The sequence below is a fragment of the Phascolarctos cinereus genome, unplaced genomic scaffold, assembly GCF_003287225.1.
Source record: "Phascolarctos cinereus isolate Bilbo 61053 unplaced genomic scaffold, phaCin_HiC Scaffold_4;HRSCAF=312, whole genome shotgun sequence".
Classification (NCBI taxonomy): domain Eukaryota; kingdom Metazoa; phylum Chordata; class Mammalia; order Diprotodontia; family Phascolarctidae; genus Phascolarctos; species Phascolarctos cinereus.
This window is the reverse complement of record NW_027555847.1, coordinates 533,195,570-533,267,658: the sequence shown is the minus strand read 5'-3', so window position 1 is coordinate 533,267,658 and position 72,089 is coordinate 533,195,570.

Genomic DNA, 72,089 nt, shown 5'->3' with positions numbered 1-72,089 from the left:
ACAATATTAACAAGACTAAATATCCAGAAAATCCGTGAAGTAAAAAATATTCCTAATAAGATTCCAAGAAGAAAGACCCATTCTCATGAAACTCAGTCCCAGATACAGCAAAATTTTCATACTTTCTCCCCAGTTACGCCCCATAACTTCTAGTATGACAGCTTCTGAAATGAAAAATGAAACCAGTACTATTTCAGGTCACATGAAAAGACCAAAGATGTTTCTATCTGAGAAGTTCTGTGATAGGATCCAGTGGAGAGTAAATAGAGAAAACACCAAGTACATATCAGTCTAGGAAAAAAATGTAAGAACTGGGTCCTTGTCTGCTGGGGGCATTGTCCTTACTGGTTCAAAGAAATTTTATTCTTGTTTCACAAGAAATATTTAAACTCATGTTAGAATTAATCATTCTAAAATGAAAAGCATATCAGAAATACGTTTTCTGGGCCCCAAAGGAATTTTGTGGATAACCAAAATCCATTTTTTTTTCTGATGGGAAAACATACCATAAGGTGTATTTCCATTCCTTGATGTTAAGACATTTTTATATCAACATTATTACATTTAAAAAATATATATCTTTAATAATATGGCCTACTCTCTGTTTGCTTATCTGGGGAAGAATCAAGAGATGAAGAGGGATTATGCAATGAAAAATAGACTAAGGAAGCCTAGTTTTTGAGATGAAGAAAAAATAGTGTCAATCTTTTTATTTGCCTTACGACTCCATTTTCAATTTAAAGAAAATAGTGTTTTCTGACAACCACAGTTTTTAATCAGCCCACAGTAATGTGCACATGTGCTTTCCATGCCAGCTTAAGTAGCTGTTAGATTATAAAAATACTTTATCATCTCTGTTATAATCTTTGTGGCAGCTTGAAAGCACAGTGGGCAGAATACTAAACCTAGGGTTGGGAAGACTTGTTTTTAAATCCCATCTCAGACATTTACTAGAAGTGTAGCCTTGTGTAAGTCATTTCACCTTGTCTTAATTTCCTCTTCTATAAAATGGATGATTTTTGTAATCTAAAGAAAAATAAAGTAATTAATATTATGCAGTTAACTGGAATAGATTGAAATAAATTTATTGGTATACAATATATCTTATACTTTTAAAAGTCTTAAATAAACCTTTGCATATGCAATACAGCTCTTCATTTCGTACTCAGCTGCATTGATTTTGGATTTCTTTTTCTGCACCATGGCACCACCAAACTCATCATTGGAGACTATCATAATCTTACAAGATCCATTCAGCAATGAAATTCACAGCATAGTAGTACCTTCTGCCCCTCTGATGGGAAGGTGGACCCATGAACCCAACCTCTATTTAAGAAGGCAGAAGGGGATAGACATTTCTTTGGACATCTCATTTCCCATGAGGTTGTACTGTTTTTGTTGTTTGGCTTCTCCACTGTGCCCCTAGTCTGTCTCCTTCTACTCCCTTACCCTTTTTAGCTTTCTTTTTGATATTGTTTTTTGTCTTTTGATTATAAGATCCTATAGCTCAGACACTGACTGTTTTTTTCATATTTGTAGCTACAATGCTTGGCACAGTGCCTAGTTCATAGTAGGTGCATTAGTGAGGCAATTAGGGTTAAGTGACTTGCCAGGGTCACACAACAAGTAAGCATCATGTGTCTGAAGCTGGATTTAAACTCAGGTCCTCCTGACTCCAAGGTCATATTTCTATCCATTGCACCACCTAGCTTCCCAAAAGAACTTTTTTTTAAATGGGGGTTAAGTGACTTGCCCAGGGTCACACAGCTATTAAGTGTCTGAGGCCAGATTCGAACTCATGAAGATGAGTCTCCCTGATTCCAAGCCTAGCACTGTACCACTTAGCTGCTCCTAAGTTCATAAATTTTTGATGCATTCTTTAATTTATCATCATGAAACCACATTTATTTTACATTAGTTAAAAAGTTATTCCTTTAACAGAGTCCATTTTATATTATATCCAACCCATATTCAATGGGTTTTAAATGAAGAGAATCTCCAACCTACAGATGAATTTTAATGTTCTCAATCTCTTAAATTTTCTGTGGGGGGAGATTTCTAACATTTCAAACTTCAAGTGTCAGTATTCAACAAAATCTAGGACTTTTCATAGTTCTGAATATCTCTACTTTTCAGTTTATCAAACTAATTACTGGAGTTCATCATCACTCCAAATCATTGGGCTATAGCCTTAAATGAAAACATGAGTTTAATTAGTAAAATCTACCACCATGACGAGTCTTTTGTATTCTAATACTTTACTGTCGTGTAAATAAGAGACATTTTTTTCTTTATAGCAATGTTTATTACGTGTTTCTATATCCATGTATAAAGAAGTGTATACATAAATACATACAAAATGCGCATGTATGTGTATATTTATATCTGTATACATAACATGTCTATATGTATGTCTATACACTTGAACATAAATACACACATATATCATGTCTATATTATGCACACATATGTGCACACGCATATAGAGATGGACTCACATATAAGCATGCATAAATATAGACATATGTACATATGTATATATGTGTATGGGCATATACATGAAGAAATCCTCATAGGCAAAACAGTATGCATGTGTGTGTGGACACACTCATATTACATATGCAGTTACATGGTTATTCATACATGCATATATGTTTGTGCATGTACACTGGTCTTTCCACTGTTCTTCAAACTTTGAGAGGTCAATGTTACACTGCAAGGAAATAATAACCACTCAAGTTTCAGGCTGAAATGAAATAAATAGGTTTTTGTTTTGTTAGACTCTACTGGCCTAGCATTCAACAAATTTAGGGGGTTAGTTTAATCATGGATTTTAATTTTTAACTCTACTTAAGTTTTTTCTCCTTCATTACAAATAACCTGTTTTAATGTACTTGGAACACTTGATTCCCCTTCACTAAAAGCCACTATAACTTTAATATTCATTTAATTGGATTTTTAAGAACTCCAATATTATATATTTCCTTACAGAGTAGAAAAGATAAGATAGAATGGGACTTGGACAAAATTGTAGAGAGATTTACCCTATGTAAGACATGGGACACTAACTCATTATAGAAAGGAGCAAAGGAAGAGATTGTGAAGTTAGATATATGAATTATTCAAGATGGGGAATAGGGCAGTGAAGTATGATAAGAGGTCCTTTTCCAAGTGTTGAGAGAACAGAATGCATTGACCAAGAGCAAAGGGAAACATGGAATGATTAAAAAAAGTTTTGATCAAATAAAGAAATATCTTAGTACATAAACATGGAAGACAATACTTATGGTTGATGATAAGATTAGGGGCATGACCATCTCTGTATGTAGCAAAAGTGGAGGGGAACATTAGGTGAATATATTGAGAAGATATTAAGTAGAGTGTTTTAGAAAATATTGATAATGGAATTTCTCATATTATTTGTGCTAAAATTGTTCTTACTATTAAGTTTAAACATATATACATATATAATTAAGCCATATAATGTATATTTATATACAATTTTATACTCAAGAAATAGAGAAAAGAAAAATATATAAAATTAAATATTGAAACAAATACAATGTAACAAAGGAAAATAATCATGTCATTTGCATAGTAGAACATAAGAGAGGATTCAAAATATGTAGTGCTAAATTTTCATTTCAAGGAAAGCCTGTATGATAAATACTATACACTATGTTGAGAGTTGTTCATGTTTTCTTTTTGTCCTTGTATAATTTCTTTTGTTCTCTGCTATGCACTTTTTACTTTGTTCTTTTTTCCCCTTCCTTCCCTCGTCCCAGAAGGCTACAATTAAGCATGGCTACACATACACACATATACACAGATATATACATCTATACACACACACACACACACATACACACACACACACACACACACAATATATATATATATATACACACATATATACATATATACATATATATATATATATACACACACACATATATACATATATAAACATATACTTTCCCTAACAAATTCCACTCCTAATCCTTGTTTTTATGTTTGTGCTCATCTCCTATTTCCTATCCCTCCTGACTCCTCTATTTTACTTCTACTTGCTACTGTATTCCCATTACTTAGCCTGGCCCTGCTCCAGGGATCCCTCCCATCTCATTCCCCTAAATCTAAACACCTTTCTATAACCCCCTATAACCTATACACTCACCTCCCCTCTAGAGATCCTTATCTTATCCTGTCCCCCTCCTTATCCCCTTACCTTTTTATTTTTTCTGAATTTAGAAGACTTTTATACTTACATAAATATATATGTACATATATATGTATATATATATATATATTTATATGTATATGTGTATAAACACATGCACATATGTATGCAATGTTCCCTCTTAAACCCATTCCCGATGAAAGTATCTTACCAGAATTAGCAACCCTTCTCCTCTAATCCCTCAACGTTGATTCTTCCTCTTGCACTTCAATTGCATAAAATATTTACCCTTTTTAGCTGTTCCTAAATGGTTTCATTTTTAAAGTCATATAATATCCAGGTCTATCCTAATCTTTCTTATGAACTACCAATTACTAATGACAATCATATATAGATATAGATATAGATATAGATATAGATATAGATATAGATATAGATATAGATATAGATATAGATATAGAGATAGAGATAGAGATAGATATAAACATAGACATAGACATAGACATAGACAGAGACAGAGACAGAGACAGAGACAGAGATAGAGATAGAGATAGAGATAGAGATAGAGATAGAGATAGAGATAGATAGATATAGAGATAGAGATAGAGATAGAGATAGACATAGACATAGACATAGACATAGACATAGACATAGACATAGACATAGACATAGACATAGACATAGACATAGACATAGACATAGACATAGACATAGACATAGACATAGACATAGATATAGATATAGATATAGATATAGATATAGATATAGATATAGATATAGATATAGATATAGATATAGATATAGATATAGATATAGATATAGATATAGATATAGATATAGATATAGATATATGGCAAATGGTCCCTCCTTATTGAATACCTTGTAATCAGTCTTTGATATGTGCCTTATGTTTCTCTTGGCTCTTCTATGTCAAACCTTCTATTAAGTTCAGTTTATTTTAATTAAGTGCTGAAAATCAGACAGCTGATAAAATGTCCATTTTTTAAATTCAGGATTATGCTTAACTTTGCGATGTATGCCATTTTCTGGGAGAGCCCCAGTTCTTTTGCTCTTAGATATATAGTGTTCCAAGACTTACAGTTCATTAGTGTCTTCCCTGCTAAGTGGTATGTGATTCTAATTGTGGCATCATCACATTTAAATTGTTTTTGTTTCCCTTGTCACTCATGATATTTTATTCTTGAGCTGTGAGTTTTGAAATTTAACTATATATCCCTATGAGCTTTCCTTATAGGAACTCTGGTGGATTTTTTTTCTTATTTTTTTCTTTTTACTTTTTAATATAAATTTACTTATTATTTCAGTTTTTAACATTTACTTCTACAATATTTCAAGTTCCAAATTTTCACCCCATCTCGCCCCCCCCCACCCCAAGACAGCATGCATTCTGAATACCATTTCCCAGAGTCTGTCCTCTCTTATATTTCTCCCCCTCTTCTCTTATCCCCTTCACCTTCTATTTTCCTGTAGGGCAGGATAGATTTCTACACCCCATTTCTTGCATATTTTTTATTTCCCAGTTGCATGTGAAAACATTTTATTAAACGTGTTTTTAAAATTTTGGGTTCCCGGGAAGGGGCCAAGATGGCAGCATGAAAGCTGTGACTTCCTTGAGCTCTCTACCAAACCCCTCCACATACCCATAATAAAATGGCTCTAAACAAATTCTAAAGCAGCAGAACCCACAAAAATACACAGTAAAACAAATTTCCAGCCCAGAAAGCCTTGATGGTTGATTGGAAAGTCATATCATGCAGGGCAGGGAGATGAGCAGAGTTTGGCGTGGGTGTGCAGGCCACAGCAAACCTGGAGCAGGCCTCAGAGGAATGAATCAAAGGCAGCTGTGGCGTTTTCCAGACTCCTCAATCCATGAAACACTGAAGACAACTTAGAAGGTCAGTGGAAAAGGCTGTTTTTGTGGTGAGAAAGGAGCTGGGTCAGAGCCAGTTCCAGAAGCCAGGGCAGTGGCTGCATCCTGAGTTTCCAGCCCACAGACTTAGGGGGAATCCAGTGGCTGACCAGAGGGGACTGCAGGGATCTCTTTGCTGATGTTGAGGCAGGAATCTCTTGCTTTATCCTTGCTTGGCTCCAGATCACAGTTCTAGGTGGCAGTCCTGGGATGAGGAGGAGCACTGGCCCAGTGGATCTTGTAGTGGCTAGGGAGATGAAACCCTCCTCACAGTTCCAAGAGAGAAAAGACTGCTTGTGTCTGGTCACTCAAAGACCAGAGCACAGGCCAGAAAAGTAGTAAACACCTCGAACCTTATCGTACCACCTTGGGAGAACTGAGAATTTATAAATCCTAAAAAGTATCTCTGAAAACAGATATACAAACCCCCAAAGCTTGGGAAAGTACATTCTCCACATTGGAAGCAGGCTCTTACCTTAAAAAAGAGTTTAAAACTCAAGTAGTTGGCTGGGATCATGAGCAAACCTAGAAAAAAGAGTCAGACTATATTATCTTTCTTTGGTGACAAAGAAGATCAAAACATAAAAAGAGAAGGAGACAACAAAGTAAAAGCTCCCACATCCAAAGCCTCCAAGAAAACTATGAATCCATTCCAGGCCTTGGAAGAGCTCAAAAGGGATTTTGAGAAGTAAGAGAAGTAGAGCAAAAACTGGGAAGAGAAATGAAAGTGATGCAAGAAAATCATGAAAACCAAGTCAACAGCTTGCTAAAGGAGACACAAAAATATATTGGAGAAAATAACACCTTAAAATAGAGGCTAACCAAATGGCAAAAGAGGTCCAAAAAGCCAATGAGGAGAAGAATGCCCTAAAAAACAAAATTGGCTAAATGGAAAAGGAAGCCCAAAAGCTTACTGTAGAAAATAACTCCTTAAAAATTAGAGTGCAGCAATTGGAAGATAATGACTTTATGAGAAATCTAGACACAGTAGAACAAATCCAAAAGAATGAAAAATTAGAAAACAGTGTGAAATATCTCATTGGAAAAACAACTGACCTGGAAAAGAGATCCAGGAGAAAGAATTTAAAAATTACTGGACTATCTGAAAGCCATGATCAAAAAAAGACCCTAGACATCATCTTTCAAGAAATTATCAAGGAAAACTGCCCTGATATGTTAGAAACAGAGGGAAAAATAGAAATTGAAAGAATCCACCGATCTCCTCCTGAAAGAGTTCCCCAAAGAAAACTCCTAGGAATATTGCAGCCAAATTCCAGGTCACGGAGAAAATATTGCAAGCAGCCAGAAAGAAACAATCCAAGTATGGTGGAAACACAATCAGGATAACACAAGATTTAGCAACTTCTGCATTAAAGGACTGTAGGGCATGGAATATAATATTCTGGAGGGCCAAGGAGATAAGATTACAACCAAGAATCACCTACCCAGCAAAACTGAGTATAATCCTTCAGGGGAAAAATTGTCATTCAGTGAAATAGAGGACTTTCAAACATTCTTGATGAAAAGAACAGAGATGAATAAAATATTTGACTTTCAAATACAAGACTCAAGTGGAACATGAAGAGGAAAACAGGAAAGAGAAATCACAACAGACTTATTAAAGCTTAACTGTTTACATTCCTTCATGGAAAGATGGTATTTATATCTCATGAGACCTTTGTCAGTAATAGGGTAGTGGGAAGGGAAAAAATAATATGTATGTATAGATAGATAGATAGATAGATAGATAGATAGATAGATAGATAGATAGATCGATAGATAGAAAGATAGGCACAGGATGAGTTGAAGATGAAGGAGTGACATCTGGAGAATAAAATTAAGGGATAAGAGAGGCTTATACTAAGAGAAGGAGAAAGAGAGAGGTAGAATGGGGTACATTATCTCACACAAAACAGACAAGAAAAGGTTCTTACAGTGGAGGGGAAACAAGGGAAGGTGAGAGGGAATGAGGGAATCTTATTCTCATAGGATTTGGCTTAAGAGGGAATAATATACACACTCATTGGAGTGGAAATCTGTCTTACCCTACAGGAAAATAGGGGAGGAAGGGGACAAGAGAGCAGGGGGATGATAGAGAGAAGGGCAGATTGGGAAAGGGGTAATCAGAAGGAAGAACTTCTGAGGAGGGACAGGGTCAAAAGAAAGAATAAAATAAATGGGAGAGCAGGATAGGATTAATGGAAATAGAGTTAGTTTTTCACAATATGTCTACTATGGAAGTGTTTTGCATAACTGCACATGTACAACCCATATTGGGTTGCTTGCCTTTTCATTGAGGGTGGGTGGGGTGGGAGGAAGGGAGAAAATTTGGAACCCAAGGTTTTCTATCCTACCCTACAAGAAAATAGAAGGGGAACGGGATAACAGAAGGGGTGGGAGAGATAGAAGGGAAGGCAGACTAGGGTAAGGGATATTCAGAATGCATGCCATCTTGGGATGGGGGAGGGGCAAGATGGGGTGAAAATTTGGAATTCAAAACTTTTTGGAAGTAAATGTTGACAACTAAAACTAAACAAATTTATATACAACCTTGGGTTCCAAATTTTCACCCTTCCTCCCTCTCCACCGACCCTCATTGAAAAAGCAAGCAAGTCAATATGGGTTGTACATGTACAGTTATGCAAAACACTTCCATGGTAGACATGTTGTGAAAAACTAATTCTATTTTCCTTAATCCTATCTTGCCCCCCCCATTTATTCTATTCTTTTTTTTTGACCCTGTCCCTCCTCAGAAGTATTTGTTTCTGATTACCTCCTTTCCCAAACTGCCCTCCTCTCCATCAACCTCCTGTTCTCTTGTCCCCTTCCCCTCCTATTATCCTGTGGGGTAAGACAGATTTCTATACCCAATTGAGTGTGTATGTTATTCCCTCCTGAAGTCAAAACCTAAGAAAATAAGATTCATTCATTCCCTCTCACCTTCTCCCATTTCCCCTCTACAATAACAGCCTTTTTTTAACTTTTTTTATGAGATAATTTCTCCCATTCTACCTCTCCCTTTCTCCCTCTTCCAGGATAATCCACTCTCATCCCTTAATTTCATTCTCCAGATATGACTCCTTCAACTTCAACTCATCCTGTGCCCTCTATCTATCTATACCTATCTATCTATCTATCTATCTATCTATCTATCTATCTATCTATCTATAGATACATATAATTTTTTTCCCTCCAACTATCCCACTACTGACAAAGGTCTCACGAATTATAAATATCATCTTTCCATGAAGGAATGTAAACAGTTCAACCTTAATAAATGTCTTATGATTTCTGTTTCCTGCTTAGCTCTTCATGTTTGACTTGAGTCTTGTATTTTAAAGGCCAATTTTCTATTCAGCTCTGATCTTTTCATCAAGAATGCTTGAAAGTCCTCTATTTCACTGAATGACCATTTTTTCCCTGAAGGATTATACTCAGTTTTGCTGGGTAGGTGATTCTTGGTTGTAATCTTATCTCCTTTGGCCCTCCAGAATATTATATTCCATGCCCTGAGGTCCTTTAATGTAGAAGCTGCTAAATCTTGTGTTATCCTGATTGTGTTTCCACAGTACTTGAATTGTTTCTTTCTGGCTGCTTGCAATACTTTCTCCTTGACCTGGGAACTGTGGAATTTTGCTACAATATTCCTGGGAATTTTCCTTTAGGGATCTCTTTTAGGAGGAGGTTAGTGGATTCTTTCAATTGCTATTTTGCCCTTTGGTTCTAAAATATCAGGACAGTTTTCCTTGATAATCTCTTGAAAGATTATGTCTAGGGTCTTTTTTTGATCATGGCTTTCAGATAGTCCAATAATTTTTAAGTTCTCTTTCCTAGATCAATTTTACAGGTCAGTTGTTTTTCCAATGAGATATTTCGTTCCCTTCCATTTTTTTCATTCTTTTTCATTTGCTTTAGTGTCTTGATTTCTCACAATGTCACTAGTTTCCAATTGCTCTATTCTAATTTTTAAGGAAGTATTTTCTTCCCGAATCTTTTGGACTTCCTTTTCCATTTCGGCAATTTTTCTTTTTAGGGTATTCTTCTTCTCATTGCCTTTTTGGACCTTTTGTCATTTGGGTTAGGCTATTTTTTTAAGGTGTTATTTTTTTTCAGCATTTTTTGGGCCTCCTTTAGCAAGCTGTTGACTTGTTTTTCATGATTTTCTTGCATCACTCTCATTTCTCTTCCCAGTTTTTCCTCTACTTCCCTTACTTGCTTCTTAAAATCCCTTTTGAGCTCTTCCAAGTTCTGGGCCTCATTCATATTTTTCTTGGAGGCTTTGGATATAAGAGTTTTGACTTTGTTGCCTCCTCTGGTTGTATGTTTTTATATTCTGTGTCACCAAAGTAAGATAGTGTAGTCTGACTCTTTTTGTGAGGTTTGCTCATGATCCCAGCCAACTACTGGAGTTTTAAACTCTTTATTAAGGTAACAGTCTCCTTCCAATGTGGAGAATGTACTGTTCCAAGCTTTGGGGATTTGTATGGCTCTCTTCAGAGATACTTCTGGGACCTGTAAATGTTCAGTTCTTCTAAGGTGGTATGATAATGGGCAAGGTATTTACTATTTTCCTGCCTTCGCTCTGGTCTAACAGAGACCACATGCAGTCTTTTCTGTCTTGGAATTGAGAGGAGAATTTTCTCTCCCTAGCCACTACAAGCATTTCCTATAAGATCAGGGGTGAAACAAGGATGTCCATTATCACCACTATTATTCAATATTGTACTGGAAATATTAGCTTTAGCAATAAGAAAAGAAAAAGAACTTGAAGGCATTAGAATAGGCAAAGAAGAAAGAAAGCTATCACTCTTTCAGATGACATGATGATATACTTAGAGAGTCCTAGAGAATCCAGTAAAAAACTACTTGAAATAATAAACAACTTTATCAAAGTTGCAGGCTATAAAATACACCCATAGAAATCATCACCATTTCTACCTATTGCCAAGAAAGCCCAACAGCAACAGATAGACAGAGAAATCCCATTTAAACTTACTGTAGACACTATAAAATATTTAGGAATCTGCCTCCTGAAACAAACCCAGGAACTCTATGAACACAATTACTAAACACTTTTCACACAAATAAAATCAGATCTAAAGAATTGGAAAAACATCAGTTGCTCGTAGGTAGGCCGAGTAATATAATAAAAATGACAACCGTACCTAAGCTAATTTACTTATTCAATGCCACACCAACCAAACAAACAAAACAAAAAAAATGTTTTCTAGAGTTAGAAAAAAATAGCAAGATTCATTTGGAAAAACAAAAGTTCTAGAATATCAAAGGAACTAATGAAAAGAAATGCAGGGGAAGGTGGCCTAGCAATTCCAGATTTTAAATTGTATTATAAAGCAGTAATCATCAAAACTTCTTGGTACTGGCTAAGAAATAGGGAGGTGGATCAGTGGCATAGGTTCAATATGCAAGACACAGTAGTCAATGACTATAGTAATCTACTATTTGATAAACCCAAAGACCCCAGCTTCTGGGATAAGAACCCAGTCTTGAAAAAAACTGCTGGGAAAACTGGAAAAGAGTATGGCAGAAACTAGGCAGAGACCCAAATCTCATACCATATACCAAAATAAAATCAAAATGGGTTCATGACCTAGATATAAAGGCTGATACCATAAGTAAACTAGGAGAACAAGGAACAGTTTACCTATCAGATCTATGGTGAACAGAAGAATTCATGATCAAACAGGAGATAGAGAACATTATGAAAAGAAAAATGGATAACTGTGATTACATTAAATTGAAAAGTTTGCAGAAACAAAGCCAGTGCATCTAAGATTAGAATGAAGGTGCAAAATTGGGAAAGAATTTTTACAACCAGTCTTTCTGATGAAGGCCTCATTTCTAAACTATTCAGAGAATTAAGACAAATTTATAAGAACACAAGCTATTCCCCAATTGATAAATGTTTCAAAGGATATGAGCAGGCAGTTCTCAGATGAAGAAATTAAAGCCATCTATAGTCATATGAAAAAATGCTCTAAATCATTATTGATTAGAGAAATGCAAATCAAAACAACTCTGAGGTACCACATCACACCTATCAGATTGGCCGACATGACAAAACAGGAAAATGATAAATGTTGGAGAACATTCAGAAAATTGGAACACTAATACATTGTTGGTGGAATTGTGAAATCATCCAACCATTTTGGAGAGCAATTTGGAACCATGCCCAAGGGGCTACAAAAATGTGCATACCCTTTGATCCAGCAAAAGCACTTCTAGGGCTATATCCCAAAGAGATCAAACAAATGGGAAAAGGGCCCACATGTACAAAAATATTCATAGCAGCTCTTTTTGTGGTTGCAAAGAATTGGAAATTGAGAAGATGCCCATCAATTGGGGAATGGCTGAGCAAGTTGTGGTATATGAATGTAATGGAATACTATTGTGCTATAAGAAATGATGAACAGGCTGACTTCAGAAAAACCTGGAAAGACTTATATGCTGTGATGCTGAGTGAAGCAAGCAGAACCAAGAGGACTTTGTACACAATAACAGCCACTTTTTGCGGTGACTAATATTGTTAAACTGAACCCTTCTTAGCATTTTGAGGATCTAATAACTCTCCAGAGGCCTCAGGATGAAAAATGCTATCCATATCCAAAGAAAGAACTATGGAAGTTGAATCGCTATCACTATTCTTACCTTCTGTTCAGTTTTGTTTCATCTTTCTGATGGTTCCTCCTATTGGTTTTAATTTTTACTTCTAACTTCACTAATGTCAAAATATGTTAAATGGGTATGCAAATATAAAGCCTATATCAGATTGTGTGCTGTCTTGGGGAGTGTTGTGGCAAGGAAGGGGGAGAAAAATTTTCAACTCAAAAGCATATGGAAGTGATTGTTGAGAAATCAAAATAAATTAATAAAATTTTAAAAATTAAAAAAAAAGAAAGCTTTTAACAAACACTGGCCAGTAAGCACCCTTCAAGGATAATGATAGGAGTAGAGACATCCAAGGACATTCCAGATATAACTAATTTTTCTAAAACCAATCAAGCCCCAAATTTCTTACAGTTTGAAGACTTTCTTTGTTCTGAGTTTTCTTATTAATATTTCATATATGTCAGTGAAAATAGCAAGCAAATTAATGTGAGGAAGTGCGGAGGAATTTGTATCAAATCTATGATAGATTTAATAAATCTTTCCCAAGCCTTGGGATACTGTGAAGATGCAAGAAGAGTAGAGAAATGGCATATATGTGCTCTAGGGTAGCTAGTTGGTGCAGTGTTTAGAATGCTTGGTCTAGAGTAAGGAAGTCACTTAATCCTGTTTGCCTCAATGAGCTGGAGAAGTAAATGGCAAACCACTCCAATGTCTTTGCCAAGAAAACTCCAAATGGGGCCACAAAGAGAAGGACGACTTAACAACAATTTGGATATGTTCTGGACATTATAAGGTATCTACAAATCCCTGGGGATATTTAAGTTTTCTAGCCAGTGGCTTCAATGGCCTCAGGGAGAACATTGATTGATTGATTTAAAGGTTGAGAAATTTAGTCTGACAGCAATTATCAAATGATCATACAAGAGCTAATTGGTATATCTAGAAAGCTTTGTAGTTGTAAGCCAGAGTAAGATTAAACAAAGACTTTGTATTTTGGAAGAGAGTTCAACATAAAAATGATTTCAGTAATACATACATACATACATACATACATACATACATACATACATGCGTACATACATGATACATAGATATATATATTATGCTGTATATGAAATTTATGAGAGTCAGTTAAAGCTTTTGAGGGTTTGTTCTATATAACTCATTAAAATTTGTTAAATGTTTTATTTACATTTGATAATTTGAGATAAAAATCTTGTGATTTAATTACTATATATATTTTCATTTTCATTTCTCTTTTAAGCAAACTGAGGAAACTGATCTCAGTAAAGTCAAATCGCTTCCCCACATTCATATCAATAAATTAGTAAACTTTTGTTAAGTACCTAGTATTTATGGGTCATGGTGGTAAACAAAAGATAACTTCTGCCCTCAAAGAGCCTGTATTTTATTGTAAGAGATAATATGCAAGCAAATGTATGCAAATAACCCATATGCCAGATAAGAAACAATTAACAGAGGGAAGGCATTAGAATTAACAGGGTTTGGGTAAAGTTTCTAGTAGAAAGCGGTCTTTTAGCTGGGACTTAAAGTGTCATAGATTGGCTTTCACATAAGTTTTATCTTATTACAAATCCAGCATTCTATCCCCACTCTGCCACAGTGCTTCTCAATTTGGTATAGAGATAGTGAGATAAAATCTTATAATATCAGTGTTGTGCATTTCTGAATCTTAGCCTTCTGACCTTTTCTTGCTTTTTGTACAGGAAGAAGTTGCTCAAATGGAGTCAGTGGGATTATGGAATGTGAATCATGATACCTTTTCAAGGGTCCATCATCCCTGCTTTGTACTAAAGATATTGTTTTGGGAAACATGGTTCAGAGAAAGTGTTGCCTAAAGCTTACCATAGAGTTTACCTAAATTGAGGAACTGAAGGGAGCCTCTTGTTGGCAAGATTTTCCCCTTCCCCCTTAAATCAAACCTAACACTGAATTTTCTTCTGATTATTCTTAGCTTTGTCCCCAGAAGCTAGCAAGAACAAGTCTAAGCCATCATCAATGTAACAACACTTCAAATACCATAATACTTTTTGTCTTCCTTCCACTAAATGTCTCCCAATCTTCAAATGATCCTCATACTATATGATAAACAGATCCATTAACATTTTACCTATCCTCCAGTTGATGTTTTCTATATTATCTCTATGTTAATTGAAACTCTATGAAACTTCTGTGTAAATTGAAAAAAAAATATATTATTTCTATGTTAATTGGAGCAAAAAAAAATATGGAATTAAAGAAATCAAAAATAGTTCTTCAGACTCTCTCTCTCTCTCTCTCTCTCTCTCTCTCTCTCTCCTCTCTCTCTCTCTCTCTCTCTCTCTCTCTCTCTCTCTCTCTCTCTCTCTCTCTCTCCCTTCAATCATTCCACCTAAAGTTCTTCTAGATCCAGAAAGATTTTCAAGAACTCCACATCACTGAACAATCAGTGGTATCCATGACTAGCTTACTAGATCCTTTATAACATGTGTTATTGAAAACATTGTGTTCAGTGCTTTTAAGCTTCTTAGAGGCCTCTGCATCTCAGTTCATGTTATTAAAAATGGTCATAGATTCTGCTTCTGGGAGCCAAGATGGCAGAGTATAAGGTGAGTCTCTCTCATCCTCACCTATCAACCTCTGAAACCTCAGAAAATATCACCCCAGGAAAAACCCTGGGACAGCTGATCCAGAAGAAAGACAGGGAGTAGCACTTCAGTAAATCACATAGATTGAATTAATAGGAAAAGACCATCTTGCCCTGGGGGAAGGCGAGCAGTACAAAATTGGAGGTGTACCAGGCAGCTAGCAGAAAGACCCACTTTAGCACTCCATGATGAGATCCTGAAACCCAGGTAGTGAAGCAAGCAAACACCAACACCTGGACCTCTGAGTGCCTCAGTGAGGGCAGGGCAACTGGTGAAAACCAGCTCAGAAAACCACCAGGTGCCTCAGAATGCTACTGTAAATGGGTCTCCCAATGCCTCAGCAAAAATAAGGGAAGCAGCACTACAAAGGGTCCCAAGTGGGTAAACACCCTACAATTTCTATCTGAAAGGAGCTAAAGAAAGTGAAAGGAGGGGTAGCTACGTGGTATAGTTGATAAAGCACCAGCCCTGAAGTCAGAAGGACCTGAGTTCAAATCTGGCCTCAGACCAAACACTTGACACTTACTAGCTGTGTGGCCCTGGGCAATTCATATAACCCCAATTGCCTAAAAATAAAAAAAAAAAAGTGAGAGGAAAGGAAAAGCAAGCAACATAGACATGCCCTAGAGTTCCAGCCCAACATCAGGTAAGCTGAGAGAACCCTACAACCTCCAATTGCCAAGATCAGAGTCTCCAGCACACAAAGACAGTGACCTACATCTAGCCTACTGATACTAAAAGAAGGAGCTTGGGATTACACAGGACTTTGCAGCTTCAAAATTAAAAGACTGTAGGGCAAGAAACATGATGTTCTGTAGGGCAAAGGAGCTTGGATTACAACCAAGGATCAACTACCCAGTGAAAATGAGCATGATTTTTTTTCAGGGGAGGAGAGGGATATTCAATGAAACCTTCCTGGTAAAAAGACCAGAGAACAACAGAAAATTTGATCTTCGTATAAAAGACTCAAGAGAGACATAAAGAGGTAAATGGGACAGAGATATAAAATATGCTGTCAATAAGGACAAACTGCTACCATCCCTACAAGGTAAGATCACACTTGTAATTCTTGAAAACTGTACTGTTATAACACCATGTTAAAGAAGTATACATAAAGGGGTGGATATGAGCTGACTTTTATGTAATGATAAAAAAAAATCTAAAGAAGCAGGTTAAATGGATCCAAGTAAGTGGATTAATCTGACCTAAGAAAATGTGCTGAGAAAGGAGGAGGCATAGAAGGGTAAATTACATTACAGGAAAAGACACAAAAACCTATTACAATAGAAGGAAACAAGGGAGGGTGATGAGCATTGTTTGAACCTTACTCTCATCAGATTTAGCTCAAGCAGGAAATAACACAATCAGGTAGGTATACAAATGTAACTTGCTCTATAGGCAGTAGGAGGGAAAAGGGGAAATAAAAGGGAGGGGTGATAGAAGAGAGGGAAGAAGTAGTAAGAGTAAATGAGAACAAAAGCAAAGGGGCTAATAGAAAGGAAGAGGGCCTGAGGGAGGCAGTGGTCAAAAGCAAAACACTAGTGAGGAGGGAAAAGGAGAAAGGAGAAAGAAAAGCATAAACAGGGGGAGAAAAGGATGGAGAGAAAGACAGAGATAAAAATCATAACTGTGAATGTGAATGGGATGAATTCTCCCATAAAACGGAGGCTGATAGCAGAATGAATTAAAAACCATCATCCTACAATATGTTGTTTACAGGAAGCACATCTCAAAAAGAGTTACACACACAGGCTAAAGGCAAAAGGCTGTAGAAGAATACATTATGCTTCAGCTGTAGTAAAAAAAAAAAGCAGGAGTAGCAATCCTGATCTCAAACAAAGCAAAAGAAAAAATACATCTTATCAAAAGAGATAAGGAAGGAAACTATATCCTGCTAAATAGCACCATAGACAATGAAGTAGTACCATTACTAAACATATACTCACCAAATGGTATAGCATCCAGATTCTTAGAGAAGTTCAGGGAGTTACAGGAAGAAATAGACAGCAAAACTATGTTAGTGGGGGACCTGAACCTCCCCCTCCCTGCACTGGATAAGTCTATCCACAAAATAAACAAGAAAGAAGCTAACGAGGTTAATAGAACATTAGAAAAGATAGGTATGATAGACCTCTGGAGAAAACTGAATGAGAATAGAAAGGAATATACTTTTTTCTCTGTGGTACATGGCACATATACAAAATGACCATGTACTAGGACATAAAAACCTTAAAATCCAATGCAGTAAGGCAGAAATATTAAATGCATCCTTTTCAGGTCATGTGAATAAAATAAAAATAAAAAGCATGTGAAACAAAGGGCCATAGAAAGATTGACTAAAATAATTTGAAACTAAATAATGCAGTCCTAAAAAAATGAGTGGGTCCAACAACAAATCATAGAAACAATCAATAACGTCATTCAAGAGGAGGACAATAAGGAGACAACGTACCAAAACTTCTGGGATGCAGCAAAAGCAGTTCTTAGGAGAAGTTTTATGCCTCTAAATGGTTACATACATAAAATATAAAAAGAGGACATCAATGAATAAGGCATACAACTGAAAAAAAGTAGAAAAAGAACAAATCAAAAATCTTCAACTAAACACCAAATTAGAAGTATTGAAAACAAAAGGAAAAATTAATGAAATTGAAATTAAGAAAACTATTGTACTAATAAATAAAACTAAGAGTTTGTTTTATGAAAAAAAACATTAAAACAGATAAACCTTTGGTTAACTTAATTAAAAAAGAAAAGAAAGAAAACCAAATTACTAGTATCAAACATGAAAAAAAGGCTTAGATTCCAAAAATCTAGCCACTGCTTGGATTCTTATAATCTAGTCTCTGCTCATACATGTTCAGACTCCTTAAGAGTCTGCCCAATGTGGATGTTCTAATAAACCTTGACTTTGGCTGAGAAAATAAAGAATGAAAAAGGTGAATCTACTACCAAGGAAGAGGAAATTAAAACGATTAGGAACTATGTTGTCCAACTTTATGCCAATAAATTTGACAATTTTAGTGAAATGGATATATATTTACAGAAAATATAAATTGCTCAGATTAACAGAAGATGAAGTAAAATACTTAAATTACCCCATCTCAGAAAAAGTAATTGAACAAGCTATTGATGAATTCCCTAGGAAAAAAAATCTCCAGGGCCAGATGGATTTACATGTGAATTCTATCAAACATTTAAAGAGCACTTAATTCCCACACTATATAGACTATTAGGGAGAACAGGTGAAGAAGGAGTCTTACCAAATTCTTTTCATGACACAAAAATTGTGCTGATACCTAAACCAGGAAGAGTCAAAACTGAGAAAGAAAATTATAGACAAATTTCTCTACTGAATATAGATGCAAAAAAAGTTAAAGAAAATATTAGCAAGTAGATTACAGCAACTTATGACAAGAATAATGCACTGTGACCTGGTGGAATGTATAGTAAGAATGCAGTGTAGTTCAATATTAGGAAAACTATCAGCACAACTGGTCGTATCAACACCAAAACTAATAGAATCCACATGATCATCTCAGTAGATTCAGAAAAAACTTTTACGAAAATACAACACCCATTCCTATCAAAAACAATAGAGATCATAGGTATAACGAAGTCTTCCTTAAAATAATAAATACAGCTACCTAAAAAGTTTCAGCAAGCATTATATGTAATGAGGACAAGCTAGAAGCATTTCCAATAAGATCACAGGTGAAACAAGGATGTCTATTATTACCACTGTTGTTCAATATGGTACTGGAAACATTAGCTTTAGCAACAAGAGAAGAAAAAGAAATTTAAGGTATTAGAATGGGCAAAGAAGAAACAAAGTTATCACTCTTTGCAGATGATATAATGATATACTTAGAGAACCCTAAAGAACCAAGTAAAAACTACTTGAAATAATAAACAACTTAAGCAAAGCTGCAGGCTACAAAATAAACCCACATAAATCATTGGCATTTCTATATATTACCAACAAAGCCCAACAGCAAGAGATAGAAAGAGAAATTCCATTTAAACTTACTGTAGACATTAGAAAATACTTAAGAGCCTACCTCCCAAACCAAACCCAGGAACTATATAAATACAATTACAAAACATTTTTCACACAAATAAAGTCATCTAAATAATTGGAAAAATATCAGTTGCTCATGGGTAGGCCAAGCTAATATAATAAAAATGACAATTCTACCTAAGCTAATTTACTTATTCAGTGCAACACCTATCAAACTACCAAGAAATTATTTTATAGAGTTAGAAAAATAGTAACAAGATTCATTTGGAAAAAAAATGTCCATAATATCAAGGGAACTAATGAAAAGAAATTCAGGGGAAGGTGGCCTAGTCATTAAAGATCTTATATTGTATTTTAAAGCAGCAATCATCAAAACTGCTTGGTACTAGTTAAGTAATAGAGTGATAGATCAGTGGAATAGGTTAAGTATGCAAGATATAATAGTCAATGACTACGGTAATGTATTATTTGATAAACCTAAAGACCTCAGCTTCCGGGAGAAGAACTCACCCTTTGAAAAAAAAAACTGCCAGGAAAACTGGAAAAGATTATGGCAGAAACTAGGCATTGATCAAAATCTTGCACCATATACAAAAATAAAGTCAAAACGGGTTCATAATTTAAGTATAAAAGCTGATATTATAAGCAAACTGTGAAAGCAAGGAACAGTTTACCTATCAAATTTATGGAGAATAGAACAATTCATGACCAAAGATGAGACACAGAACATTATGAAAAGCAAAATGGATAACTTTGATTACATTAAATTGAAAAATTTTTGCACAAACATAGCCAATGCAACTAAGATTAGAAGGAAGGTAGAAAATTGGGAAAGGATTTTTACAACAAGTCTCTGTGATAAGGGTCTCATTTCTAAAATATATTTATGGAATTAAGTCAAATTCAAAAGAATACAAATCATTCCACAATAGATAATAGTTAAAGGATATGAACAGAGTGTTCTCAGATGAAGAAAATAAAGCCTTTTATATTCATATGAAAAAATTCTCTAAATCACTATTGATTAGAGAAATGCAAATCAAAACAACTCTGAGGTACCACATCACACCTATCAGATTAGCCAGTATGACAAAACAGGAAAATGATAAATTTTGGGGAGGATATGAGAAAATCAGAACACTAATGCATTGTTGGTAGAGTTGTGAAATGATCCCACCGTTTTGGAGAGAAATTTGAAACTATGCCCAAAGGGCTAAAAAATGTGCATACCCTTTGACCCAGCAATAGCACTTTTAGGGCTATATCCCAAGGAGATTATACAAATGGGAAAAGGAACCACACATACAAAAATATTTATACAGCTCTTCTTGTGGTGGCAAAGAATTGGAAATTTAGAAGATGCCTATCAGTTTTGGAATGGCTGAACAAGTTGTGGTATATGAATGTAATACAATATTATTATCCAATAAGAAATTATGAAGAGAATGGAAAACCTCAAAAGACTTGTATGGTCTGATGCTGAGCAAAGTGAGCAGAACCAGGAGAGCCTTGTGCACAATAACGGACACATTGTGCAATGACTATAATTGATAGACTTAATCCTTTCCAGCAATATGAGGATATAAGACATCTCCAAAGGCCTCATGAAGGAAAAAGATATCCACATCCAAAGAAAGAACTATGGAATTTGAATGTAGATTGAAACATAATATTTGCATTTTTTTTCTCTTCTGTTGAGTTTTGTTTCCTCTTTCTGGTGGTTCCTCCTATTAGTTCTAATTCTTACTTACATCATAATTATTGTGAAAATATATTTAATAGGAATGTATACGTATAGCAAATATGAGATTTTGCGATGTCTTGGGGAGGGTAGTGGGGAGGAATGGGGAGAAAAATTTTAAATTGAAAAGCATGTGGAAGTGATTATTGACAAATCAAAATAAATTAATAAAAAATGGTCCTAGAAAGAAGCAAACTTTTTCTATCAAACATCAGTGATCCATTGTGTTCATGCCTCTTTTTGGGCCACATAAGACTTATGTCTATTGTCAAGTTGTCAAGTACATATTTTACAAAAAAACAAGATACTCTTACTTTTATCACTTCTAATCATTTTGATTTATTATCTTTCTTTATAGCACAAAATTCAAATGAATATCAAACAGGCCCTTCAATAAAGGAGTTTTCTTAAAATAAATGAGTCAGAGTAGAAGCTGAATGAAACTGCTTTAGGGCATTCACTTTTGTATTCTTGTGGATTTCTTAAGGAAGCCTTTGTTAACAGATGAGTGACATGGATTTGCTTTTACTTTCCATTCAGGGACAGAAAATCTTTATCCATTAGTTACTTTCTTTACAAGAGTGATTGATTAATTAATAATTATATTCATATAGTTAAGTCATAGTTTAACATATTGCAAAAATTATTCAACTGGCATATTTATGTATGTATAAATCAGTATTTGTAAATTGTATTTCAGCATTTTGTTATATTATACTTCAAATCTCAAATCTAATTTGATAATGTAATTGTATTATTTCTTCATGTTTATCTCAAGGATAATCACACATAAAAAAAATATTTCATTTATCTCATTGTCCAGCTCTCCCCACCCCATATAATGGAAGGCGTCTAGGTTCAACTTCCTCAAAAAGGAATGATGAAAGGATCTCTAAATCTAATTCTTACCTACCACACTAGGACAGGAAGAAGTGTACTAGATACAATAAAAGAACGTTAATGAAGACAGATTTTAAAAGTTAATTTCCCCAAAGCAATCCACACAGGAAAGTGTTATGTTATTTTCTCCCTGCCTGACATTCAGTGAACTTGTGAGAAAAGGTGTTGCCTAAAGCTTTTTTACCACAATTGGATTTTACCTCAGTTGTGGGACTGAAGGAAGCCTCTTGTTGGCAAGATTTTCCCCTTCCCCCTTAAATCAAACCTAACTCTCTGAATCTTCTACCCATTATTTTTAGTTTTGTCCTTAGAAGGTAACCAGAACAAGTCTAAGCCCTCGTCAATATGACAATTCAAATAACATAATATTTTCTGTTTCCTTCCACTAAATGTCTCCTGATCTTCAAATGATCCTCATTCTATATGATCAATGGGTCCATTAACATTTTACCCATCTTCCACTTGATGTTTTCTATGTTATATCTATGTTAATTGAAACTCTGTGAAATCTCTATGTAAATTGAAACTGATCCCTTGACCTTTCATGTTGTGGGCTTTGTTTGAGGGTAATTTATACTACCTTGAGGAGAAGAAGATAGCCAAGACAAATGTAAACAGGAAAGACCCTGTAAAATGTCCTTCACCAACTGTGTCTATCATTTATTTCAGCTCCCTGACATATTTGCTATTCTGCTTGGCAAAAACCTGTTCCCATTCAAAGTCTCGTGATATTTATTGCCCATAGTAGTTGCTGCAAGAGCAAGATAGATAAATTCTGCTACTAATGTCAGGTAGGGTAAACCCCAATAAGGGGATTCACTATCTACTCCTATGTCTATTGTAACTTCTCAACATTCCCCATAGACAACAATTCAACTACCTTAACTGTACCTCATCAAAATGTAATGCAGGACTTCTGGGAACAGAGCTAAGATGTGCGTGCGTACGTGTGTGTGTGTGTGTGTGTGTGTGTGTGTGTGTGTGTGTGAGAGAGAGAGAGAGAGAGAGAGAGAGAGAAAGAGAGAGAGAGAGAGAATTCAGCCACGCTGTCCCAAAATTCTCTACCAAATAACTCTAAAATAACACCTCAAATCTAATTTTGGAGTGGAAGAGCCAAGAAAAAAGTAAGAGTGAGGAATTCTTCTAGTTCAAGACAACATAGGAGGCCAGAGAGAGCTTCATAGGTTTTGAGGGTTTGTGACTGGCCCAGAGGCTGTGTGGATGAAATAGCAATGATGGGAGGAGGTGGTGGTGACAAAGCCAAGAGTTTTCAAGAAAGAAAGTGTAAGGAGACTTGGAAACTGGTTAGAAAGAGATTACAGCACATTCCTGTAATAACACTAGACACAGGACAAAACTGTATTTTGGAAAGTCCACTGCCTATATGCACTTATCAATTACAGTTCAAAAACAGAGAGGAGCACTTTTAATGAAGAAGGAGTAGAAACCCTAATGGGGAGTATAATTTCCAAGGGGTCAGGAACCCTGAGGAATAACATATTTTCTAGTCCCAGGGGATAAGGGGCTCTGAGAAGTATCAATAGCAATCTCACTGGATCAGAGGCCCTTCCAGATTAAGGACTAGATTGCAGAAAAATAAAGCAGAAATCAAACCTCTCACAAGATGAAACTGTTGTGAAAATATCTAAGATTTCCAAATCTCCAGAACTAGCTATCTCTGAAAAAAATACAATGTTTAAAAATCTGAAGACTGAGATAGTATTCTAGCCCATCCCAACAACAGAGTCCAATAAGAGCCCTTATTAACATAAGGTTCCAAATCAAGAAAAAGAGTAGGAAAATGAGAAAATATTATAAAGAATTTGACCAGATAAACTACTATGTTGACAGGGCAGATCAAGTTGCAAACTCAGAGGACATTGAAGTCAAACAGCTACAAGAAAAGCAACAAAGAAAAATGAGAATTGTACATAAACCTAAAAAGAATTCCTAAAAGAGTTAAAAATTATTTTCAAAATCAAATAAGAGTAGCAAAGGAAACAATTGCTAAGTAAGTGTATATGAAGGAAGAAAATTATCAAAATAAAATTAACAGCTTGGTGAAAGTGGCAGAAAATCTAATAAAGAAAAAGAACAACTTGAAATTTATAATTGATGAAATAGAGAAAGAGATACAAAAATCAATAGACAATCATAAATAAATCCTTATAAATTGGTCAAATGTGAACAAAAAAAAGATTACAAAAGCTCATTGAAGAAAATAATTCCTTAAAGAAAATTAAAATTGGGCAAGTGAAAGATGATGACTTTATGCAAAATCTAGAAACATTAAAACAAAGTCAAATGAAGGGGAATGGGGAAATATCTTATCAGATTTAGGAGATATAATTCAATAATTATACCTGAAATCCATGATAAAAAAGGGGCATAAACACCTTATTTCAAGACATTATCAAGAAAAAACTGTCATGATATCTTATATCCTGAGGGTAAAATAGAAAATGAAATAATTCACTGATCACCTCTTGAAAAAGATCCAAAAATAAAAACTCCCAGGAATATTATAGGCAAATTCCTGAGGTGCACTTCAAAGAGAGAATACTTCAAGCCACCAAAAAGAAACTATCTCAATACTGTGGAGTCATAGGGAGGATCACACCAGACCTGTAAGCAACCACTTTAAAGGACTGAAGGACTTGCCATATGATATTTATTGCAGGGAAAAGAGTTGGAATTACAACCAAGAATAACTTACCTGACAAAACTAAACGTAATCATTAAAAAGAAAAATAGATATTTAATGAAATAGAGGCTTTTCAAGAATTCCTGAAGAAGACACCAGAGCTGAATAGAAAATTTTACTTGCAAGTACAAGATGCAAAAGTAGTATAAAAAGATAAACATGACAGATCAATCATATAGGGTTCAATTAGGTTAAACTACTTACCTTTCTATATGGTAATACAATACATTTACCATCTAAGAGATTTATGATTATTAGGGCAAGTTTCAAAATTTCTATATAGAAAGAGGGCATGGGAAAAGATTGATTATGTTTGAATGATGTAAAACAATTAAAGGGTATGGAAGAAAAAGTATGCTTCCAGCAAAGGAAGAAGAAAGAAGAATGGGAAAAATTATCTCAAATAAAAGAAAAAGGCAATTGCTCAGGATAGCCTGTGTTAATATAATTTTTAAAAGTCTACAGCAACAAAAATCTGCAACAATCTTAAGGTTATTTATTTATTCAATGACATACCAATCATACTAGCAAAAGAATTGTTATGAGATAGGAAAAAAAAAAACATTAGCAAAATTCATTCTGAAAGAACAAAGGTCAAGAATATTAAAGGAATCAATGAAAAAAAAAAGTGAAGCGACGCAGCGTAGCACTTCAAGATTCCAAACTATATTAGAAAGTGGTAATCATCAAAACAATCTGATGTTGCCTAAGAAATACAGTGGCATGTGAGTGGAATACATTAAATACACAATAAAATAGTAAATGACTATATTAATATAATGTTTGATAAAATCAAAGATTCAATGTTGCGTGGTACTCATTATTTGACCAAAAAACCCCAATGGTGGTAAATCTGGAAAGTCGTTTGTCAGAAACTAAGTATAGACCTACATCTCCCAATGTATACCAAGATAAGGTCAAAACGGATAAGAGATTTAGACATAAAAGTAGATATCATAAATGCATTTGTGGAGGATAAAAAAAAATGTACCTGTTAGATCTCTGGATAAGGGAAGAGTTTATGACCAAATAAGAGGTGAAAAGGATTGTGAGGAAGCAAAATGGATAATATTAATTACATAAAATTTTCAAAAAAGCTTTTGTGCAAAGAAAGTTAATGTGGCCAAAATTAGAAAGAAAACAAGAAACTGCAGGATATTTTGCAGCAGTTTTCTCTGACAAATACCTCATTTCTCAAACATATAGTGAACTGAGCAAATATACATACATAAATGCATACATACACATACATACATACAGGCATACATATATATATATATATATATATATATAATATATATATATATATATATATAGAGAGAGAGAGAGAGAGAGAGAGAGAGAGAGAGAGAGGTATGGATGTATGTATACTCAATCCCCAGTTGATAAATGGTAGAAGCATTTAAATAGGAAATTTTCAGAAAAAAATAAATAAAAGCTAACAATAATCACATAAAAAGTGCTCTAAATCACTAATGATTAGAGGAATGCAGGTTTAAACAACTTTAAGGTACAATATCATACCTATCAGATTGACTAGCATGAAAAAGAAGGAAAATGACAAATGATAAAGGTGATGTGTAAAAATTGCCACACAAATGTATTGTTAGTGGAGTTGTGAACTTGTCCAGCCATTCTGGAGAGCAATTTGGAACAATACTGAAATGGCTATAAAAGTATTCACATCCATGGAACCAGATATACTATTAGTAGGTCTGTACCTCAAAAAGATTAAATAAAAGGGAAAAAAGAACCTATTTATAATACACACACACACACATACACACACACACATATATAAACATATGTATACACACACATATATAGTGTATGTATATACATATATATGTATTAATATATATGTATATATACACATACAAATGTGTATATATATACACACACGTACATATATATTTATATCTCAGTGATATTTATAGTCACAAATAATTGGAAATTAAAAGGATATCTATCAACTGATTGATGGTTGAACAAGCTGGGGTGTATGTTTGTGATAGAATGCTCTAAGAAATGACAAGGCAGAATGCTTTCAGAAGTATTTGGGAAGATGTCTATGAACTGAAGCAAAGTGAAGTGAACAGCACCAGGAAACTACTATACACAGTAACAACAATACTATCAGAATGATCAACTGTGACAGACTTGGCTAATCTGACCAATACAATATCCAAGACAATTTCAAAGAACTCATGATGATAAATGCTATCCACCTCCAAAGGGAGAGCTGATGAACTTTGAATGCAGATTGAAACATACTTTTTTTTTACTTTCTTCATTTTTATTATTTTATTTTCTTTTGCATTATCTTTTGCAATATAGCTATTATAGAAATATGTTTTACATGACTTTACATACATAATTTATATCAAATTGTTTGCTTTTCGTGGAGTGTGGAGTGGCTAGAAAAAAAAGAGAGAATTTGAAATGAAAATTTCCAAAATGATTGCTAATTCCTTTACCTGTAATTAGAAAATATTTAATAAAATCTAAAAAAAGACAATGCAGTCAGAAGAGAGACAGAGAGAGATACAAAGACACAAAGTCAGAGACAGAGACACAGAATCAGAGAAACAGGTGAAGAAAGCACATAATAAAACAAGGAAATTGGGGGGGGATATTGAATTCAATAAAGAAGTGTTTTGAACATACCAGAATAAAATTTCAGGAGAAGGCACCATAATAATTACCTGTGAACTGTAGAAAAGAAAAAAAATTGAAAGAACAACAAAAGATGTGAGATGGCCTAATAAAAGACATTAAGGAATGGGTCTAAATGAAATTGAAGCTCTAAATAAAACACTTTGAAAAGAGAAAAAATAGACAGTGTAGAAGAAAAATAGGGAAACATTAATGAAGCAACAAATCACATGATAATATTATTTTTAAAAAGCTAAAATAAAAAGATCAAATAACACATGTCCAAGAAAAGTAAAACAAAAAACAAACTAAAATTGGAGATTCCATGCAATAACTCCTAGTATAAATAATGTGGATAACAGTGCAGAGAAAATTTTAATTACTAAGGGATTATGGAAAAAACATAATAAAATTTAAATAAAAAAACAAAAACTTGAATTCTGCATCAAAGGAAAACATAGAAGTAAAATGTTCAGAAATATTTGAAGCAGAGAACAAGATAAATATTAATATAATTAACAAGACATGGAAAGAAAGAAATAATAGAATTACCCCACCAATAGATACTTTCAAGTTTCAGAGCTCCTTAGTTGAGGAAAAATAAATATTGCAAATAGGGAAGAAAAGATCAATTATATCTGATAAAATCTCATCTGTAATATCATAATAAGGAAAAATAACATGACGTTATATATCAAGTAACAAAATAGAATTGTGGGGGGAAAATTGTCCTCCAAAGTCAAGTTAAATATTTCTAAGGAAATAAATGAAATTTTAAAACAAGTACATTTGTGTTCTATTAAAAAAACCCTCTCTTTATTTTATTTTGTATCACTTATATTGTCCTTTAACATCTTATTAATATGAAGATGAGTTAAGTAGATATAAACATCACCACTCAACAGGAAGAAAAAAGAAGAGAGTATAGGAAGCTATCAATGTGCCTAACATTTTTTTAAGTATCTATTACTTTTAATACAGTAGTTACAGTAAAGCCTCTCTCATTTCTATCCTCTTTCGAATTTCTTATTTTTCCTGTTGTATATGCAAAAACATGTTTTATATAGTGATCATTTTTTTGTGACTCATTTTCACTAAGCTATTGTAGCGTTTATAACTGTGCACTCCCCTAAAAAATTTCCTCCAAGTAACAAATAAAAACAGCAAACAAAACAAAATCATACTTCATTCTGTTGCAATTTATGTAATTATTTTCCATATTTCTCTACATCTGCCCCTTTCATCATTTCATGGACCATTAATATTCTATTATGCTATTAACCCATAATTTATTCAATCATTCTTAATTTGATAGAGATCCATTCTGTTTTCCAGTACTGATTACTTTAAGTCCTAATGAGAAAATTAAAGCTAGACAGCATATTTCAAAGAAAGATACCACACAAAAAATAAATTTTAAGATAAGCATATTGAAACAATTTGAAAGAAGTGATGATCAAATGCTTACATCCTGAATGGAGGGGAGGAATCCATGGACATTTCAGAATTTCATCATTACTAACTACAAAAGGATCAGAGTGTAAAGAAAGCTTATGTCTTAGGAAGCTCTGTTTAAAAAAAAAAATAAAGAGTGTATGTGTTTGGTGAAGGAGAATATACTAGGGAAGGAGAGGGAGAGAGGATGGAAGATGTTAAAAGTAGGACATTATTAGAGAAATTTATTCTAGAAGATGGCAGAGTAAAAGCAGTGAGTTGCTTGAACTGTCCCTCAAAGCCCTCCAAATACCAGTAAAAACAGCTGTAAACAAATTCCATACAGTAGAACCCACAAAAAGACAGAGTGAAGCAAATTTGCAGGCCAAAACAATCTGGTGGTTGATTGAAAAGATCAATTGTGCCTGTCTGGGAGAGGAACACAGTTCAGCTTGTACATGCAGGCAAAAAGCAGGCCTCAGAGAACCTGGAGCAGACCTCAGAGGACTGAGTTTTCAGACTTCTAAGCCCACAAATGCCAAAGACAACTTAAAAGGTCAGTAGGAAAGGTCTGTGACCACAGTAACATAGAGGCTCGGTCCCAGCCACAGTCTCAGCATAGCTCTGGGTGGCAGCTTTTTCTGCAGGTCTCAGCACACAGACAGAGGGGGAATGCAGAGGCTGATCACAGGGGAATTGCAGGGCTCTCTTTGCTGGTGCTGAGGCAGGATGCTCTTGCTTTGCCTGTGGTTGAATCTGAGTTGCAGTTCTGGGTGGCAGTTCTGGGTTGAGGGGGAGCGCTGGAGTGGTGGAGATTGTGGAGGTGCTAAAGAGAGAATCCTCCTCACAGTTCTAAGGAATAAAAGAGTGCTTGTGGTCACTCATGAACAGAGCACAGGCCAGGAAAGCAGTAAACACCTCACCCTTGATCATACTGCCTTGGAAGAACTGAAAATTTACAAGTCCCTAGAAGTATCTCTGACAGCAGCTGCACAAAACTTTGGGGCAGTACATTCTCCACACTACAAGCAGACCCCAAACTTAACAAAGAGTTTAAAACTCAAGCAATTAGCTGGGAACATGAGCAAACTGGCCAAAAAGTCAGACCATAGAATCTTTCTTTGATGACAAAGAAGATTGAAACATGCAACCAAAAGAAGACAACAAAGTCAAAGCTCCTGCATTCAAAGCCTCCAAGAAAAAATATAAACTGATTCTAGGCCATGGAAGAGTTCAAAAAGGATGTTGAGAAGCAAGTAAGAGAAGTAGAGGGAAAACTGGGAAAAGAAATAAGAGCGATGCAAGAAAATCATGAAAAACAAGTCAATAGCTTGCTAAAGGAGACTCAAAAAAATGCTGAAGAAAAAAACAGCTTAAAAGTAGCCTAACCCAGATGGAAAAAATAAAAAAGTTCCAAAAATCAATATTTTCTTAAACATTAGAATTGGAAGCTAGAGACTTTATGAGAAATCAAGATATTGTAAAACAAAACCAAAAGAATGAAAAAATAATAGCAGAAAATGTGAAATATCTCTATGACAAAACAGTTGACATGTATAACCTGTGTCAAGTTACTTGCCTACTCAATGAGGGTGGGTGGGGTGGAGGAAGCAAGAAAATTTGGAACCCATAGTTTTAAAAACAAATGTTAAAATTTTTTTTTCAAATGCAACTGGGAAATAAGATATGCAGGTAATGGGATATAGAAATCTATCCTGCCCTAAAGGAAAAAAATGGAGATATGCAAGGAAGCACATGGAAAAAGGCCTATGCTTGTTTAGTTTACCAATATAAGAGTATATTTTAAGAAATGTCTTACTTATCCCAGTCCTCAAATCTATATTAGAATATTTTTTTTATTATTTTTCCCCTGGGAAACTTTAATTACATTCAGCATATTTTTAATTAATTTATTAATTTTTAATTTTCAACATTCACTTCCACAAGATTTTGAGTTACAAACCCTCTCCCCATCTTTCCCTCCACCCCACCCCAGGACAGTTCACAATCTGAGGTAGACTCTATGTGTACAGTCCTACTGAACTTATTTTCACATTAGTCATGTTGCAGAGAACTCCAACCAATGGGAGAAACTACAAGAAATAAGAAACAAAAAAAAATTAGAAGAGAGAAAGAGAGTAAATAATATGCTTTGATCTACACACAGACTCCACAGCTTCCCTCCCCCCTACCTCCGGATGTTGACAGCACTTTCCGCCATGAGCCTCCTGCAATTGTCCTGGATCCCTGCACTACTAAGAAGAGATGAGTCCACCAAAGTTAGTCACCACACATTGTGGCTGCTACGGTGTACAGTGTTCTCCTGGTTCTGCTCACTCCACTCAGCACCACTTCATACAAGTCTCCCCAGGGCCTCCCAAAGTCCACTGGGGCATTCATTTCCCTTAGCACAACAGTATTATACTACATTCACACACCACAACCAGCCCATCCATTACTCAACTGATGGGCACCCCCTTAACTCCCAACTCTCTGCCATCATGAAAAGAGCCACCATAAATATGCTTGGACATATAAATCCTCCCCACATCCATATAATCTCCTCGGGATAGAGTCCAGGAAGTGGCACCTCTGGGTCAAAGAGTATGCACATTTCTACAACCCTAGTATAGTTCCAAATTAGTCTGCAGAATGGTTGGATCAGTTCACAACTCCACCAACAATGTAGTAGTGTTCCAATGTTCCCAATCTTCTCCAGTATTTATCATTTTCCTGTTTATGTCATGATAGCCAATTTGATAGGTATGATGTGGTACCTCAGAATTTCTTTGATTTGCATTTCTCTAATCAGTAGTAATTTAGAGAATTTTTATCTGCTTATAGATAACTTAATTTCTTCACTTAAGTGTCAGTTCATATCCTTTCACCATACATCAATTGTGGAATGATTTGTATTCTCATAAATTTGTCTCAGTTATCTACATATTTTAGAAATGAAGCCTTTATCAGAAACACTGGTTGTTAAAATTCTTTCCCAGTTTACTGCTTCCCTCCCAATCTTGGTTGCATTGGTTTGTTTGTACATTTCAATTTAATGTAATCAAAATTATCAATTTTGCATTTCATAATGTTCTATATCTCTTATTTCATCATAAATTTTTCTGTTCTCCATAAATCTAACAAGTAAACTATTCCTTGCTCTCCCAGTTTACTTATGATATCAGTCTTTATATCTAAATCGTGTACCTATTTTGACTTCATTTTGGTTTATGGTGTAAGATTTTGGTCTATGCCTAATTTTTGCCATATTATATTCCAGTTTTTCCAGCAGTGTTTATTAAATAATGAGTTGTAATCCTAGAAGTTTAAGTCTTTGGGTTTATCAAACAGTATGTTGCTATAGTTATTGATTACTGTGTCCTGTGTACCTAACCTATTCCACTGATTCACCACTCTATTTCTTAGCCAGTACCAAGTAGTTTTGATGATTGCTGCTTTATAATACACTTAAAGATCTGGTATGGCTAGGCCACCTTTCCTAGAATTTATTTTCATTAATTCCCTTGGTATTCTAAACCTTATGTTCTTCCAGATGAATTGTGTTATTATTTTTTCTAACTCCGTAAAATATTTTGGTAGTTTGATTGGTATGGCACTGAATAAGTAAATTAGTTTAGGAAGAATCATCATTTTTATTATGTTAACTCAGCATAGTCATAAGCAATGAATGTTTTTGCAATTATTTAGATCTGACTTCATTTGTGTGAAAAGTGTTTTTGTAATTGTGTTCATGTAGTTCCAGGTTTGTTTTAGCATGTAGATTCCCAAATATTTTATAATGTATACAAAAACTTTTATAGAATTTCTCTTTCTACCTCTTACAGCTGATGATTTATGTGGGTTTATTTTATATTCTGCAACACTGATAACTTTGTTATTTTAAGTAGTTTTTTGTTACTTAATTCTCAAGGATTCTGTAAGTGTGTCATCATAAGATCTAGAAAGAGGGATATCTTTGTCTCTTCTTTGCCTATTCTAATTCCTTCAACTCTTTTTTCTTCTATTATAGCTAAAGCTAACATTTCTAGTACCACATTAAAAAAAAGACATCCTTGTTTTACCCACTTATCTTATCGAGAATGCTTCTAGCTTATACCAATTACATATAATGCTAAATGGTTGTTTTAGGTAGATGCTACTTATTTTAAGGAAGACTCATTTATTCCTAAGCTCTCTAGTATTTTTAATTGGAATGGGTATTGTATTTTGTCAAATGTTTTTTCTGCATTTGTGGAGATAATTGTATGGTTTCTGCTACTTTTGGTGCTGATATGGTCAATTATGCTATCAGTTTTCCTAATATTGAAGCAGCCCTGCATTCCTGATATTAGTCCTACCTGTTCACAGTATATTATTCTTATGAAAAATTATTGTAATCCTTTTGCTCAAATTTTTATTTAAATTTTTGCGTCTCTATTCATTAGGGAAATTGGTTAATAATTTACTTTCTCTGTTTTAACTCTTCCCAATTAAGGTATCAGTACCATATTTGTATCATTAAAATAAATTGGTGGGATTCCTTCTTTGACTATTTTCCCAAATAATGTGTATAGTATTGGAAATAATTGTAATTAATTTAAATGTTTGATAGAATTTGTTTGTAAATTGATCCGGCCCTGGAGATTGTATTTCTAGGGAGTTAATTGATAGCTTGTTTAATTTCTTTTTCTGAAATGAAGTTATTTAAGTGTTTTATTTACTCTTTTGTTAATCTGGACAATTTATATTTTTGTAAATATTTATCCATATCACTAAGATTATCAAAATTTTTTGGCTTACATTTGTGCAAAATAGTTCCTAATCATTGCTTTAATTTCCTCTTCATTGGTGATAAATTCACCCTTTTCTTTTTGATACTGGTAATTTGATTTTCCTATTTTTTTTTAAATCAAGTTAAACAAAAGTTTATCTATTTTACTGTTTTTCTTTTTTCATAAAACCAGCTCTTGAGTTCCACTTCTGGGAGCCAAGATGGTGGAGTAAGAAGTAAATCACTCTCACAGTCCCTTATTAACCTCTGAAAGGCCAGAAAATATCATCCCAGGAAAAACTGTAGAACAGCTGAACCAGCAGAAAGATAGGGTGCAGCAGTCTGGTAGTTCAGGAAGCTAGAGGGATTAACAGGAAAGGTCCTTCTTGCCCTGGGGGAGAGGGAGCAATACAGAACAGGAGACATTCTTTAAAATGATATGTAGCATACCAGGGGAAGATTCTGAACCTCAGGTGGTGGAGTAGGCAAATACCAACACCAGGACCCCCACATGTCTCAGTAAGGGCAGATGAAGCAGTAGAAAGTGCTTCAGAAAACCACCATATGTCAGCCAAGTCTCCAACTGCCTCAGCAAAACTCAGAGAAGCACAGCTCCAAAGTGGAAAGTCCCAGACAGAGTAACATCATGCAGCAGCAAAACATCCATCTGCAATGAGCCAAAGAAAGCAAAAGGAAATGCCAGGCAACTTTCAGGGGTCAGATTATGCAATCTTCCCCCTAGAATTCCAGTGTTGCTGATTCCATCCCAACACCAGGCAAGTTGCCAGAACCCTAAAGCCTCTAACTGCCCTCATTGGAGGCCACAGCATAGAAAGCCAGTGACCAGACCTCAGGCTGCCAGCACAAGAAGATTGGGTCAGTGCCCCCTCCTCTAGTTGTTTTTCTAATTACATTTTATTTTTTTTTCTATTTTTTCATTCCTTTGATTTTATTTGACTGATTCTTGGTGTCTCATTGAGTCATCAGTTTCAACATGCCCTTCACATTTTTAATTAATTGTTTTCTTTAGTTAGCTTTTGCACCTCCTTTTCCATTTGACCAATTCTACTTTTTAAGATATTGTTCTTTTCAATGTACATTTTTTTCCATTTTGTCAATTTTATTTTTAAAAGAATTGTTCAGTTTTTCTTCTATCTCTCTTATTTGATTTTTAAAATCCTTCTTGAGCTCTTCCAAGAAGACTTTTTGGGCTTGTGACCAATCATATTGACTTTGAGGTTTCAGATGTGGCTATATTGACAGTGTTGTCCTTTCTTGAATTTCTGTTTTGATCTTACCTGTCACCAAGATACTTCTCTTTTGTTATCGTTTTTCTTTGTTGCTTCTTGCTCATGTTCTTTGCCTTTTTTTCCTGGGTTTTAAAAGTTGATTTCTGCTTCTGGGGCAGAGGGGGCACTATCCAAGGCTTCCTGTGCTGGAGGATATGACCCTGGCTACTGCTTTTGTGTGATGGGGTCTCAGGTGTTGTCAGCTAGAGGCTGTAGTCATCTCATAGTTTACCTGGTGCTGAGCTACAGCTGGAGGTGGTGGCTTGTATGTGCCTGGTGTTGGTGCTTGCCTGCTCCACCACCCTGGGGCTCAGGATCTCCTGCATTTTTGCCAAGGTGGGGCTTGCTACTGGTTTGCCTGGTTGTCCCCCATCCTCTACTGGTCCCCTTGAGCCAAAGCAAGAAGAACCTTTTCTGTTAATCTCCCTAGCCTCAAGAGCTAAAAGATTGTTGTACCTTGTCTTTCTGCTGGCTCTATTATTCCAGGACTTTTCCTGGGGCAATATTAACTGGGTTTCTCCAGGTCAATGAAGGAGGGTGAGAGCAGCTTACTGCTTACTCCCAACATCTTGGCTGCTGGAAGTCGAAGTAGGTAAATTTCAAACATTCAGTCTGTGAGCTCAAGGAGAAGCCAATGCTGCTGCCAATTCAGTCACTCCCACGGTCTGCTCTTGATTTGTGGAGGCTGGGACTGTATTGGCTTTTCTCCCACCCAGTTCCCATAGACCCCTCCCACTGGCAGTAAAAGTTTTCTCTTGCGTATGTGGGGTGAGAAATCTGGAAACTGCCATTGTTGCTAATGATTCAGTCCCTGAGGCCTGCTACAAGGTTGTTGGGGCCAGGTCTCTTTTTAACATGCCTTAAACTCTGGTTTGAGTTTCATTGTTCACATTATATCCAATGCCTTGGATATGTGTCTTCTCCATTCTTTGCCTATTAATTCCTACCTATTCTTCAAAATGAGTGTAGTATAGTGGAATGAAAGGCTGAACTTGTGGTCAAATACTATTGGTATGATTTTGAGTAAATTATTTAAGCACATTGGACCATGCAAGCACAATTTCCAGCTTAGAATAACCTGCCACAATTTCCAAAGATACTCCAAACTTGGAAGTTAAATTGAACTCCTTTCTGAGTATATAACATTCAATTCTATGTACTAAAATATATAATTGCCTGCCTTAAACATTAGAATTGAGGTTAATTTTTATTTCTGTTATAGGAAAACTGTGGCATACAGTGAGGAAATAAAATTAATACTAGTCATCATACAAGGTTTTATGTGTTCCTCTGCTTTAGCAGGAAGATATTCTTGAGAGATAATTCTTTCCTTCTTTCTTAGTGTTCCCAACTGTAAAATGTGAATTGTTCTATTTTTAACCTACATTCCTCAGAGAGATGCTGGGGTAAAAAAAAAAAACAACATTGAATTTTACCCATAAAGTGCTTCAGAGAACCTTAGAATGGACATAGCTTGTAAATACAGATCTTGGTAAGTATAAATCACATATAAGCAATGCCAAAATAACAGTTCCATGTCATAATACTTTCACCTAGACATGTGATTTTCTCTTTAGAAACAATTACATTTGTAATTCAGGTAATTCATGACAGAGAACAGAGGATTTTTTATGTAAGGTTTTGAATACGTAAATGAAAAGACATATAAAGTAAAGAGGTGAACAGAAACAAAAAATGCTTTTGTGAGATTTTCTTTGGACATTCAATCCACAGAGGTAGTATGAGAGGGAAAGAGCTAAAGAAAACATCTTTTTTTTTTAGAAATCCTTAGCAAATTGTAACTGGTTTTTACCTAGATGGCAAGTGACTTCTTATAAGGCTAAGCAAAAAATGCTGAGCTTCTACTTCACCAAATATTTATTGAAAGCCTCCTGAGTGCAAAAACATGCAAAATTTGCCTGGTGAGAGGAAAGGATATTCCAGTCCATTTCAGGTTCAAAGTAATGTCTTAATGTGATACATTTATGGATAGACTAATTTAATAAGGCTTTAAATATAAAGTTGGGATAACGGAGGAGACATTGAAGAAAGCAGAGAATAGAAGGAAAGTATGCTCACCCTCAAAACAGGCCAGTGGACAACTCCAAAAAATATAAAGAAAAGTAAGAGATAAATACAAATAAAAAAGTCTTCAAATCTTTCAGCATGATCCTGATCTTTTTCTGGACCAGAGACCATATACTAGGGTCCTTAATCTTTTCAGGTCCAGTACTCCTGTTCTTGAGCCCATACTGTACAGATTGGTGAGTGTCACATGGCCCAGGATATATCCCACATGGACCATCCCTTGTCATGTGCCTTCTTGTCATGTGAATGTATTTCTCCCTCCACACATAATGTTTGGAAACCCTAGAACAATAATTGGATCAGTACTATAATTGTTACTAGAAAGGACATGCTAATCTACTCCTGTACAATTCAATCTCAATTTCTGTAGCCTGACAACCCTCAAAACTTCTCCCCATCTAACTCATCACTATGCTTCCTATGAAGATTATACCATAATTCCTATGAACTTTGTCAGGATTATTGCTGTTAGAAAAAAGTATATACTCTCTACATATGATGTAATTAATGCTTAGAAAATCAACTAAAAAAGACCTAGTTGAAATAATTAACAACTTCAGCAGAATGTCAGGATACAAAATAAATTCATATAAATCAGCATTAGTTTATATTACCAACAAAGTCAAGCAGCAAGAGATGTAAATAACAATTCAATTTAAAATAGCTATAGACAATATAAAATACTTGGGAGTCTATCTGCCAAGACCAACCCAGGATCTATAGAAACACAATTTTAAAAACACTTTTCACATTAATAAAGTCATATCTAAACAACTAGAAGATTATTAATTGTTCATTGGTATGCCAAGCCAATATAATAAAGTGATAGTTCTACTTAAATTAATTTACATATTCAGTGCCATACAAATCAAACTACCAAAAATATTTCATGGAGCTAGAAAAAATTCATAACAAAATTCACTTGGAGGAACAAATATTCAACAGTATCAAGGGAATCAACGAAAATAAAATGTGAAGAAGGTGGCCTAGTAGTACCAGATCTCACACTATTATGAAGTGGTAATTATCAAAGCAATGTGGTACTGGTTAAGGCATAGAGTGTTGGACCACTGTAATAGATTAGATACACAAGACACAGAAGTAAATGATCATAGTAATCTAGTGCTTGATAAATACAAATATTTCAGTTTTTTGGGACAAGAATTTGCCATGTGACAAATTTCTGTGAAAACAGGAAAGCAGTTTAGCACAAAGTAGGTACAGACTAATATTTTGCACTGCATAACAAGATGAGATTAAAATGGGTAAATGAGTTACACATAATGGGTGATATGCTAAGCAAATTATGAGAGCATGGGATATCTTATTTTCAGATCTGAGAGTAAGGGAAAAAAATAGGAGTGAATAAGAGATAGAGAATGCTATGGGAAATAATATGGATAATTTTGATTAGATTAAATTAAAAAGTTTTTGTACAAAGAAAATAAATTCAGCTAAGATTAGAAAGAAAGAAGAAAATTGGGAGAAAGCAACATTTATAGTAAGTTTCTTTGATAAAGGTCTGACCTCTCAACTATATAGGTAACAGAGTCAAATTTATAAGAATATGAGTCATACACCAATTGATAAATGATCAAAGTATATGAACAGACAGTTCTCAGAAGAAGAAATCAAAGCTACCTATAATCATATAAAATGCTCTAAATCACTAGTAGAGTAAATTAAAACAACTCTGATATAATCTTCACACCTAATCACATTGACTAATGTAATAGAAAAGGAAAGTGATAAGTGAGACACTAATGTCCTCTTGCTGGAGTAGTGAGCTGAGCTAACTATTCTACAAAGTAATTTTAATCTATTCTCAAAGGGTTATAAAATTATTAATGCCACTATTAGCTTTGTATCCCAAAGAGATTTAAAAAAGGCAGGGCAGGAGGACCTATTTGCATAAGAATACTTATAGTATCTCTTTTAGTGGTGGCAAAATATTGGAAATTGAAGAAGTGGCCTCAGTTGAGGAATGGCCGAACAAGTTGTGTATATGATGATGATGGAATGTTTGTGGTATAATAAATGACAAGCAATATAGGAAAAACTTTGAAAGAATCACATGAACTGACACAAACTGAAGTGAGCAGAATCAGTAGAACATTGTATACAATAACATAAATATTGGATGATGATCAACTATGAATGGCTTAGCTGCTCTCAGTAATAGGATGATCTAACACAGTTCCAAAGGATTTTCAATGAAAAATGCTACCCACATCCAGAGAAAGAACTTCTGGAGTATGAATGCAGATTGAAGCATTTTCTTTTACTTTCTTTATCTTTCCTGTTTTGTTTTAATCTGTGTTTTCTTTTGCAAAATGGCTAATATTTAAATATATTTTGAATGACTATGCATATATAACCTATATAAAATTAATTGCCTTCAGAAAAAGGGGGAAAGGGAAGGAGAGAAGGAAAATTTGGAACTCAAAAAAACCCTAAACATTATATTGTTTTTTTCATGTAATTGAAAAAAAATCAAGTTAAAAAAGAATATAAATTCCTTGAATTCAGGCACTCTGCTGCTTTTGTATTTGTTTCCATAGAGCTTAGTATGGTGCTTGTCACTTACTAAGTACCTAATGGATTTTTTTTCATTCATTCATTTAAACAAATGAATGGATTATAAACAATGGACTATACACATGTAAACAAATGAGGACTATATACATAGTCCTCAGATCATAGTAGAAAAAAAATTAAAATTTAAAAACACACCCTCTGTCTTTTCCCCCTCTCTTCTCTCCTTTCCTATCTCTTTGCCACAGGTCCAAATTATTGGTGAGAAAATGCTGCACAGGAAACCTTAATTTCACTGAAACTTTCCCTAGGCAAAGGCCATCCAGTCATTAATACACTGGTTACCAGCAAACAAGGAGACTGATTTTGACATTACTTTGGCACCTACTAGGTATTGAAAATTTTGTGATGTGATAGGAGATACAAGAAGCTCAGATCATTCCTTAATCTGTATTACACAGTGGATGAAATGTTAGTCGTGGAGTCATGAATACCTGAGTTTGAATCCAATCTCAGACATTTACTACCTGTGTTACCATGGACATGTCACTTAACTTTTGTTTCTCTCAGTTACCTCATATGTAATTTAGGGATAATAACATCACTTACCTCACAGAGTTCTTGTGAGGATCAAATGAGGTCTTATTCATGAAATACTAACAGTATGCACAGCGTAAATGATTATTCAATTTCTTTATACCTAGGGAAATACAAGACACAAGCAAATAGTCATTTTATACAGCACTGAAAAATAAAATGTAGGTGAGAAAAAAGAAGTGATTTATCCTATGAAATTCATATTAATGGATAAAAAGTAAAAGGGTAAATAGTTTTCCTAGTGCTGGTGAAGGAGAGATGTCGATGAGATTTGGAAATAAAATGAACTTGGGCTATTATTTTTTTAATAAGAGAGATGAATCTTTCTTGGAAATGACATCTGGACAGAAAGCCCTTTTATGTTTTTATTGAATTGTTTAGCAGGTAGCTGGTTGCTGCTGTGGCTCTCTTCCCAGAACAAAACAATGAAGAACAGAATGAGCCAACTTTCAAACACCTCTCCTGAAGAGAAGACATGATGTACTAAAGGAAAAGCTAAACTGCTCAATCAGGCACAAATCAAGGAGTATAGGTAAATACATCAGCTTGTGAATGAGATAAACAGGGAGCCAGCCACTTCAAATGGTGTTTTCATCAAATGGAATAAAGTAAAGTACCAAAAGGGACTTCAAAATGTACTTGCAATTTTGAAGTCTCAATGTAAAAGTAACAATTCTATCATAACAAATAGTACAAAGATGGTAGTTTACATAATCAGGATTATAATCCAACTATAATTTTCAAGAAATTGGTGTATAGGCCCATCTACTAAGGAAAATTTTCCTTAATAGTAAACATATAACATCTGTCTGCCCTAACCAGAAGTCTCTTTCATTTGTAGGGTATTTTTCTAAGGTATTATATAAGAAACAAGGGTGTTTACAAACATTTAGGATGTGACACAAATTTCTTATGAAGCATATAAAGGCAAAAATTGGCCTCATATCTGAGTTCTAGATAAAAAAGGACTAGGACCACTTCTCCATTTTTTTTCCCCAGAGTCATCATACCCCAATCATTTATAAAGTGAAAAAGTGGTAATATAGAACAACTAAGTAGCATTAGTCGAATTGGAATTCCAAGGAAGGTGAGAACCACATTTTTCTATGCTCATTTCCTTCTTTTCCTGTGCATCAATACAATAGTGTAAACATTCCACATTTCTCATTCTCTTACATTCTTGAATTACTCTTTGATATTACCCAATATCAGTCATCTATCAGCACTAGCCCCCAAAATGCTTTCTCATTAATGTTGTGATCCAGATTGGTACTTAAACCTCAGACCTTGCTTCTTGGTAATTTGTGGTTCCTCTCCAAATGGTGCCTATGTGTTGGCCCACAAGCATTAGGGTGGAATGAATCATTTTCAATACTCACAGCATATATACAAAAAGAAACAAGAACTAGACCTATATAATTGGTATAACAACTACCAAAACAGTTGATCCCTTTTCTGAAATTTATAATCTGTAAAATTGACCGTGAGAATTTCAGTGCCTTACCCAGGGTTACAAGAGCAGTATGTATGAGAAGCTCAACACTAGCCTAGTATTTATGCTTCTAAGGCTAACTCTTTATGCACTACACCAGATATAACCATATGATTCCCATAACAAACCAAATCAATTTGCTGCTTATTTCTTCTAGGATCCAATATGAACAACTTTATTTACATTTTTAAGTACTACACAACTTGGACCAAACATTTCTTTCCTCCTTCATTAGGTGGTACTTCATCTATTGGACCCTGTGATCCAGCCAAACTTATTCTCTTTGTTCCTCATGCAGTATAGGCCATCTCCCATACACACACATACGTATATTTATAGTATTAATGTTGTATTTATAGTGTTCATGTTTTTATGTACTTGTCTTTGCCTTCAAAATGTAAGGTTTTTTGGTTTGTTTGTTTCTTTTACTGAAGACAATAGGTTGGAGGAAGCAGTAAGTCTCTGTTACCTTCCTTTGCTGATATTGAAAAACCTAGATAATATTTCCCAAGGAAAAATTTTAAAATAAAGGAGCCAGCAGAATGATGAGGGCAGCAGTCTTTTTCCCTCAGGGGCTAGGGGGATTAATGGGAAACGTCCCTCTTGCTGTGGCTGAAGTTGCTAGTATTACAGAATGGGAAGTCTCCCAGCAAGCCAGTGACAAGCACCATCTCAGAAAATCAGCAGGAGATTCTGAGCCCCAAGGTGGTAGAGTAGACAAGCATCAACACCAGGCACACACCACCCACCACCACCACCTCTACCTCAATGTCAGGTAAGCTACCAGGCTCTTACAGCTTGTAGCTGCCAGCACCTGAGGCCCCAACACACAAAACTTGTAACCAGGTCTTTTCCCCTAGTACAAGGAGCCTGGGACTATGACACCTAAGCCTCAGAAACAGAGATCAAATTTAAAAGAAAAAAAAACAGGCCAAGAACATGAGCAAAAAGCAGAAGAGAAAAACAATTACCTAAAGAAGTATCTTGGTGACAGGGAGCATAAAAACACAAATTCAGCAAAGACAACACTGTCAATATACCAAAATTCCTAAACCTCAAACAATATAAAAACTGGTCTCAAGCCAAAAAAAATATTCTTGGAAGAGCTCAAGAAAAATTCTAAAAGTCAAACAAGAGAGATAGAAGTAACACTGAATAAATGCTTTAAAAATATAATTGACAAAATGAAAAAAAAAAGTACACTGAAGAAAGCAGCTCCTTAAAAAGTAGAATTTGAAAAATGGAAAAGGAGGTACAATAGATAAGTGAAGAAAACAATTCATTAAAAATAAGTATTGGCAAGTTGGAACTGATGACTCAATGAGACACCAACAATCAGTGAAACAAAATCAAATGAATGAAAAAATAGAAAAAAAAAATCAAATAGCTCACTAGAAAACAACTGACCTGGAAAATGGATCCAAGAGAGATAATTTGAGAATTATTGGTTTACCTGAAAGCCATGATTAAAAAAAAAGCTTGGATAGCATCTTTCAATAAATCACCAAGGGAAACTGCCTGAGGTCCTAGAACCAGAGGGAAAAGAGTCAATTGAAAGAATCAACTGATCACCTCCCGAAAGAGATCCCAAATTGAAAATGCCAAGGAATATTATAGCCAAATTTCAGAATTGTCAGGTCAAGAAGAAAATCCTACAAGCAGTCAGAAAGAACCAATTCAAAAATTGTGGAACCCCAGTCAGGATTTTTTCAGGACCTTGCAGCTTCTACATTAAAAGATGGGAGTACTTGGAATAGGATATTCTGTAAAGTGAAGGATCTTGGACTAGAAAGGATTAACAACCCAGAAAAGCTGAGCATAATATTTCAGAGGAGGAGATGGACATTTGATGAAATAGGGGATTTCCAGACTTTCCTGATGAAAAAACCAGAGCTAAAAGGAAAAACTGATGTTCATGTACAGGTCATGGGAGAGGCATAAAAAGGTAAATAGGAAAGGGAAAATAACAACAACAACAACAATAACATGTTATTCAATATGGACAAACTGTTTATATGCCTACATGTGTGGATGATGCTTATAACTCTGGGAAACTTTATTTTTATTATGACATTTAGAAGTGATATACATGGACAGAGGGGTTGGGTTTAACTTGACTTTGATATGACAATAAAAAAAAACTAATTAAGTGGTGAAAAGGAAAGAAGGGAGGGAGATAAGCATTGTTTGAACTTTACTCTCATGAGATTTGGTTCAAGGAGGGAGTAACATAATCAGTTAGGCATGGACATCTAACTTGCTTTATAGGCAGTAGGAGGGGAAAAGGGAAATAAAAGGCATGGTGGATAGAAGAGAAAGAAGTAGTAAGAGAAAAGGGAAAGAAAAGGGATGGGACTAATAGATGGGAGAGCAGATTGAGGGAGGCATTGCTAATAAGCAAAACTCAAGTGAAAAGGGAAAAGGAGAAAGTAAAGCATAAATGGGTGAAGGGATAGGATGTAGAGACAGACACAAATAATAATCATAGCTATAAATGTGAATGGGATGAACTGTCTAGTAAAATGGAAGCAGATAGCAGAATGGATTAAAAATTATAACCTTACAATTTGTTGCTTACAAAAAAAGCGTTTGAAACAGAAGGAAACACAAAGGGTTAAAGTAAAAGAAAGGAGTAGAATATGTTATACTTCAAAGTAAAAAGACAGGGGTAGAAATCCTGATCTCAAACAAAGGAAAAGCAAAACATTAATAGATCTAATTAAAAGGGATAAGGAAGGAAACCACATCCTGCTAAAAGGCACCATAGACAAGGAAGTAATGTCATTACTAAATACATATGTACCAAGTGGTATAGCATATAAACTCATATAGGAGAAGTTAATGGAATTACAGGAAGAAATAGACAGTGAAATTATACTAGTGGTGGAACTCAACCTTTCCCTCTCAGACTTAGATAAATTGAACCATAAAACAAAAAAACAACAAACAAACAAGAAAGACGTTTAGGATTTGAACAAAATTTTATTTTATTATTTTTTAAATTTTGTCAATTTATTTTGATTTATCAACAATCACTTCCATATACTTCTGAGTTGAAAATTTTTCTCCCCCTTTTTCCCCCTCGCCCTCCCCAATATGGCACACAATCTGATATAAGCTTTACATTTACATTCCTATTAAACATATTTTCACATTAGTGAAGTTTTAAGTAAAAATTAAAACCAATGGGAGGAACCATCACAAAGATGAAACAAAACTCAACAGAAGGTAAAAATAAGTGGTAGCAATTTGACTTCCATAGTTTTTCTTTAGATGTGGAGAGCATTTTCCATCCCTAGGCCTCTGGAGATGTCTTAGATCCTTGTAATGCTGAGAAGGGTTCAGTTTAACAATATTAGTCATTGCATAATGTGGCTGTTATTGTGTACAAAGTCCTCTTGGTTCTGCTCACTTCACACAGCATCAGACCATATAAGTCTTCCCAGGTTTTTCTGAAGTCAGCCTGTTCATCATTTCTTATACCAAAATAGTATTCCATTGCATTCACATACCACAACTTGCTCAGCCATTCCCCAATTGATGGGCATCCTCTCAATTTCCAATTCTTTGCCACCACAAAAAGAGCTGCTATGAATATTTTTGTACATGTGGGTCCTTTTCCCATTTGTTTGATCTCTTTCAGATACAGCCTTAGAAGCACTATTGCTGGATCAAAGGGTATACACATTTTTGTAGCCCTTTGGGCATAGTTCCAAATTGCTCTCCAAAATGGTTTGATCATTTCACAACTCCACCAACAATGTATTAGTGTTCCAATTTTCCCACATATTCTCCAACATTTATCATTTACCTGTTTTGTCATGTTGGCCAATCTGGTAGGTGTGATGTGGTACCTCAGAGTTGTTTTGATTTTCATTTCTCCTTTTTTTAAATATGAATTTATTTATTTTTTTTCAACATTCACTTCAACAAGTTTTTGAGTTCTAAATTTTTGCACCATCTCACCGCTCCCCCCACCCTAAAATGGCATGCATTCTGAATACCCCTTCCCCTAGTCTGCCTTCTCTTCTATCTCTGCCCCCACCTTCTCTTATGCCCTTCCCCTTCTATTTTCTTGTAGAGCAGGATAGACTTCTGTACCCCATTTCCTGTATTTCTTATTTCTTGATTTGTGTTTCTCTAATCAATAATGATTTAGAGCATTTTTTCATATGACTAAAGATGGCTTTAATTTCTTCATCTGAGAACTGTCTGTTCATCTCCTTTGACCATTTATCAATTGGGGAATGGCTTGTGTTCTTATGAATTTGTCTCAATTCTCTATATATTTTAGAAATAAGGCCTTTATCAGAGAGACTGGTTGCAAAAATTCTTTCCCAATTTTCTTCCTTCCTTCTAATCTTATTTGCATCAGCTTTGTTTTTGCAAAAACTTTTCAATTTAATGTAATCAAAATTATCCATTTTGCTTTTCATAATGCTCTCTATCTCCTGTTTGGTCATGAATTCTTCTTTCTCCATAGATCTGATAGGTAAACTATTCCTTGTTTTCCCAGTTTACTTCCGGTATCAGCCTTTACATCTAAGTCATGAACCCATTTTGACTTTATTTTGGTATACGGTGTGAGATGTGGGTCTATGCCTAGTTTCTGCCATACTCTTTTCCAGTTTACCCAGCAGTTTTTTTTTCAAAGAGTGGGTTCTTATCCCAGAAGCTGGGGTCTTTGGGTTTATCAAAAAATTGATTACTACAGTCCTTGACCACTGTGTCTTGCATATTTAACCTATTCCACTGATCCACCTCCCTATTTCTTAGCCAGTACCAAGCAGTTTTGATGATTGCTGCTTTATAATACAATTTAAGATCTGGAATTGCTAGGCCACCTTCCCCTACATTTCTTTTCATTAGTTCCTTTGATATTCTGGACCTTTTGTTTTTCCAAATGAATCTTTTTTTTTTCTAACCGTGTATGATAATTTTTGGTAGTTTAATTGGTATGGCACTGAATAAGTAAATTATCTTAGGTAGGATTTAAATTTTTATTATATTAGCTCAGCCTACCCATGAGCAACTGATGTTTTTTGAATTATTTTGATCTGATTTTATTTGTATGAAAAGTGTTTTGTAATTGTGTTCATAGAGTTCCTGGGTTTGTTCCGGGAGGCAGACTCCTAAATATTTTATAATGTCTACAGTAAGTTTAAATGGGATTTCTCTTTCTGTCTCTTGCTGTTTGGCTTTGTTGGTAATATATAGAAATGCTGATGATTTATGTGGATTTATTTTATAGCCTGCAACTTTGCTAAAGTTGTTTACTATTTCAGGTAGTTTTTGACTTGATTCTCTAGGATTCTCTCAGTATATCATCATGTCATTTCCAAAGAGTGATAGCTTTGTTTCTTCTTTCCCTATTCTAACGCCTTCAATTTCTTTTTCTTCTCTTATTGGTAAAACTAATGTTTTCAGTACAATATTGAATGACAGTGATGATAATGGACATCTTTGTTTCACCCCCATCTTACTGGAAATGCTTTTAGCCTGTCCCCATTACATATAATGCTTGCCGAAGGATTTAGATATATGCTATTTGTTATTTTAAGGAAGACTCCATTTATACCTATGCTTTCTAGTGTTTTTAATAGGAATGGTTATTGTACTTTATCAAAAGCTTTTTCTGCATCTATTGAGATGATAATGTGGTTTCTGTTGGTTTTGGTGCTGATATGCTCAATGATGCTGATAGTTTTCCTAATATTGAACCAACCTCGCATTCCTGGTATAAATCCTACCTGGTCATAGTGTATTATTCTTGTGATAAGTTGCTGCAATCTATTTGCTAGTATTTTGTTTAAAATTTTTGCATCTATATTCATCAGAAGAAATTGTTCTATAATTTTCTTTCTCTATTTTGACTCTTCCTGGTTTAGGTATCAACACCATATTTGTATCATAAAAAGAATTTGGTAAGACTCCTTCTTCACCTATTTTCCCAATTAGTCTATATAGTATTGGAATTAATTGTTCTTTAAATGTGTGATAGAATTCACATGTAAATCCATCTGGCCCTGGAGAGTTTTTCTTAGGGAGTTCATCAATGGCTTGTTCAATTTCTTTTTCTGAGATGGGGTTATTTAAGTATTTTACTTCGTCTTCTGTTAATCTGGGCAATTTATATTTTTGGAAATATGAATCTTTTTTGTTAAAATTGTGAAATTTGTTGGCATATAGTTGGTTAAAATAATTATCAATTATTGTTTTAATTTCCCCTTCTTTGGTGGTAGCTTCTCCCTTTTTATTCTTGATACTAGTAATTTGGTTTTCTTCCTTCTTTTTTTTTAAAATTAAATTAACCAAAGGTTTATCTATTTTATTGTTTTTTTCCATAAAACCAGCTCTTATTGATATACTTAGAGAATCCTTGAGAATCAGGTAACAAAAAACTACTTGAAATAATAAACAATGCTAGCAGAATTGCAGGACACGTAATAAACCCACCTAAACCATTGGCATATCTATATATTACTAACAAAGCCCAACAGTAAAAGATAGAAAGAAAAATTTCATTAAAGTTCTTGTATCTATTATAAAATATTTGGAATCTACCTGATTAAACAAATCCAGAACTATATGATCACAATTACAAAACACTTTTCCACAAAAATAAAGTCAGATCTAAATAACTAGAAAAATACATGTTACTCATATGCTAGCTGAGCTAATATAAAAAAAAGACAATTACACCTAAAATAATTTACTTATGCAATGCCATACCAATCAAAGTACCAGAATATAAAGGGAATTAATGAAAAGAAATGCTGGCGAAGGTGGCCCAGTCATACCAGATCTTAAATGATATTATAAAGCAGTAATTATCAAAATCACTTGGTACTGGCCAAGAAATAGAGTGGTAGATCAGTGTTATAGATTAGGTACACAAGACCCAGTAGTTAGTGTCTATAGTAATCTACTTTTTTAAAAAAAATATTTAATTTATGTATTTATTTTTAATTTTCAACATTCATTTCCACAAGTTTTGAGTTCCAAATTTTCACCCCATCTCACCCTTCCCTCCACCCCAAGATGGCATGCATTCTGAATATCCCTTCACCTAGTCTATCCTCTCTTCTATCTCTCCCCCCTTCACTTATCCCCTTCCCCTTCTATTTTCCTATAGGGCAGGATAGATTTCTAAACCCCATCTCCTGTATTTCTTATTTCCCAATAGCATGTGAAAACATTTTTCTAAACACATGTGTTTAAAACTTTAGGTTTCAAATTTTCTCTCTTCCTCCCTCCCCACCAACTCTCATTGAAAAGGCAAACAACTCAATGTAGGTTACACATGTGCAGTTATGCAAAACACTTCCATAGTAGACATGTTGTGAAAAACTAACTCTATTTACTTTAATCCTATCCTGCCCTCCCATTTATTTTATTGTTTCTTTTGACCCTGTCCCTCCTCAGAAGTATTTCCTTCTGATTACCCCCTTTCCCAATCTGCCGTCCTTTCTTTCATCCCCCTGCTCTCTTGTCCCCTTCTCCCCCTATTTTCCTGTAGGGTAAGACAGATTTCCATACCCAATTAATGTGTATGTTATTCCCTCCTTAAGAAAATCCTGTGAGAATAAGATTCACTCATTTCCTCTCACCTTCCCTAGTTTCCCTTCCACTGTAAGAGACTTTTCTGTTTTTTTATTCTGTGAGATAATTTACCCCATTCTACCTCTTGCTTTCTTCTTCTCTGAGTATAACCCTCTCTCATCCCTTAATTTTACTCTCCAGATATGACCCCTTCATCTTCAACTCACCCTGTGTCCTCTATCTATCTATCTATCTATCTATCTATCTATCTATCTATCTATCTATCTATCTATCCATCTACTCATACATATATAATTGTTTTTCCTCCAACTACCCTAATACTGACAAAGGTCTCATGAGTTTAAATATCATCTTTCCATGCAGGAATAAACATTTCAATCTTAATAAGTCTTATGATTTCTCTTTCCTGTTTACCATTTCATGTTCCACTGGAGTCCTGTATTTGAAAGTCAAATTTTCTGTTCAGCTGGTCTTTTCATCAAGAATGCTTGAAAGTCCTCTATTTCACTGAATGACCATTTTCTCCCCTGAAGGATTATACTCAGTTTTGCTGGGTAGGTGATTCTTGGTTGTAATCCTATGTCCTTTGCCCTCCAGAATATTATATTCCATGCCCTGTGGTCCTTTAATGTAGAAGCTGCTAAATCTTGTGTTATCCTGATTGTGTTTCCACAGGCCTTGAATTGTTTCCTTCTGGCAGCTTGTAATATTTCTCCTTGACCTGGAAAGTCTGGAATTTGACTATAATATTCCTAGGAGTTTTCCTTTGGGGATCTCTTTCAGGAGGAGATCTGTGGATTCTTTCAATTTCTATTTTGCCCTCCAGTTCTAATATATCAGGGCAGTTTTCCTTGATAATTTCTTGAAAGATGATGTCTAGGCTCTTTTTTTGATCATGGCTTTCAGATAGTCCAATAATTTTTAAATTCTCTCTCCTGGATCTATTTTCCAGATCAGTTGTTTTTCCAATGAGATATTTCACATTGTTTTCTAATTTTTCATTCTTTTGGATTTGTTTTACAGTGTCTTGATTTCTCATAAAGTCACTAGCTTCCAATTGCTCTATTCTAATTTTTAAGGAAGTATTTTCTTCAGTAATCTTTCGGACTTCCTTTTCCATTTGGCCAGTTTTGCTTTTTAGGGCATTTTTCTCCTCATTGGCTTTTTGGACCTCTTTTTCCATTTGGGTTAAGCTATTTTTTAAGGTGTTATTTTCTTCAGTATTTTTTTGGGTCTCCTTTAGCTTGTTTTTCACAATTTTCTTGCATCACTCTTAGTTTTTCCTCTACTTCCCTTACTTGCTTCTCAAGACCCCTTTTAAGCTCTTCCAAGGCCTGTGACTGATTCATATTTTTTTGGAGACTTTGGATGTAGGAGCTTTGACTTTGTTGTCTTCTTCTGGTTGATATTTTGGTCTTCTTTTTCACCAAAGTAAGATAATATAGTCTGACTCATTTCCCTCTGCTTGCCTATGATCCTGGCCAATTTCTTGAGTTTTAAACTCTTTGTTAAGGTACAAATCTGATTCCAATGTGGAGAATGTACTGTCCCAAGCTTCAGGGGTTTATACAGCTGTTTTCAGAGTTACTTGTAGGGACCTGTAAGTTTTCAGTTCTTCCTAGGTGGTATGATAAGGGGCGAGATTTTTACTCCTTTCCTGGCCTGGGACTACAAGTACTCCTTTCTGTCCTGTAACTATGAGGATGGTTTCCTCTCCACAGCCACTACAAGCTCCTCCATGCCAGCACTCCTCCTCACCCCAGCAACGCCTCCCACAACTGTGACCCAGATCCAAACAGGAACAAAGCAAGAGATTCCTGCCTGAGCACACACAAAGAGATCCCTGCAATCCCTCTCTGATCAGCCACTGGATTCCCCCTCAGTCTGTAGGCTGGAAGCTTGGGAAGCAGCTGCCCTCCCTCAGGGCCACTCTCTTGGGGAATGGAGCTGAAACCCCACCTTCCTCTCTGAGCACCGACAGAAACTGACTTTTCCCACTCATCTTCCAAGTTGTCTTTTGCATTGGTGGATTGAGGAGTCTGGAAACCTCCAGAGTTGCCCGAGATTCAGTCCTCTGAGGCCTGCTCCAGGTTCGCTATGGCCTGCGTGCCCATGCCACGCTGGGCTGCACTCCCAGCCTGGTGCAATACACCTTTCTGATCAATCATCCAGGTTGTCTTGGGCTGGAAATTTGTTTCACTCTGTCTTTTTGTGGGTTCTGCTGCTTCAGAATGTGTTTAGAACCATGGTTTTTATGAGTATTTGGAGGGGTTTGGAGGAGAGCTCAAGCAAATCACTGCTTTCACTCTGTCATCTTGGCTCCCCCCCCCGTAATCTACTTTTTGATAAACCCAAAGACTCCAGCTTCTGCTATAAGAAGTCACTATTTGACAAAAATTGCTGGGAAAATTGGAAAATAGTATGGCAGAAATTAGGCATAAACCAACATCTTACACTGTAAACTAACACAAAATCAAAATGAGTACATGATTTCAATATAAAGGCTGATGTTATAAGCAAACTAGGAGAGCAAGGAATAGTTTACCTGCCTGATTTATGGAGAACAGAAGAATTTATGACCAAACAAGAGAAAGAGAACATTATGAAATGCAAAATGACTAATTTTGATTACGTTAACTTTAAAAACTTTTGCAGAAACAAAGCCAATGCAACCAATATTGGGGGAAAGTAAAAAACTGGGAAACTATTTTGACAATCAGTATCTCTGACAAAGGCCTCATTTCTAAAATATATAGAGAACTGAATCCATTTATGAACATAGGAGTCATTCTCAAATTGATAAATGGCCAATGGATATGAACATGTACTTTTCTGATGAAGAAATTAAATTTATCTCTAAGTATACAGAAAAAATGCTCTAAATCACTACTGATTAGAGAAATGCAAATTAAACAATTCTGAGGTACCATATCATATATATTTGACTAGCTATCATGACAAGCCAGGAGGATGATAAATGTTAGAGAAGATATTGGAAAATTGGAACACTAATGCATTCTTGGTAGAGTTGCAAACTGATCCAATCACTCTAGAGAACAATTTGGAACTATGCCCAAAGGACTATAAAGATGCTCATACCCTTTGACCCAGAAATAACAATGCTAGGACTGTATCCCTAAGAAATCATACGAATTGGAAAATAACTGACATGTGTAAAAAACCTTTACAATAGCTCTTTTTTGTGGCAACAAAACATTAGAAAGTGAGGAGATGCCCTTCATTTGGGGAATGGCGGAACAAGCTGTGGTACAGGAATATAATACAATACTATTGTGCTGTAAGAAATGATGAGCAGGCTGACCTCATAAAAACCTGGAAAGGCTTGAATCCACTGATGCTTAGTGAAGTGAGGAGTACCAGGTGAATGTTGTACACAGTAATAGCCACAATGTGTCATGAGTAACTTTGATAGATTCATCTCTTCTTAGCAATGCAAGGATCCAAGCAACTCTGAAGGACTCATGATGGAAAATGCTCTCCATATCACAAAAAAAGAAATTATGGAGTCTGAATGCAGATTGAATCATAGTATTTGTGCTCTATTTTTTCTTTTTTAATTTGATTCTTCTTTCTTATGGTTTCTCCCATTGCTTTTAATTCTTTATAACATGTCTAATGTGAAAATAGGTTCAATATGAATGTATACATAATGAACTTATATCAAATTCCACACTGTTTTGGGGTATGAGGAAGGGAGAGATGGGGAGAAAATTTGGAATTTAAAATTTTATTGAAGTGAATGTTGAAAAATAAAAATAAACTTAAAAAAAGAAAAAGAAAAATACCAAAAAAAGAATATGTAAGGTTTTGGAGAATAGGAGTTGTTCCACTCTTTTTACTTGTTTCTTGAGTGTCTGGCTCAGTGCCTGGCACATAAGAGTCATGTGGGGTAAGAGTAGTGAGCACTTTTCTTCTTTAGGTTTCAGTTTCTTAACCACACCCAGACAGTTACAAATGTTATACTCATATATAAAAACTTCTACACAAAGAATTTCTTTTTGCATATGTTTATCAAAATTCTGCCATCAGCACTCTGAATAAATAAGTATAGATTGAGAATATTTGGTTGTTTTTCATGGTCAATCCAGTGACACTGGCTCTGTTGGATTTCCTAGCACAAAATATTGCATTTCCTCTTCTGAGTATTTCACTTACTGCACCCCATGACTAGAATGCTTTCCCTCCTCATCTCAACCTGGCTTCCCTAAGTCCCTTTAAATACCAGCTAAAACTCTACCTTTAATAGTAAATATTTCCTTACCATACCTCTGCTAATGATTTCCAATTTATCCTGTATATAGGTTGTTTATATGTAATTATTAGCATATTTTATTACCCATTAGATTGTGAATTCCTTGAAAACAGAGACTGTCTTTTGATTCTTTGAATCTCCAGGTGTATGTGTCCCTAAAATGTATGTAAAAACTGTTACTTGAAACTTGCAACAGCATTTTTTCTATATAAATGTTTCTTTTAGGCTATTCAGTTCCTAAGTAAACTACACAAAGCCAAATGAACAGTGCCTGACTCTTTTAAAATAGTATTTATTGATTAACATTTATATTGTGATTAATAGTATTTAGGGTAATAATTTCAGAGAGAAGGTGTGGTGTAATGAATAAATGCTGTTCTTTGAATTAGGACCACTTGAGCTCAAATCTTGTCTGTAACATATACCTGTTGTGTTTCCCTGGTCAAGTCATTTAACTCTCAGTACACCAGTAATTCCTTAAGAGAAGAGTTCTTTATAAAGTACTGAACTGCATTGTTAAATAGAATTTATAATGAAATTGTAAGTCTAGCTGTACACCCCAAAACCCCCCCCACATATTGAATAAGCTTTTGTGTACTAACTTTTGAAACTCAACCACAATGTATAAAATGGTTTCCAGAAAGGTATTCTTACACACACACACACACACACACACACACACACACACACACACACACACAGAGAGAGAGAGAGAGAGAGAGAGAGAGAGAGAGAGAGAGAGAGAGAGAAAATAACTTCTTTAGTCATGTACCTTCATAAGTTATCTCTGTCAAGGCTTAGAAAGAAAAGTCAAAGTTATTTGAACAGAAAGGAATTAACCCATTATTTCTAAAGATTTTTTTCCCCTTAGACTTTTTATTATTTCTCACCACAAATTATTCTAAGCAGGATTAAATATATTTTAAAAAATTTCCAGTGAGGGAAGCTTAGAACAGTGAAATAAATAGTCATCCTAAATGCAACCCTAAATGTTTCAGAATGCTAATTATGAATGATTGTTAATCATTTTCACACATATATTTATTTATATTTCCCAAAATTCACTGTTGAGATACAACCACAGCAGGGGAAACCTGATACTTAGCAACATGTCTTGAATATAAATGTATTATTCCATATTATTCCTTTCCTACTAAGGTTATGCAATACACAATATTAAAGTATATAGAACACACTGAAAATTTCAATCCCAAATAGCCATTTCAAACCCATCACCATGGAGACAAATAAAAAAAAAAAGCTCAGGTTTTAAACATGATAGTCATTTCAATTTAAGTATTAGTTTACTTATATATTTGATTATATTTATCAGATAATATAAAAAGTAAATATGTCAACAGAGTTAAGACAATCTTGTTTTGTTCTGTTGCCTTGATTAGGTATAAAAATTTTGTATTGAATCTAATAATGATAATTGCATTATATATGACTTTAAAGTTTGAAACCTGGTTTAAATATCTGATCTCAGTTGATCCTACTCTGTGAAGTATGTGCTATTATTAGTTCCTTTTTATGGATAAGAAAATTGATAGTGAGAGAGGTCAACTGAGCTGGCTGACATCGCACACCCAGTAAGAATCTGAGGTAAATTTAGAACTGAGGCTTTCCTGATTCCACGTGCTGAAAGCAATCTACTGAGCTACTTAGCTGCCTCAATCACAACTCGATGGGAAAAGAGCTGTATATCTTCTTGAATCAATCTAAGTGATTTTGTGAGACTAAGATGTGGCTTAAAAGATTTTATGAAAGAGAGAATCTAACAGCATTGGGGAAAAAAGAGATTGTGATCATCTGGATTCAAGTGGTTGGAGTAAGCATGGAAAAAAAAAAACCAAACCATCAACCAAAAAAAGACAGAAATAACAACAGTAACAGCAACACACTGCTGAGCTGTGACAGTGAAAATATCAGTGTTAAGGAAAATCCATGGTTTTATAAGAATCATGAAAAGGAATCAAGTCCTAAGTAAAGTCAGTCCCAGTTTTTCTCAACTTTCCCTGCCATGTATGTCTATGCGCAAACAACATAATAAAAGTTGGTGTTTTGTTATCCAATTGTTTCCAGCATATTGAATTCTGACTCCATGACAAACACCAGTGGTTGAATAGATATAAGTATAACTGTAAGATTAGGCAGAACATACATCTCTAGTCTAAGCATTAGGAATTTTTTTTCAAAGTGGGTGCTTGTTGTGATTATGATTGAACTTAGAACTTTTCATCTTAAATGAGGCAGTTGCTTGGAAATACAGGTAGAATGTCAGGCCTGAGGTAAGGAAGACATGATTTCAAATCAAGCCTTAATTTAAGTCTTAGTTTTGCAATCCTGGGCAAGTGACTTCATTTCCGTTTGCCTCAATTTCCGCATAATAATGCCACCTACATCTCAGGAGTACTGTAAGCATCAAAAGAGACAATAATTGGAAAGTGTTTAGCATAGTTCCATGCACATAGAAATGCTATATAAATGTTAGTCATTATTATTGCTATTATTATATAAACTCCTTAAAGCCAAAGAGAAAGAACCCAAGTGAACATTAGCAAACAGGCATAGAAAAAATAGACAGCTTCGTGTGGAGAAGTGATATTCAGAACATATAAGATCTAGAACTTCAGGAGAAAAATTATAAGTATTTCTAGATAAAAGCCCTTATTCATGAGATTTGCAAATTAATTGTATGATCCATTGATGATTGATGTACATATTTATCTATTTTTCTTCATCTCCTTACATTTTTAGCTATTTGTATCAATCTAGATTTAAATATCTATATCTATCTAGAAACATGATCTCTAGACAGATAGAAATATGATATATTTCTTTTGTCAGGTTGTTCTTTTCCAATAATTTCTTTGATAACTAACATATCTTTTCCTGTTTTCCTTTCCTCTAATACTCTTGCTTCATTTATACAAAAATTATTATTATTATTATTATTAACCTCTTGCTTCATCTCTTCCAATAATTCCAGATTAATTTGTTGACAAGTTGGGTTTTTCTTTGAAATTCTGCTTGTAGATATTTTTGAATTATTCTCTTTTTCTAGGTTTATTTTTGTACATCCATGTTACAATAAGAACTTTTTATGATGGAATTCTTTTTGTTTCTTTGCTCATTCTTCTAGCCTATTTCCTAACTTCAGACCTGACATTAAGGATAGACTCTTCTCATTTCTGGAGGAAAGTGTGGTTGTTGTTTTATTGGAATACTGAGTGTTGTATTATTTATTCTTTTGTCTTAGGGATAGCTTAGGCTGAATACCTGCAAGCTTTTAGTTCTCTCAAAGTGTTCCGATCTAAAACAAAGTTTGATTGTTGTCCTACTTATTTGACCTCTACAAGTTCTAGGGCATGGGTGGCCATAATCACAATCCGATGCTAGACTTCGCCACTTTCAACCAGTTTCAAAGGTCTACTCATTGAGGAAAATGGAAGGATGTTTCATTTTGGTTTGAGATTCTTGCCCTGCTAATTTCTCTGAATTATTCAGATTGGCTTAAAATCTAAAATGCAGACTCTACTCTTTTCCTGGGCTTCATACTAACCTGCTATTATCTGCTTTTGAATATGTCCCCTCTGTCTAAAGATTAAGGCCTGTGACCACTCCCTCTCCCAGACTGATATCCCACAGCACATGGCTCTTCCTCAGTCCTCTCTGGATTTGTGACCCAGAACTGGTTAGTGACAAAGCTGCCATTTGGCCCCCATTCTTGTATCTTACACAGGTTTAGATCTCTCTGTGGAGGAACAAGGACCACTTCTTGGCTGGTGCACAGCCTGTTTCATGGTGGCATGCTCCTGGCCATATGTTGTACCCTGTGTCGAAAGGGTTCTCTTATTATGCCTCCCTGGGCTGATTTGAAAAGAAAAGAAAAAAGAACTTATGATTTTTTTCCCCTTAGAATTTACCCATTATTATGTTATTATTTGGTTTGGCTTGTTTTCTAAATCTTGGTGGTTTTTCTTTTGTTGTTATTGTTGTTTTTTGTGAGAGAGGGCAGAGTGATCTTTCTCAGTGTTCTTACTCTTATTTCTCTGACATCTTGTCTCCCACTGGGCTTGATTTTTTTTTTCCTTTCCAAATATATGTATGGAAAAGTTTGCTTCTGAGATTGCTAAAACCATGCTAACCTAATTAAGAAAACTGTAGGATTTCATAAGCTAAATATTTTTCAAAATTCACACAAAAATTTTAATGAAAGTTTTACCAATGATATATAAATGGAGAAGTATAATATCCTGATTGACATATAAGGAATTGTAATTTTAATTTGATATTTCTACAAGAATTCAATACCACATTATAAAGCAGTATAATTTGTAAGGCAGGTGAATGACATATTAGCAACATAATTTAATAAATTGAGATTATCTGAGGGCTTCATATTAATGTTTAATAATATACAAAATCTCATCAAAATCTGTTTACAAGTGAATTAATGTAAATGATGAATTAAATATATATATATGTATATATATATGTGTGTATATATGTATGTGTGTATATATATGTGTGTGTGTATATATGTGTGTGTGTATATATGTGTATATATATGTATATATATGTATATATATTATATGTATATACATATATATATATATATATATATATATGAATTAGTCCCTGAATTAGAAATGAGAGACTGTTTTGAGCAGAAAATCAAAGCTGTTTACAATAAAAAAAAAGTGTTTCTAACCTTTTTTTTTCTAAGCTCTGTGGCACCACAGAGGTTTTCAAAGGGTTTATAAATTCACATACACTCTTAGTTCATTCATTTTGATCTTTCCTAAAGAACAATTGTTATTCTGTGTGTATGCAAGTATGTACATGTTTGTGTGTTTATGTTAATGTGTGTGTGTGGAGAGAGGTCCTTTGTTTTTCAATGAAAGGGGTCACCCCCCCTTTTTTTTTGTAGTAATCACAAACTAGAAATTAAGAGAGTATATCCTATTGGGGAATAAGTATGCAAATTAAGGACATGAATGTAAGGGAATATTATTTTGGCATAATAAAAAAAAGAAAGACTTTTAGAATGAGGTATGTAGAGCTTGGAGAGAAAAATTATACAATTAAAACAATAATATTCAGAAAAAAATCACTTTAAAAGATTTAAAAAATGTGGCCAATGCATTGATATGCCATGATTCCAATAAGTAAAGATAAAGCACCCTACTCACCTCTTGATAAAGAAGTAATGGACAAAAAATAGGAGATACAGGTTTAGACATAGCCAATTGTATATTTGTTTTGCTGGAGTATAATTATTTCTTTTGGGTTATAAGGGTTTAATTTTAATTTCTTAGCTGGACTGGAGCTAGAGGTGTCAGGAAGAGATAATCAATGTATGAAAAAATGTTAAAAAATATTATTAATGAGGCAGCCAGGTATATCGGCCCTGAGGTCAGAAGGACCTGAATTCAAATCTGGCCTCATACACATAACACTTACTAGCTGTGTGACCCTGGGCAAGTCACTTAACCCTGATTGCCTCACCAAAAGTACACACACACATATATATATATATATTATATATATGTATATGTATATAATATATATATATATATATATATATATATTATATATATATGTATATGTATATATATATATATATATATATATATATATATATATATATATATAATTAATGTGGCCTCCTACTAAAAGAGACTAAGAAGTAATTGCAATTAATAGTTTTTTCTGACTAGTCTATTTTTTTTGAAAAGGCTTGTGATCTATTGTTGAAAGAGGCCCTTGTTTACCTTGAGTTAGATGACAAAGATTGGAGCTTTGTCCTCAACATCATCCTCTATAAAATGGGGATACATAGTTCTCTTGAAGAAGATGTTGTATGGATATTAGTTATTATTACCTTATGACTGGACTCGGAAATTTAATACAGTATTCCAAATGAATTTGCATAATATTTATTTTTTTCTTGATAATTAAATAAAAGTATAAATTCAGATAAAAATTAAACATACAATTATGTCTCTCCCCAAAAGCATTTACCAAAAGAGTGCATTTTTATTACATAGTTCAGACTCATTTAATCATTGTAAATGAACAAATGTCTTAAATATTTTTATGAAGCCAAATAATTTCAAGAATAACAAACATGGAGGGAGGGAAAAGACTACCAGTTTTTTTTCCAAATATCATAAATATTATGGAATTGCATGTATAGTTGAATGCAGATTGGTTATCTAAGAATTATTAGAGGATTCTTCTCATTCAGGAAAAAAAGATGCTTAAACACTCAGAAATGAAAAAAAATCTTGCAAATGAGGCTTGGGCAAGATTACATCTGGATTCCTCTGAACATTTCTATGTAATAATGATGAGATAAAAGATACAATATCAATACGAAGTGCATCAGGCTGTGTTCATCTTCAGGATGCCAGTTCCCATTATTTGTTGTCTGATTTTGAAATCAAATGTGCCACAACTGAACTAAAATAGAAACCCTGCTTTTGAGAAATAGGGCATTGCTTCTGTTGATATGGCACTGCCTCTAGAAAGATTACTTTACACTGATGGAGATTTTAAAGTTACAAAGTAGTACAAATGGTAGGCATGAGGTAGACTTGTGGAGCCTATTTAATCCCATTTATCTTGCCCTGTATCTCCAAAAGGGTAAATCATTTCTTACTAGTTCCATACTCAATGGCAGTAATAAATGATTCTTAATATATTTCATGAATAGAACTTGCTTATTCAACTAATGATGAACTCATTCTTGACTTACTAATTTAAGCAATCTGTGGCCTGCATACAACTCTGCAGTTAACCAAACCCTTTAGAAAAGGTAAATTTATAGTATTGATTATTCAGTTTGATTCAGTAACCCCTCACTGAAGGTGTATTATATGCCAAGAAGTTCTTTTCTAGATATTGTAGAGATACAGAAAAAGTTGACAATATTCACCCAATGACAAAAACAAAAACAAAAAAATCTGTGAAGAATTTGTTTGACAGAAGGTAAGATGAGTGTTTGGTGCTTTGGAAAAAGAAAAGATGTATGTAATTTTCCCTGCTCTTAATGACCTGAGAGCTCCATCTTATAAATGACAACTTTTTTCAAGGTGAAAAAGGTATACATACCTGCATTATATTGAAGAGAATGTAAAGAAATGTCTTGTTACATTTTACTTTAACGGGAGATTTGACATATGCCTAGGATTTCTTAGGTGGAGTCACTTGTGTGAAAGACACTTGAACACTGCATTAGAAAGGTGGTTTAACTAAAGCATCAATAAGCGTTATAGGTTGGCCTCTCCCTTGCTTGGGAACTTCCACATTCCATTACTGTTAAGCTAGAATTTTCAGCCTATAAGTTGGTCTGACTCAAGAACTATAAGTTGCTGTATTTGCAATAAATCATACATAATTTATATATTAATTATATTCAAAATATATTATTATACATTTTATTCAGATTGCTGATTTTTCTACACAGAGAGACATTGATATGTTATATGATGTGCATATCATTACAGAAAACAGTAAGTGTTGACTCATCCTCTATTTCTTGCTGCCTGTATGTGTATGTGGTATCTCTCTGTGTGAGTATGCATACATGTGATTTTCTTAGCATGGATGAAGCCTTCTACTAGCACAAATCAACTCATGCCTATGACCTAGTAAATACTTATAAGTAGTTGCCTGAAACTTATGCTCGTCCAGATTAAGCTATTTTCCCATTTCCAAACATCCACTTTTTTTCGTGACTCAATTTCTTATACTCCATGTAGTACAACCCACCGACCCTCTCTATGTACATTCCTGTTTTACCACTTTTCCCACCTATTCTAAATGACTTGTAAGGGCTCGAGATTATTCTGAAATAAACATTTCATCTTTAGTGTTTGATCTTCAACACAAACTTACAATGTAAGTGTTATTCCCAGTTTTCTAATAATGATATTGATGTTAAAAAACAAAAAAAGTTATAGCAATTGCCCAGGGTCACACATCTTGGAGTAACTTCCCCAGAATACAGTGGAGATTTTCTTTGGAATTGTATGCAGGTTCTGGAGGTTTTGTGATTTCATTAAGTAGTTTTGAAACCCTCCTTACAACCCTGGTCACTCCCTTCCCTTGAGTCAAGAGGATATATGCTGACCCCTTTCTTAGGAGAAGAGAGTTTCACCCTTTACCCTTCACCTTTTATTTTGTTGTACCCTGCCTGAGGAAAAGAAGGAGAGGGGCAGCAGCTACATCCTAGGCCCCCTGGCAATGGCCTTGGGCCTCAGGGCAACCTTTGCCTGGAAGCATAACCCAGGTTCAGCACATCCTGCTCAAGGTAAAGAAGCTAGCCTCTGAACTTGGGTAAGCACCATCTTTTCAAAGTTGTAGTTTTAACTTGTATTAGTTATGACAAGCAACTTTTTATAATTTGGTTACCACTAAAATAATTCTGCTGTTATTGGTTATTGTTTGAATGTGTAAACCAGCCAAAAAGCTTGTTTGGGTTATGACTTACTGAGAATTTGCAAGTGCATGGAAACCTGTAATGATTGGCTTTTTACACCAGGACAAATTTAAGTTTGAGATGTAAATCCTGGAAAAGTTTTTCCTAAACTGTGATTAGTGAAACTTGCTGTTTGAAGTAAAAGCTCATAGGATTTTATTTTGAGTTGTCTGATGGATCATAATCCATTGAAAAACAGTAATCCATCATTTGAAAGATAAATGTGATACAAGTCACCATTGGGAAAAGCTGAAAGGACAATTTTAGCCTCAGTCTAATATGGGGCCTTCCTGGCTCAGTTTCTCCATCATATTCATTTGAATAGGAATGTTACCCACCTGGCTATTCCTGAGTCTGGCTATGAGGTGGATTTGATACAACATGGCTGGAAAACTGAATTACCTTAATCCAAACAGAGATAAGGATGTTTTATCATGTCGCATCTGAGCCCTGCAGTATTGTCTGTCAGATTTGTCTTCCAGATTGCAGCCCATTGACCTACAGTTGAGAGCAAACAGTGGGTATCAGCCAATGTTCACCCACCATTCCTTGGATGAAGCCTGTGCTTGGTTCCAGTCAACTTCCTCTTTGGGACCCCTTCGAGGCATGGAAAGCTCTATGCCCTTTGATAGCAGGAAGCAGTTTCAGAAGCCAAAACCTTCACCTTTTACCCCAAAAGAATTTGGTCCCATTTGTTTGAGGAGGGAATGATGAGGATGTGATCTAGACCCCAAAAAGGAAAAAACCCTAGACTTTCCCACATGGCCAAATCTTTGTCATTTGCCTGCGGCTGTAATTCCATCAACTGGCCTTTTGTTATTATCTACACTCAACCTCCCAATTCAGTTACCCTTAAGCTAGCCTAGCCATACCTCCCTACGGCCCCAGGCCACTTTACGCCCTTAATATTATCCAGACTGCATTCTCCCTTGGCCACTGGATCCAGGTCCCTGGAGTTCTATTACCTCATAGACTACTTGGCCACTCCCAGATCCCTCCCATAGTCTTTCTGTGTGCATGGTACATCTTGTCTCCATTACTATGCTTAGATTCTTAAAATCTAGCCAAAGCTCAGATACTTATAATCTAGCCAGTAGCTTACTAATGTTCAGAGTTCCTTAAAAATCTGCCCAATATGATGATTGTTCTAATAAACCTTGTCTTTAGCTGAAAATAAAATTGTATGCAGTCTTATTGACTGGATACTGTATTATACAGCTAAGCACTAAAAATTTCATTGTAAAGCACATTTACTTCTTTCATTAGCTGCTATGCTTTCCAAGTGTTTGTTTCCATCAGATGTATGGGCATAAAGGTCCTGCTCTTTCAAGAAGCAAGAATGATAAGTGACCTTCAGGAGCTAATGGTGCAGAATTTATGCACAGGAACTCTCTCATGCCTGACAGCCCCCACCCCCAAAGCATAACAGTAATTCAGGGAAGCCATAAGGCCAGAAATGCACTCCAGCTCACTAAGGAAAGGACTTTTTGGAAATGCCTCTTGTTTCTTCTTAAAGAAATTGGGAGCACCTGATTATTTACACACTTATCCTCACCATTTTCATGTAAGCTCTGACAATTAGTGATTCCATGATAAGAATGTAGAAAGTTCTACTACATAAAATGGTTATTAATCCTGAATAATTCTTTAAAAGTAAGATAATTTCAAAATACTTTTCTTGGATGTCTATTCTTTGAAATTGTATATGTACTAGTTAACCATGAAGCAACTAAAATGTATTTCTTTAGGTACTTGGCCCTGGGATACTCCATGTGGCCATGTAATTAAAAAAAATTCAGCCTTGTATCCCGCATCCATACACAAGCACCTTTATAATATTCTGTAGTGCTAATGGCATCTTTTTCTATGTAGCAACATTATAATGTGTCTGTAAAAATGAATTATGCACAAATTGTCACCAAGGGAGTGATTGTACTAGTGTTTACTTGAAAGTGTGTTGTCTTCTCTCCTTGAATGGCCAACAAAATTAGAACCAATACTTTAGGAAGAATATTTTTTAATTACATGACATAGACTGTAATATCATGTATTGGGTATTCACTAAATATTTGAAGGTGATTATCTTGATGATGGATGTTCCAGGAGGTTGTCTAGATATTATTATCCTTATTAATATTATTCATGCTGCAACATTATTCATGTTGGGAAATAACTATTTCCATTTACCTCTCCAAATGGGCAAAAGACTTTTGAGAAATAAGGAAATATGCCATATGTCTTTTTGAATCAATCAGTCTAATGGTATCCATCTGTTATGATGAGCTTTGTACAGCTATAATTATACAAGCCCAGTATCTAGCTTTAAGGACTTCACATTTTCCCTATGTCTTCAATACACTAGAAGAGCCAATTAAAATGTGACAAAAAGTCCTTTAGTTAAATGATTATTTTACCTGTCTAACATGAAGCAACTAATCTGGCTTCTTTGGAGACTGAATTAACTGAGTGCATTGGTTAGTTGGCATTTTGTGTGCACCATCTGATGAGCATAAAATATCAGAATAAAAAGGAAACTCAGAAGCATCCAGTCTAATCTATACCTGCACAGAACTCCCTTCTAAGTACTTCCAACCACTGACTTTCCAACTATTATTTGAAGACCTCAAGCCTTGCATATCTTAATAGTCCTTCAGGAAGGTGATTCCACTGTGGCACCATGCTAATGAATAAGTTTGTGTTTTCTGACATAGTCTTTAACTTTCAGCTTCTTCCAACATATTTGGGTGCATCATGTATTTAAAACTGCTGTATCCCAATGAATCTCAACAACATGATCACAATTAAACATATAATATCATATTAAGGAAAAAGGATATTTTCTTGAAACACTTAATTCAAGGTGAATAGCAAGAAGTTTAAAATAAGCACAAACACTCCATACATTTCCTAAAATCTCCCCTTTCATTTCTCCAGTCCTCTAGCACTGCTCTGTTTCCCAGCGTCATCACAATGTGGCTTCAAGAACTTGTAGCCTTGTATCCTACCACTAAAGTGATATAATGTGACATACTTTTTCCTGATATACACATATTTTTTTTTTTGGACAAGGCGATTGGAGGTAAGTGAGTTGCCCAGGGTCATGAAGCTAGTAAAGTGTCAAGTATCTGGTCTGTGATCAGATTTGAACTCAGGTCCTCCTGACTCCAAGGTCAGTTCCCTATCCACTGAACCACATAGCTGCCTCCTGATACTTGTTTCTTTGGCACCATCTTCCATGATACTGTGTCCTTCACTTGTGGAACTTAATTGATGTAATATATTTTGGGATAGTTGATACTGAACCAATATATAGTGCTCTGTGACTTATATGTATTGACTATAGTGCTGCTCCCTGCTGCTAAGGAAAACAAAACCCTGTTCCCCATTTTAAAGTCTGTCAAAATATTTTGTGACAAGTATAACTTGGGAAATACATCAGCATTAGAGACATCTTAAGTTAATACATATGCATGTTTCCGTATGTGTTTGTGTGCGTTTGTGTATGTATTTGTTTGGCTTCAGAGGATGATCTTTCCAACATAAATATTACTCCTTTTCAATCACTTTGGTCTTTATCCTTCAATATGTGATTATGGGCTCAGATTCTTAAGAGTGTAGCCAAAGGCTCAGAGTCCTTAAGAACCTAGCCAATAGCTCACAAATGTTCAGATTCCTTAAGAATCTGGCCAGTATGGCAGATCTTTAATAAGCCTTGTGTCTGGCTGAAAGAAGACTTGGATAAATTCATTTGATTAGGAACCACGTGTTGTGATTTTGGGGTCCAAGCACCTCTAAATCTCAACATTTTAGCGGCCTGTATGGGGCAGCTGCCTAACCCCAAGTTCTTCTCCAGGCAAGACTGGAAGCATGGGCCCTCCTGGCAATGGCCTTGGGCCCTGAGGCAACTTTTGCTTGGATGCATCACCCAGGTTCAGAACATCCTGCTCAAGGTAAAGAAGCTAGCCTCTGATTTGGATAAGCACTCTCTTTTAAAGTTGTAGTTTTAACTGTTAATGATGAGATGTTGATTCTCTGCATAAAGTAATTTGGAAATGCATTTAACAAAACTGAAGTCACCTGATTGGTAATGGGTTTGTATCGTTTCAAATTGGTGCACTTTTTGTATCAGTATTGTCAAGCAATTTTTCATAATTTGGTTACCACTAAAAAAAAATCTGGCTATTTTTGCTTATTATTTTAATGTGTTAACTTGCCAAATAGCTTTTTTAGATTTTGTCTTGCTGAGAATTTGCAAGTATATAGAAATAATCTCTAAGATTTGCTCTTTACACCAGAACAAATCTAAGTTTCAGTTGTAAATCTGGAAAAGTTCTTCTAAGTTATGATTAATGAAACTTGCTGTTTGAGTTAAAAGCTCATGGGGTTTTATTTTGAGGTGTTGGACGGATCATAATAATCCATTGATACTCAATCCACCATCTGAGAGAAATGTCACAAGCTACTCATAGAGAATGTGATAGTGATGGGAATTGAGCATTGGGAAAAGCTGAGAAGACAATTTTAGCCTCAGGCTAAACATGGCGTCCTCCTTGCTCAGTTTCCTCATGATGTTACTTTGAAAAGGAATATTACCTATCTGGATATGAGGTTGGAAAACTGAATTATCTGAATCCAAATAGAGCTAAGAATGTTTAACCTGTCATATTTGGGCCCTAAATCTAGTCCCTGCTTTTTCCTTTTATAGCAAATTTCTATAATCAGAGCAAGTGGTCAGTAAAAGATCAATGCAAACCTGTGAAATGTTGCTGTTTTAACCTGAGTATGTAGTCATTCAATACCCCCAAACAACTGAAATTAAATCAGAACATCTCAATTTTGTTTGGGGAGGAAAATTTGAGTTATAATTGAAATGAAAATCAGCCTCTGGCAAATTCATTTGTATAGCTATTGAACCCAGGGGTGGAAAACTTCTGCCTGCAAACATTTCACTTAAACTTTAAAAAAAGTAACAAGATCAGATAATCCTGCATGTGAAATGTAAATGATTTTAATGGAGCTCTTAAACTTTTACTTCTCCCTATATCTGGGCCCTGCAGTCTTTTCTGCCAGATTTGTGTCTTCCTGACTACAGGACATTAATCTCAGTTGGTAGCAAACAGTGGGTAACAGCTAATGTACTTCCATTGTCCCCTGGATGCAGCCCTGTGCTTGGTTCTGCTCAACCTCTTTGGGACCCCCTCAAGGCAGAGATAGCTCTATGCCCCTTGCCAGAAGGAACCAGTTTTAGAAGCCAAGACCTTCATCCATTATCCCAAAATAATTTGGGTCCCATTTGTTCAAGGTGGGAACAATAGGGATAGGATAAAAGGAAAATACCAAGTCTTTGGTATCTAGACCCCCAAAAGGAAAAACCCTCAACTTTCCTACCTGGCCAAATCTTTGGCATTCACCTGGGGCTACAATCCTATCAACTGGCCTTTCATTGTGACTGTACCCCATCTCTCAATTCTGTCCTCTTACTTATCAATTGTCCCAGGCCACTTCTCACCCTTAATATTTTCAAGACTCCATTCTCCCTTAGCTACATGGTCCAGGTCCCTGGCTTTCTATTTACCCCAGCTTACTAGCCACTCCCATCCAGATCCTCCTTAGACCACTCATCCAGTCCCCTCAAACTATTTGGCCATTCCTAGATTCTGTCTGTTATAAGGTCCATCTTGTCTTTATTGAAGTGCTGATATTGGGAGGGGGGTTGAAGCCAAGATGGTAGAGCAAAAGCAATGACTTGCTTGAGCTCTCCCCTAAACCCCTACAAATACCTGTAAAATATGGCTCTAAACAAATTCTACAGCAGCAGAATATGCAAAAAGTTATAGCGAAATGAATTTCTAGCTGAAGACAACCTGGATGATTGATGGTAAAGGTCTGTTGCACCAGGCTGGAAGAGGAGCACAGTTCAACATAGGCCACACAGGAAAAGACCTGGCCTCAGAGAACCTGGAGTAGGCATCATGTGACTGAATTAAGGGAAGCTGTGGTGGTTTCCAGACTGCTTAACCCACAAACACCAAAGATAAGTTAAAGGTCAGTAGGAAAGGTCTCTCATACCATGGTAACTGAGAAGTTCAGCCTGCCCCAGTACTGGTGCAGCCCTCCCCGGTATTGGCTACTTCTCAAGCTCTCCGCACATAGAGAGAGGTGACATAGAGGAGCTGATCAGAGGGGGATTACAAGAATCTCACAGTTCTAGGTGGTGTCCTGGGGGGAGGAATAACTTGGACCTGGTTGAGCTTGTGATAGCAATGGAGAGGGAAACTTCCTCAGAATGCTGAGGCAGAAAAGAGTGGTTGTGGTCACACATAGACCAGAACGCAGGCCAGGAAAGGAATAAACACTTTGCCTTTGATCATACTACCTTGGAAGAATTGAACATTTATAGTTCCCAGAAGTATCTCTGAAAATAGCTGCACAAAATACCTGAAGCTTGGGCAGTACACTCTCCACACTGCAAGCAGACCTGTACCTTAACAAATAGTTTAAAACTCAAGTCATTGGCTGGGAAAATGAGCAAACAGTGCAGAAAGGTCAGACTATAGAATCTTATTTTGGTGACAAAGAAGATGAAAACATATAACCAGAAGAAAACAAAGTCAAAGATCCTACATCCAAAGCCTCCAAGAAAAATATAAATTGATTCTAGGCCATGGAAGAGCTCATTAACTTCCACTTTACCAATTCTAATTTTTTAAGGAGTTATTTTCTTCAATATTTTTGTGCCTTTTTTTTTTTTTTACCACACAGTCAATTCTCTTTTCATAGGTGGTTGCATCACTCCCATTTTTCTCTCTAGCACTCATCTCTTTAACTTTTGCAGATACTATTATTGGGCTTGGTTCCAATGAGCTCTTTTTTTTTTTGAGGCTTTATTTGTAGCTGTTTTCACATCGTTGTCTTTTTTGTGTGTTTATGTCTTGGTTTTCCCTGCAACCACAATAGGTTTTCATGGTTATTTTTTTGTTTGCTAATTTTCTCTAGCCTATTTCTTAACTTTGAACCTTATGTTAAAGTTGAGCTCTGTTCTCTGGTGGTCGGGAGGCATGCTCCCAATATTCAGGTGATCTTTTTTTTGGCTGCTCTTTACAGAGCAAGGTCTCTTCGTGTGCTTCCAAGGCGGTAATGCAGAGAGAGGTGTAGTCACTGTTCTCTTGGTCTGATCTGTTTATTTTTTTGTTTGTTTGTTTTTTGGCTAGGCAATGGGGTGAAGTGATTTGCCCAGGGTCACACAGCTAGTAAATGTTGTGTTTCTAAGGCTGGATTTGAACTCAGGTCCTCCTGACTCCAGGGCCAATGCTCTGTCCACTGTGCCACCTAGCTGCTCCCTGATCTCTGTTGTTTACCAAGGAAGATCCCCTATCCCCTTGAAGCTTCAAGCACTAGCCTTTCTCTTTGCCTTGGAGCTGTGACCAAGACCCTCCTGCCCTCTAGTTATCAAGCCCTGGTATTACTCTCTACCCTGACACTGAGAACCCAGAACTGGGTACAAGCAACAGAGTTGTCAATCAGTACCAACTGTACCCAGTGATAGCAAAGTGTGCCCTGGAATCTCTTTCTCACTAGTTGTCCAATTCTTTCACTCTCTGTAGACTGAAAGTTTCCAAAGATTCTGCTGGTGTTTCTGTCACCCCTCACCCCCACATGGACTCTAGGCAGTCCTTCACCCCAGAGTCACATACTTCTTCTGCTGATACACTAAATTTTCATAGTCAGGGAAAATATCTCACTCTACCCTTTTCTTGGCTCTGCTGCTCCAAAACTTGATTTGAAACATAATTTTAAAATTGCTTGGGGGGTAGTGGCTCTGCCTCTTCTTCTAATACAATATCGAATAATAGTGGTGAAAATGGGCACTTTTGTTTCACCCCAATCTTATTGAGAAGTGTTCTAACATCCCCATTACAGATAATATTTGCTGACGGTTTTAGATAGATATTATTTATTTTCAGGAAAGCTCCATTTATCTCTATGCTTTCTAGGGTTTTTAATAGGAATGATTGCTATATTTTGTCAAAAGCATTTTTACATCTATTAATGTAATCTTATGGCTATTGGGTTGGGTTTTTTTTTTGTTTGTTTGTTATGGTCAATTAAGCTGATACATTTCCTATTATTAAAGTAGCCCTCAATTCCTGGTATAATTCCCACGTAATCACAATGTATGTTTATTTACACACATTGCTATAATTACTTTGCTTTTAATTTTTAAAAAAATTGTTATTGATGCTCATTCGGGAAATTGGTTTATAGTTTTCTTTCCCTCTTTTTGTTCTTTAAGGTTTAAGTATCACCACCATATTTGTGTCATAGAAGTAACTTGGCAAGACTCCTTTGCCTATTATTCTAAATTGTTTACATAGTATGATAACTTTTGTTGTTTTTGTTCAGTTGTTTCAAATTGTCTGACTCTTCATGACCCTATTTTTTTTTGGTTGTTTGTTTTTATTTGTTTCTGTTTTTGGTAAAGATAATAGAGTTTCTTCCCATTTCCTTCTTCAGCTTATTTTACCAATGAGGAACTGAGGCAAATATGGTTAAGTGACTTCCCAAGGGTCACGCAGTTGGTAAGTGTCTAAGGCCAGATTTAAAATCATGAAAATGACTATTTCTGAATTATATCTGACACTATCCATTGAGCAACCTAAGTGCTTAATTTAGTATTGGACTTAATTATTCTTTAAATATTTGGTAGAATTCATTTGTAAATCCCTCTGGGCCTGAGTTTTTTTTTATAGCTAGCTTATTTATGGTTTTTTCAATTTATTTTTTCTAAGATAGGGTTACTTAAGTATCGTATTTCCTCTTATGTAACTGCACATCTTTCAAGCTTCTGAGAAAGGCTTTTCATTTCATGGCCTCAATTCAATATAGCCAACCTTATTTCCTACTATTTAGCAAGATAACCATGATTACTATCATTTACAAATTGATTTAAGTTTCTCAATCTCATCTTATCCTTTCAACAATCCTTTGAAATAAATGCAAAAATTATTCCTCTTTTATAGATTAAAAATAAATAAATAGAGAAATAGAGGAGAGTGATTCACTCAAGTTCATGTAGCTAGGAAGTTATCTAAGACAGAAGTTGAACTTTGGTCTTCCTGACTCCAGTTGTAGGAATCTATCGATGCCTAACCTAACTGCCCTTCACTCTTCTCAGACCAGTATCTCCACTCTTTTCTCACTGTGTGAAATACTCTTCTGTTTGTGCAATTCTTAGCCCCATTTATAGACCCAGCTTGGGTCTTTCCTCTTACAGGCAACTTTTTCTGTCTCCCCTAGCTGTCATTGATCATCTTCACTCCATCAGTCCCTCTATACTTGGATATAAGAAAGAATATAAATTTAAAACTGAAATGGATATCAATGACCATTTCGTCCAACTCATAATCGAAAAGAATCCCTTCTGTAAAACCTGACAGGTGCCTTTGTTTGAAGAACTCCAGTGAGGAGAAACTCAATACATCATAAGGCAATGCAGTCCATTATGTTTGTGCATTATTGCAAAAAATACTCCTAAGTTGCACATTATTGCAACAATCTACCTTACACCTTAAATTTGGCCTTTTGCAACTTCCATGGAAAGCAGTTCAGATTTATTCTCTTTGGACCAAGTACACAAAAATTAATAGGAGGAAGTTGCTATGTTCTATTACTTTTCTACATTTATGTAGTTGTGAGCAGGTAAAAAATTCAGAAAGAGCTTCCTGATTGATGTTTTATTCAAATTAGCTTATAGCATAACACACGTACTGACAAAAAGTTTAGTAAAATCCCATAATGAAAAACAAATGCTTAGAAATTTTAGTGACAACATGTCAGTTAATCACAAGCATTTTTCCACTATGAGATTTTATAAAGAAACAATTCTGGTTCTAAATATAGCACATTGTAAACTATTTTAATAAGCCATCAATCAATGAGTATCTAATGAACACCTAAGAGTACTCAGAACTGTGGAAATGCTAAGGTAAGAAAGTGCATTAAATCAAATTGCCCTGGGCTCAAAGCAAAAACACATGTTATTTGTAGTGAATAAAGTTTTGTCTTTCTTATCTATCACCTATATCATTGGGTGAGATCAGAAATTAATGGAGCTCTGTCAATATAAAAATGTTACCAGAGAGTTAGT